The 72,089-nt window shown below is 37.0% G+C and overlaps 1 protein-coding gene and 2 non-coding genes across 3 annotated transcripts; all 3 read right to left on the minus strand.

The window, feature by feature from the left end:
• Positions 1–12,481: 12,481 nt before the first annotated feature.
• LOC107628350 (uncharacterized) lies at positions 12,482–13,297 on the minus strand. Its single transcript, XM_016331064.3, has 2 exons — positions 13,164–13,297; positions 12,482–12,941 (listed from the first exon to the last, which is right to left on the minus strand). The coding sequence occupies exons 1-2, from the start codon at positions 13,222–13,224 to the stop codon at positions 12,628–12,630; spliced, it is 375 nt and encodes a 124-aa protein (XP_016186550.1). The 5' UTR covers positions 13,225–13,297; the 3' UTR covers positions 12,482–12,627.
• Positions 13,298–40,144: 26,847 nt separating this feature from the next.
• Positions 40,145–40,252, minus strand: LOC148574214 (small nucleolar RNA R71). Its single transcript, XR_015906213.1, has one exon. It is a non-coding gene; the product is annotated as a small nucleolar RNA R71 (small nucleolar RNA).
• Positions 40,253–42,863: 2,611 nt separating this feature from the next.
• LOC148574215 (small nucleolar RNA R71) lies at positions 42,864–42,971 on the minus strand. The gene has a single exon (XR_015906889.1). It is a non-coding gene; the product is annotated as a small nucleolar RNA R71 (small nucleolar RNA).
• Positions 42,972–72,089: the final 29,118 nt, after the last annotated feature.

The raw sequence follows: 72,089 nt of genomic DNA on the forward strand, positions 1-72,089 counted from the left end.
AACGCCAGTTTGGGTCGTCTAAACTCGAGCAAAGTATGGACTATTATATATTGCTGGAAAGTCCTGGATGTCTACTTTCCAACGCAATTGAGACCACGAAAAATTTGGAGTTCTATAGCTCTAGAAAATCCACTTTGAGTGCAGGAAGGTCAGAATCCAACAGCATCTGCAGTCCTTCTTCAACCTCTGAATCTGATTTTTGCTCAAGTCCCTAAATTTCAGCCAGAAATTACCTGAAATCACAGAAAAACACACAAACTCGTAGTAAAGTCCAGAAATATGATTTTTATTTAAAAACTAATAAAAATATACTAAAAACTAACTAAATCATACTGAAAACTATGTAAAAATAATGCTAAAAAGCGTATAAATTATCCGCTCATCATCTACTCCATTGACATGAATACTACGTTCACAGGCATATAAAGGGAATAAAAGGAAGGCATAATAATAACTGGAAATTAATTAAAGGTAAAAATAGTTCTTTGCATTAATGAATTAACAAGAGAAGAAAATAAATTAAAGTAATAGAGTAAATAAAAGTATAAGAAAACTAAATTAAAAGAACATTGAACCTGAACCAAAGGGGAAATTGAAAGAAGAAATCCTAAATCCTAAAACCTAGAGAGAGGAGAGAGCCTCTCTCTCTAGAAAACTACATCTAAAACCTAAATTGTGAATAATGAATATTGTGAATGAATGTTTCCTCCACTCTTCAGCCTCTAATATGTGTTTTCTGGACTGAAAATTGGGTCAAAAATAGCCCAAAAATCGCTAGGGGCGAATTCTGAAACGCTGAAATTTCACAGATGCATGCGTGCGCATGATGCACGGGTGCGCGTCCTTAAGCACCAGGTCAATGATGAACCGGATTCTTGATGGTTTAGAATTCACAAATGATGAATTCTCGTTGTAAAGTATAGTTTCTAAACTAACAATAGTCCTTTCATACAAAAATTTGTTTGTCATTAAAACAAACCCCTAAATTTATAAACCGAAATATTGGAACCTCAGGTCGTTCTCCCTAGGAATTGCAATAAAATGTCTTGTTATTGGTTATGAGATATGTTTTGGGGTTTTTGGGATAAGAGACATGAAATGTAAATGTCAATGAAAATAAACTAACAACTAAAAAAGGTCTTGGCAAAGGTTGATGGTCAAGGATCTCTATCCCTATCACTAGCCACAACATGAGAATTGGCAAGGATCAACCCCATTAAGTCATCCTCTAACTAATAAAGGAAAGTCAAATGAGCTATGTCAATCCAAGTCCATAAGTCCTAGTTCCACACCAAATCAATTAGTGAGATCTAGCGTTAATGGCTCCCAATCGTCAATCACTTGGACATTAGTAACTCAAGAGTTCCTAAGTTACCTTCCCAAGCCAAGAGCATAAAATTCTACTCTAAAATCCAACCAAGCATTTTATCAAACACTTGGAAGGCATAAAAGGAAAGCATAGTAAACTTGCAAGGAAAGTAAATCTACACTACTCAATTGTAAGGAATTTAACAACAATAAATCAAATGAACAATAAAGGAACATGAAAACATAAATTGCATTAAAAGGAAAAGGAAAGAACAAAAGTGCATCAACATAAAAGTAAAGAATTACAAGAATTAAAAGCTAAACTAGAGAGAGAAAAGGTAGAAGAAGAAGAAATTGCAAAGGAAAAGTAAATCAAAGCATGAAATTAACCTAGATCTAAGAAATTCTAATCTAGATCTAAAACCTAATTCTAATCTAGATCTAAAACCTAATCCTAATCCTAGAGAGAAGTGAGAGCTTCTCTCTCTAAAACTAACTTTTCCTCCAAAACTAATCTAAACTAAACTAATGATCAAAAGTATGTTAATTTTTCTTCAATCTTTGGCTTAAATAGTATCAGAAATGAGCTGGATTGGGCCCACAAGGCTTCTAAAATCGCTGGCCACGAGTTGCATTAAGTGGATCAAGTGCACCCATCGGCACGTATGCGTACCATGCGCGTGCGGCCCCTATCTGCGATGCAACTATGGTAAATCTTATATCATTTCGAAGACCCGGATATTATCTTTCCAGCACAACTAGAATCGCATCATTTGGACCTTTGTAGCTCAAGTTATGGTCGATTGAGTGCGAAGAGGTCGGCTTGACAGCTTTTGCAATTCCTTCATTTCTTCATGAGTTCTCCATTTTTACATACTTTTCTTTCATTCCCTTGATCCAATCTTTGCCTCCTAAATCTGAAATCACTTAACAAATATGTCAAGGCATCTAATGGAATCAAGGCAAATTAAATTTAGCTATTTTAAGACCTAGAAAGCATGTTTTCACATTTAAGCACAAATTAGGAGACAATTATGAAACCATGCTATTTCATTGAATAAATATGGGTAAAAGGTCATAAAATCCCCTAAATTAAGCACAAGATAAACCCTACAAATGGTTTATCAATCTCCCCGTACTTAAACCAAGCATGTTCTCGTGCTTAAACCAAGAGAAAGCAAGGGATATCAACATTTATTCAATGAAATCTAACTAAATGCACCCTACCTATATGCAACTACCTACATGAATGCAATTGCTTGGTCAAAATAAATCAATTCCCAAGAAGCATATATGCACAAGGGCTAAGGACTAGCAAGTCTAATCCACAATTGAATTGAGTTATTAAATATTTTTACAAACTTGCATGAAAAGAGATGATCATTGGTGAAAACATGTAATTGAGCTTCAAACCCTCACCAGATGTGTTTGCACTCTATTTGCTCAAGTGTTTAGGGTTGATTCACTCAATTCTCCCCTAATAATACTTTCTAAGATTTGTTTTTCTTCTAACAATCAACATTTATTTCATGCATGCATACATATATCATGAGGTCTTTTCTTTAGGTTGTAATGGGGTTACGGTCAAGGTAGGATGCATATTTGGTCAAGTGAGCTTGAAATTCGAATCTTTGATCAACTTAAATTTTCCACCTAACCTATGACATTTTATACAATTCAAACTAACCTAACTACCCATTTTTCACTTTTTAACATACTCATGCATTCTTTTTCATTTCACAACACTTATGCATTGATTTTATTGAGCTTTACTTTGTTTTGGGGCATTTTGTCCCCTTTTTATTTCTTTTTTTTCCTTTTTATTTCTTTTTCTATTTTTTTCTTTTCTTTTTTTTTCTTTTTATTTCTTTTCCTTTTTCTTTTGTTTTTCTCATTTTTTTTCTTTTCTTTCTTTCAAACTATATACAAGAGCATCAATGCATATGGTTTTAGAATGAAAATTGTATATCGTTGTGAAGCCCCGGATGTTACCTTTCCAATGCAACTGAAACCGCCTCATTTAGACCTCTGTAGCTCAAGTTATGATCGATTGAGTGCGAAAAGGTCAGGGTTGACAGCTTTGCAATTCCTTCAATTTCTTGTATTCCTTCCACTTTTGCATGCTTTCTTTCCATCCTCTAAGCCATTCCTGCCCAATAAACTCTGAAATTACTTAACACACATATCAAGGCATCGAATGGTAATAAGAAAGGATTAAAATTAGCAAAATTAAGGCCAAAGAAGCATGTTTTCAATCAAAGCACAAAATCAGGAAGGAAAATGTAAAACATGCGATTTATATGAATAAATGTTAGAATAATGGGTAAAATTCACTCAATTAAGCATAAGATGTACCACAAAATAGTGGTGCATCACGACCCAGTGCACTTGCTGGTACTGTTGCTGTACGAAAACTGTGGGGTTTTATGTACACGCGCACCAGTGGGTCTTCGGACCCTTCCCTTTCCACACTTCTCTTCTCTTCCATGTTCTTCCATATCACTTTGTAAATATTTTAGTTATGAATTACGAACTCTTTCCATTGGGAGAGAGAGCTCTATTGTACTTTGATGGATTGATTTATTTTTATTCTTCTTCTTCTCTTCATCTCTCTTTGATTTACTAGAAAGAATTTCGTTCTTCATTTTAGTATTCAATTATCTTGGGAAAGAGATTGAATGCACTTGGGTTTTATGTGAACCTTGGAAGAGGAATCATAAAATCATGCTTGAATTCCTTTCTCACATTGAGTGGATCTGGGTTTTGGGATTGGAGAATTGTGACGCTAGATCTACCCATTACTTGAATCCATGAGGATGTGTGGTATAATCAAGGACCAAGCTTCATCTCTTTTCCTGAGCAATTAGACCAAGGAATTGGTTATTGATCAAGATTAGAGAGATTGAATTACCAAGGAATTGGGATTCAATCACTCATTATTGCCAAGAGGTCAATGAGTTGCATGATTGAAGAAAAGATGAGAATTATTGATCCAGAGAATGCAATATCTCTTGATCCCAATGTTCATTTTATTCTTAGTTCTTGTTATTTACTTTATGGTTATTTACATTTTCTGCACTTTACATTTCCAGCACTTTACTTTCTTGTACTTTACATTTATGCCATTTACTTTCTTGCACTTTATTGCTTTCTTTACTTTCATGTCATTTACATTTCTTGTTTCTTATCACCCAATTATGATAGTCTAACTAGAATAATTAATCAACAATTGATTGCTTAATCCTTTAATCCTCATGGGATCGACCTCACTCTTGTGAGTTTAATTACTTGATACGACTCGGTGCACTTGCCAGTAGTTATTGCAGAAGGTTAATTTTTTCCATGATAAAGTTTATGGCGCCGTTGCCGGGGATTAATTGTAATTAACAAACTACCGGTTGGTTGATTACCTAGATTAGACATTTTTTTATTTTGTTTCTATTACTTTTGTTCCTTTATTTTCCGTTTCCAATCAACTGTTTGAGTTAATGCCTCACTAAGGATTCCTTGGTGACAAAAGGAAATTCCCTGTTTCTTGGTGATTGTGTTATTGACACATAACAGTTTCTTTATTTACTTAGTTTTCTTTCAAATAAATTGAGATGAGATTGCATAAGATAAGTTTGGTGTTGCCTTGCAACAATTTGTTTCCAATTCTTCACTGGATACTTGTATCAATTCCAATTGAAAGTGTCACACTAAGTTTGGTGTGCCACTTAATTTTTTTATGCAATGTATCATGCAACATCACTTATTAGTGCAATCCTCATGTGTCTCTGTTTCTTGTGCCTTTATTGTATCTTTAAGTTTGCTTGCCTAACCACATGCATTACTCACATTTCATTGTTCTAAGACATTCATGAACCATCATAAACCCCATCACCACTGTTTTATTTGTTGTGGGAAGGGGAACAATAGGAAGAAAATAACAACAACAACAACAATGAAGATGAACTACAAGGTGGTAAAGTTTCTTTTTCTCTTATTTGTTTCCAGTATTTTCAATTGCATGATTGTTTTCTCTTGTATATGCATGTGTGTCATTCCTTGTGAATAAGCATAGCTTGATTTTTGAATTGTAACATGTTGCTATGATATCATGATTACCATCTTGAATTTTGTGAGTTCAAAGTAATTAAGCATCATGATCATAAACAAACAAGGTAATTAAAGTAGAAGTTAGCATGAGCATATAAGTATTGGGAAGCTAGCATGACTATTATTGCTCAATTGCATTTAAATTTATTTAATTAAAGTTTTCATCTAGGACATTTTATGAAATTTTTGAAATCATGAAAACCTTGAATAAGCAAATGCAAATAAGGCAAGAAAAGAAAAAGAAAAGAATGAGAAAGCTGAAGGCTCTGAGTACTAATGACAATTCATTTGCAAGTACTTATGGTGTTTATGTATCAAGAAAAAAGGTTAAAAACAAAATATTTAGAGTCAAGGCTAGACTCAAGTACAAAAGCACTCCCTCAAAGCTCAAGGCTCTGAGCATCAATGATTAGAGAGTAAAGAAAAGAAACAAATGAGCAAAAAGAGTCCTCTAATTAAATGTTTGTGGTGCTTATGTATCAAGTGGTAATACTTTAAAACAAAGCATTTAGAGTCGTAGCTTTCAACAAATGGTGCAAAGAACCCAAGAAGCTAAGCTAAGAAAAGAATGAAAAGCTTGTTTCAAGGAAGGAACATAAAGAAAAAGATTTCATAAAATGAGCTAGATAGAAGCATCAATCATTTGAATCTCTTTTGTGATTGTAGCATGCATAAGAAACTATCCAACCATGAACATAAAAATTGCTACTCTTCTCACCTTGGTTTGTCAAAATTTATTGCATGATTCTTTGTTTGTTTGAGGACAAGCAAAGTTTAAGTTTGGTGTTGTGATGACTGCGCATCATGTTATGTTTTTCTATGCTTTTTCATATCAAAATTTAATTTATTATGCTTAATTATTGAGTATTTCTGTGCTTAAGTTGTATATTACTTTGATATCTTTGAATTGATTAACTTTATAGAAAATGGTAGAAAAAAGAAGCAAAAAACACAAAACAAGCAAAGGTAGTTGGCGTGCCAACGGGCGTGTCTGGGCATGGCACGCTAAGCTTATGATTCCGAGGAGTGAAGTTGGTGCAGCACAATGGGCGTGCCATGCCCAAGACTTCAACATAGGCGTGTCTACGGGCGTGTCTAGGCGTGGCACACCAAGCCAACTTTCCATAGAGTGAAATTTCATCCTGGAGTGCACTATGGGCGTGTACGAAGGCGTGGCACGCCAGGCCACATACCAGCCTGACCTCTTACCATTCAAAGGAACATAGCTTACGCTACAAAACTCCAAATAAGGTGATTTCAGTGCCATTAGAAAGTAGACATCTAGAGCATTCCAACCACATATAACACTTTATAATGAACACTGGATATAAGGTTGCATTTCACTCCGAAAATACAAGAAGCACAACACGTCCCTGCAGAGATACCAGCGTGACCTCTTCATCTTCAAAGGAACATAACTTGAGCTGTAAAGGTCCAAAGGATGTAATTTTCATGGCGTTGAAAAGCTGACATCTAGAAATTTCCAACAATATATAACACTCCATAGTGGATATTAAATCTAGAGGTGACAAAGACCATTCTTTCAGCGACACAAGTTGGGTGTGTCTTGGGCGTGCCAGTGGGCGTGGCACGCCAACCTTGCAATACTGGGTGTGTAATTTAGCTTGTTCAAAGGCGTGGAACACCAATTCTGCAAGCTGGACAAGTCTACGGGTGCGCCAGTGGGTGTGACACGCTGGGCTAACTCTCCAGAATAGAAATTCCTGCATCTGGGCGTGCCAGTGGGCGTGGCACGCCGGGGTATTTGATAGCCTGACCTCTTCACAATCAACGGGTGATAACTTGAGATACAGAGAGCTGATTCTAACGGTGTTAGAAATCTAACATTCAGAGATTTCTAACGATATATAATACTCTATAGTGGGCATGAAAATGGTGTACACACATTAAGCATCTTTAAGCCCTAAAAACACTAAGTGGGCATTGCCCACGTGAGCGCTCAAAATAAATGAACGAGCACCCATACATGCAAAAAACCCCTGAGGCATCATTTTTGTTCACTTAGAGTTGCTCAAAGCCCACTTAGACTTCAAGCAAGCAAGCCTACAATTGTTAACCAATCAAGGCCACAAGAAGCATCTAGAATAGTTCATTTTCATTGTAATTTGCTTTCAACTTCATTTAAGTTTGTAATTTAGGAGAGCCTATATAAAGGCCTTAGTTTCATAGAAGGATGATCAATCATTGGAGGGATACACACTCTACTGGGAGTGGGTCTTCGGACCCCTTCCTTTCCACACTTCTCTTCTCTTCCATGTACTTCCATAACACTTTGTAAATATTTTAGTTATGAATTACTAACTCTTTCCATTGGGAGAGAGAGCTATATTGTACTTTGATGGATTGATTTGTTTTGATTCTTCTTCTTCTCTTCATCACTCTTTCATTTACTAGAAAGAATTTCGTTCTTCATTTTAGTGTTCAATTATCTTGGGAAAGAGATTGAATGAACTTGGATTTTATGTGAACCTTGGAAGAGGAATCATAAAATCATGCTTGAAATCCTCTCTCACATTGAGTGGATCTAGGTTTTGGGATTGGATAATTGTGATGCTAGATCTACCCATTACTTGGATCCATGAGGATGTGTGGTATAATCCGGGACCAAGCTTCATCTCTTTTCATGAGCAATTAGACCAAGGAATGGGCTATTGATCAAGATTGGGGAGATCGAATTACCAAGGGATTGGGATCACTCATGATTGCCAAGAGGTCAATGAGTTGCATGATTGAAGAAGATATGAGAATTATTGATCCAGAAAATGCAATATCTCTTGATCCCAATGTTCATTTTATTCATAGTTCTTGTTATTTATTTTATGGTTATTTACATTTTCTGCACTTTATATTTCCAGCACTTTACTTTATTGTACTTTACATTTATGCCATTTACTTTCTTGCACTTTATTGCTTTCTTTACTTTCATGCCATTTACATTTCTTGTTCCTTATCACCCAATTATGTAGTCTAACTAGAATAATCAATCAACTATTGATTGCTTAATCCTTTAATTCTCGTGGGATCGACCTCACTCTTGTGAGTTTTATTACTTGATACGACTCGGTGCACTTGCCGGTAGTTTTTGCGGAAGGTTAATTTTTTCCACGATCAACAATACACTAAATTTGAGTCCAAATAAGATTTCAACAAAAATTAAGCCACCAATTCCAATCCAAACACCTCCAAATAGCCAAGACAACTCCAACAAGCACCAATTGCTCAAGCTAACATCATATATTTCATAAAAATCAAAATCTAATATTTACAATATACCAAACTATAAGGATATTTTAAAAACCTTACCTTATCCACCGAAATTAGGAATAGAACCCAACAATTCCTCACTAATGGTTAGTACCTAAATAACCAAAACACAAGAATTCACTCAAAACCAAAATCTAAAATTCAAAATTCACAAGGGGTGAGAACTTGGCAGGAATTTTCAAAAATCTTACCACTTTAGTTAGATAAAACTAACGGGCTCGGTGAGAGCTTGTATAGCCACTGACAGCACGCGAATCGGAACACCGTAGCTTGAGTTATGGCCACCGGAAATGGAGAATGAATGGTAACTTCTCCCTTTTCTTCTCTCAACTCATGCAGCTGTGATTTTAAGTTATGTGGTGAAATGGGGCTGAGTTAGCCTCACTTAAGGTGTTTTATATGTTGGGCATGGAACCAACTTCAGCCCGGTTCAATCCGTTAGCGTTTTTAGCTCGTTTGGCCCAATTTTGGGCCAAACCTTTAAAATTAGCGCATGGTTTAATTATTTCTCTAAGTTTTCTACAGTTTTTATTACTTTCACATAGTACCGAATAAACATAAGCCGGTACTGCCGGCTAGTTTACTAGTATACATTTTTATGCAATTTTTCGCATAAAATTACATTTTCCAACCTAGAAAAATCTACTGAGTCCAAAAATATATTTAAGTTTTCTAATTAACATTCTAAATTTTTGGATCCTATTTTGGACAATTAAATTAATGTAATAAGCGGCTAATTAATCGCGGTTCTTACAGGTTTGCTCTTATAATTGTCATGTCATGGTTAGTGATACAAGAGTCTTTGATGTCCGATATTGATTGGTGATTTAGAGTTGTTAATTGTTCTTACTATAAGACCGATTATGACTATTTGACTTTCTCCTGATGTTGGAGATGATTAAATGGGATTAACTCTAGATAATCACCATGTTCGTGGTCAATGACTTGAAAAGAAAACTTTGATTCTCAATCCTTATCACTAGTGTCTTTTAGTATTTATACTTCTTTAATTGCTAGTTTTACTTTCTTGTCACTTTGTTTCTCGCCTCTTTATCCGCAAACCCCACGCCCCCTTTTGTACTCATAACTGATAACACGCATATTTTCGGTTTTTATTGGTTTTTATTGTGACAAAAAATTAAACTTTGATTCTGATCATTTGTTGGTTTGGAATTATACACGAAATTATTTTGTGAAATTTCTGACCGACGTTTGGCTCGCGTCAGTGACTGGGTATGGGTTCATTTGAGAAATGAGAGGTTTCTTACTCAAAGAAAATATAAGTTAGAATTTATGGGTGATGGTCCATTTCAGGTACTCAAAAGGATTAATAACAATGCTTACAAGATTGACCTCCAGATGAGTATAATGTGTCAGCTACTTTTAATGTTTCTAACCTATCTCCTTTTGATTTGGATGCAGATTCGAGGACAAATCCTTTTTAGGAGAGAGAAAATGATACGAGCTCTGTAGGACAAACTGAGAAATGTTATATGCCAATTGGTCCAATTATAAGAGCAACAACTAAGAATAAAAGAAGATTTTTCAAACATGACTAAATCATTTGTCCAGGAGATGCATCAAGAATTGGACAAGACAATGGTTAACGATTATGAAAAACAAAGAGTCTTACTATTTACAAGTTGCACTGAAGACTCTCGTTAGTCAAGTTGAATCAAATAGGCATCACTTTCTTAGTATTTATTTTAAGACTTATTTTATATTTATGTTAATTTTATTTTGTTTTGTTTGTTTTATACTCAATTATGATTTGACCCATTTTTATTCTAGTAAACTTATGCGCTAGAATTTTAAATTTAAGAGGTATAAAAATCCTCTAAAATCTAGTAACCATTTTTTCTTTAATTTTTTATAAATAAAAATTTCTTTAAAAAACTTGGATGTGAATAAAAGAGATAAAGTGATTCTCTTAACAATTACATCAGAAAATCAAATTAAGATAGATAAATTTTTTTCTTTGATTTTTATTTCTATTTTATTCTAAATTTTGTTCCGTACCACAATTATTATACTGATTTTTCTTTAAAAAAAAAAACCTAATTTAAAAACGAAATTAGTCAACAAATATATTCACATCTTTTTCCATGATTAAGACATTTTAATGCTCTATGCACATCCACAAAAATTATTGTTCTATATAATATATATATATATATATATATATATATATATATATATATATATACTGCTTAATATCTTATACGTAACCTACCACAGAACTTATTTTTATCCATTAATTTGTAGAATAGTTGCATGTGTATCAAATAAATCATATTGCATGTACTTGTGGTTTTATTAGGAATTGGATAAACTATTATTTTCATCTCTATCATTTGCAGCAAAATTGAATTTACTCTTTAATATTTTAAATATTTTACTTTTATTTAAAAATATTCAAACAAGTTAATTATTTTATTATTAAATTTGATACGAATAGTTAATAAAATAAATAATATAAACACGAGGTAAGTACTGTTTTAGTCCCTAAAGTTTAGGGTCAGAATCGAAATCATCCCTCTTCTAATTTTGGATTTAAAATCATCCTTAATGTTTTTTTTATTAAAATCGTCCTTTTTATTAAAATTTTTAATTTAATTCCTAAACTGCCCCTATTCCTATTTTAATAATAAAATTTATAAAACTAAAAAAAAAAAAAAAGCAAAACGCGTGTTTGGAGAGGGGGAAAGAAAACGTGTGGGTGGGGGGTATACGAAGGTGCAGGGGAGGGGAGGGGGGGGAGGGGGATGGCGCCGGGGAGGGAGCAGCTCGCTGTTGCTCGCGTTGTTACCGTTAGACCCTATCGCCGCCGTTCGTGCTTCAGTCGCCGCCACCATCGCGCCGTTTGCCTCGTGCCATCGTGAGCAGAACCACGAAGAGAGATGGATCGCGAGTGAGGGGGGTCACGGGCTTGGAGCCGCCGCGCCTTCATCACCACCGCGTCCTTGCCGCGCTGCCGCCGTCGTCCTCACCACGCTACCAGGGGTGGAGAGAGAAAGAAGGGGGGAGAAACAGGGAGGTCGCCGCCGTGACCCCCTCGTCGTCGTCGGCTTCCGCTCCGCTACTGGTCGCCGCCTCGCCACTGCTGCTCGCCGCCTCTGCTTCTTGCTTCGATTTCTGTTTCTGCTTCGTCTTCTGCTTCTTCTGCTTCTTAATTTGTTGAATCTTTGATTTGTTGAATCATTGTTGGTTTTGAGTTGTTAGTTTTCTTGATTTCTGAATTTCTTGATTTATGAATTGTTGTTTGCTGTTGATGGAAGAAGTTTGTTAATTGATCTCTGTTTGTTGTTTGCTGTGGTGGTGGTGGTGGTGGTGGTGGTGGTGGTGGTGGTGCTGTGGTGGTGTTGGTGCTGGTTGTGGCGGTGGCGATGGCGGTGGCGATGGTGTTGGTGTTGGTGTTGGTGGTGGTGGTGGTGGTGGAGGAGATAATTGTGTTGGTAGTGATGAGGGTATTTTTGTCCAAAAAAAATTATAAGGACGATTTTAATACAATAAAAAACATTAAGAATGATTTTAAATCCAAAATTAGAAGAGGGACGATTTCGATTCTGGCCCTAAACTTTAGGGACCAAAACAGTACTTACCCTTATAAACATTAACATTATTAGTTAAATCATATTTTATGTTATTTTAAAATAAAATTTAATAGTTATTCTATTTCAATTTTTGCTACTATTTTATTTGCTGTATTAAATAGGTTGACGTAACTCTCATATTTTGCTATATTATTACTTCACAAATATTATTGATGATGAAGAGTAAAACAGACAAATTTAAAATTTTACTTAAATAATTTAAAATAAAAATATGAAGGCCAAGACCAAAACAAGTGTATTTTATGAAACCAAATACTTATTTAAACCACTTAGAAATAGCTCAACTTTACCCATGGCCTGAAATTCACAGCGTCCCATGAAATTAAGGACAAGCTCCTAGTATGGAACTTTTTGGCAACATTAGAACAGGAGGATCCCAAGCGTATGAGAAAACAACCGAATCAAAACCCCGCAAGAGTCTGCCATTGATTAAGAGGCACACGCCCGATTTCACAGAGACGATAGAACTATCAATAATCTCAGCACTCTGAAAACCTTGGCAAGACAATTGAATTTGGCTTTGTGCACAAGAACAGTTGTTGGTCACAGTCACCTTCCACTCTGGCTTCCCCTGTATTTCCTTCCCAGTTCTTGTTGTCCCAATATTGATGTTGTTCAGCGAACAATCACATGATCCTGGAATTTAATTTCTTAGTATTTTTTTATTCCAATAAGTAAAAGTAGAACGGTCTCAAGTCATATAACAGGTGAAGGAGCTGATTACACAGCATATTCAACGAGTATAACAAAGGAAAAATTAAGTACAAAATATTTATTGTCCGAAAACTAGAAGAAAGTTGGAAAAAAGAAAAAAGAGAAGGCATGAAGCGAGATTTTTTTGAGGAATCATGAGCATACCTTTGATGATAAGGGTTAGGAGCGACAAGGAAAGAAAACAATTCACGATTGTTGTTGCCATTGGTTTTTTGATAACTGACCCTCAGGCCTTATGGCTTTGATTATCTAGTTAAATACTGAAGTGGCCACATAGTCCTGGGGCCTAGCCAATAATAATAGTTGACATGAGTGAACCTTCTTTTTAAGTTCCTTGTGCGTGCGAGTAATCACGTCATTTTTTGGTAACAAATTATTTTTGACTAACCCAAGAAAACCTCAAATAGAGATTGCATAGTAATTTTGTTTTGGTCAAACCTTCAAAAATACCTTCTATCACTAATTATTAAATCCCTCAGAGAATTATTCTATAAATTTCTTAATGACCAAACTATATTTTAAAATATAATAAAAATAATTCAAAAATACATTTTTTATGGATAACAAATAACTTATATATTTAACAAATTATTTATATATTTGATATGAAATTTATAAAAATATTTGAATAATTATTTAAAAAATATATGCCAAAAACAAAACTAAAAATATATATCTATTTTTTTAAATATTTTTGGACATTTAAAAGAATAGAAAAAAATATCCACTTATAAAATTATCAAATTTTAAGATAAGAATATTATATTTTTCTAATCATACATGAAAAAAAAATTATATATATATATATATATATAGTCCCTAATAAAAAAATAAAATAAAAACGAGTATAAGTGATATAAGAAAATATAGAGCAAAAATCTATTTTTTGCAATCTGAGTTATTAAAAAGATTTTTTTTCTCAAACTTTTAAATAATTTGTCCTTGATAATTTAGATAAGAGATTAAAATTAAAAGAATTAATAGTAAGAATTATTTTAAACTGAATCTTTTAAATTTTTTCACATAACAAATAAAACAATTATTCGTCTTACTTGAATTTAATATTAAAATTATGCCTCCTAATGAATTTCAAAAGAACTCTTAGACTTCTTAATATCCTCATTTAACCTAATAGATTTTTTGAGTGTCAGCATTACTATTTTTAGGACGAATTCTTAGTTTCCTTAACATTCAAGATCGATATAGTGTAATTTTTTAATATTTAAAACCTTAAATATAATAAAATTATTATTTTGCACCTTATTTTTAATATAACAAAAATACCCTTTTAAACATGTATCAATTCCATTAACGATTAACATTATCAAATTGTTTTTATTATACAACTTAATTTTTTGAGGAGACTATTAAATGGTGTTCGTAAAAACCCTAAATGACTTAGGTTGATCTGATATGATTATTTGAATTGGTTCTTTATTATTTACATTCATTTAAGAGAAAAATTAGTTACGATACATAACTAAAAAATTAAAATGCAATGAATTAGGAATTTTACTTATAGAAAGAATTAAATTAGGGGTTCTAATTGAGATATCATGGAATTAAATCATGGGAATGAAAATTTTGAAAAATGGGCAATGTTATATAGACGAAAAACTTAATGATATTTTTAAATTATTTTTCTCTTGTTTCTACATTTAAGATAATAATAATAATAATAATAATAATAATAATAATAATAATAATAATAATAATAATAATAATATAAAAATATTTATCCATTTTGGTCCCAAAGAATTTTGGACCAGATACTTTAGTCCTCAACTAAAATTAATTACTCGATTGGTCCCTAACAATTAACTCCATCACTGACTTTAGTCCTTTACTTCATCAACTCTAACAGAAGACAAAATAGTCCCTAGCAACTCTAACTGGGGAAAAAATGGTCCTTGTGTTAGAATTTTCTCAAAATTTCTTAACTCCAAGATTATCCATGTTAAATCATTAAGAAAGAAATACTTGAATGTGGAAGCGTACTTAAATTCATAACCATGATTGAAAGAGTTTGGTTCTTTTATCTTCCTCAATCAAAGCTTTCTGTATCTACAATAGGGCTGAATCGCAACTCCTTTTATGGAAAAAGAACTGCGGAGGCAGCTTTGATGTGTTGGGGACCAAAATTCTTAAGTTACTATTTATATTTGAGTGTGGTTACCACCCATTAAATTCTAAAGCCAAAATACAATAGTATCTTTGGTTTTATTCTCATTTAATTCCAAATCAAAAGTAATAATGACTTATTTTATTAGCATTTGTAATAATTAATGAGATTACTATTATATAAGTCATTTAATGTAAAATAGCTTAATTTGTGATTATAATTAATATATATATTACCCATAAATATATTAGGAAATAATAATTTCCTAAAACCCTGACTCCTTCTGTTTGGAAATGATACTGTTCTTCTCTAATTTCCATCGTATCTAGCATAACCCTAACAGTCTAATACTGCAACTTCAAGCTACACAATGCACACTCTGCAAATTCAATATTCACAAGAAGAAAAATCCTAAATTTGTTCTCAACCAATTCATACTTAAAAAACTAATGACTATGTCTCTCAAGTACTTCTTATCTTTAATGGATACCATGAATCTAGACAACAAGTCCGATTTGTTAAGAGTCGTCGTTGTTATCACCATCTTCCTCCTCCTCCTCTACCCTATCATCTCGATGACCACATTGTCCACCACTCCGATCACTTTCTTCAGCTTCTTCTCCGAACCAATGTTTAGTAATCGTTCCAATTTTCATATGAGCAGCGACGGTGTCGATTTCAAACAAAGGGGGTCAGGGATCATTTTATCCCATGTTAGAATTACCATGGTCTATTGTGTCCTTCGTTAGAGTTAATAGAATAAAAGACCTAAGTGAATGACGGAGTTAATTATTAGAGACTAATCAAGTAATTAATTTTAGTTGAGGACTAAAACGTCTACTCTGAAATTCTATGAGAACCAAAATAAATAAATACTCTAATAATAATATATGTTTGTCTAATTTAATGATTAATTATAATATTTTATACTATATTTTTTAATAGTTATCTTGATTCTTTTATATATATATATATATATATATATATATATATATATATATATATATATATATATATATATATATATATATTCATGGAAATATAAAAAAGTTAAAATAATTATTAAAAAGATAGGGAATAAAATAGTATCATTATTTACAAATTTCATTATAATTAATCATTAAATATTAGAAAATCTAATCATTTAATGCATAATATTTTTAAAAAAAATGACAAAAAGAGAAACACATGTAAACTGAGATGGTGCGAGAACGCAACATATTATACATGGTATTTTTTTTGTTTTCAAAAACTATCACCCATATGATGCATCAATGTGTTGTCAATGAGGGACATAAAGGTCAATTTGACTTCTTAATATGATTATTCTATATCTTAGTGCATTACATAGATAGCAGATGATAAGATTTATTTAATAAAAAAATAGTTTAAATTTGTAGAGATTTTGCATATTCTACTTGGACATACTATTTTAATTAGTTGTCGCTACGAAAATGATTCTAATAAATATATGTAAACCCCGCTAAAATCGGTAAATTATTAGTTAATATATTGAATTTTAATTAGGAAAGTTAAAAATACAAAACTAATATTGAAATAGGATAGAGCTCGTCGAAACGAAAATTTTGATACCAATTTCGATAATTTGGCCCAAAATCGGACCGGAAGGGCCGAACCGGTTGAACCGGGGCCCAAACCGGACCCATGGGTTCAACCGGGCCCCTAACATAAATGAAGCAGCAGCTTCATCTTCTCCATTTCACCACAGCAACGAAAAACACAGCAAGGGGGAGAAGAGAAGAAACCTAACCCTCACCATTCCTTCCAACTACCATAACTTCCTCATCCGGGCTCCGATTGCCGCACCGTTCGCGGCCACGCGCTCAGCGCGTCGAGCTCTACCTTTCTATCCAAACAATTTCTCTGGTAAGCCTTCTATTGAGTTCAGAATCTCTATCCCTCTTTCTTTGGTAAACTTGAAAACCTATAGTGAATCTTGTCTAATTTTTGTGTTCTAGGTTCAAGTTAGATTCCGGAACTTGTGGGCTCAAGCTATTGAGCATATGGGTATGGTAAGAACACCCTAACCCTAGCTCAATCTTGTTTTTGGTAATAGAGAACTGAATTGGAACATATATATGTGTATTAGGTGTAGTTTAAGAGGGTGTTTATGCATTGAACTTGAATTTGGATTACTTGGAGCTTTGTTGGTGACAAGGCTTGCTTTGGGGCTGTTTGATTGAGCTTGGAGGGGCTGTGATTTTATGTTGAGAAGCTGCCTTGGGTGAATTAAGTGATCGGCCAAGGTATGGTTTAAGTTTCGCACGTTTAATATTTACGGTGTTGTGAAAACTCAGGTTAGAGGAACCATAGAATAAGTTGGATTGTTTGTTGTATTTAATGATTAGCCTTGTAATGTTGTTAGAATAGATTTGTTAGTGAATTTATATATTAGAATTATGAGGTGTGAAAGCTATTAATAGTGTGCTCTTATATTTATTTATGATGGATTAGAATTGGTGTTTGTTAATAAGGATGTAGAGTTGTGTTGTGGTGGTATTGTATATGCTGTAACTAATTATGTAATGATCGGAATTGCATGAGACCAAGTTTGGGCTAAACTTGGGAATATAAGGAACTAAACTGGAAATTTTGGGACTTTTTTGTTAAATATACAATTTATGGCAAATTTTTAAAGTTAGGTTGTTAAATCTGTCCAGCAGCAGAAAAGATCAAACAGGCAGCAACTTGTTTGTCTTGCTGCGACTTTTACGAGTTGAGTCTTGGAGCGAAACCAATTTTGTTATAAAATTTGATTAACTTTCTTTAGTTCTCTAAAATTTCAGAATTTTAAGAGTTGAGGATTGGGAGCTGTGAATTTTTGAATATTGGTGGTCAAAACTAAAAAGAAACAGATTTCAGCAAGCTATGCATCAACTTCCAATGCTTGTAACTCTTAGAATTAAATAGAAATTGGGTTGCAACCAAGACACACTTGTTTTTAGATGAGCTAGGGGTTCTCAAATCAAAATTTAGCTTAATTGGAGTTTTGTAATAAAAGTTATTCCAATTGAAAGGTACTAAGCTTGTTGGTTTTTAAAACAGATTTTGTCTCATTTTTACTTAACTTCCAGGTAATGTAACTTTTTCATTAAAAATGGTATTGACTCAGAACCAATTGAGAAAGAAACCTGGATGAGTAAATTTTAACTACATTAATTTTCAAAGTCATTGGATTTAACTTGGATTTTATATTGAATTTTGAATATCACATGCTGCTGCTGTTTTTCTGGTTTTATGCACTGCAGAGCAGTCACGGTTTTTCCTTTATTCCTGAGGCTAGAAAAATCAGAAAATTATGATATTTAGTTTGTTAGAAAGCTTATTTCAATATGAACGCCTGGACATAAAGTTTGTGCAATTCCGAGTTCATTTGCTATATTAAAAATAGAAAAGAAAATAGAGTGTCGAGGATGTCTTAGTGATAGTCATGAGTTCGAGAAGTTAAAGTTCAATCCTCGTGTGATGTGATTGATTTAATGTTAGAGTTGGGTTGATTTTAAGATTATTCGATATTAAGAAGGATGAGAAGAGTTTGATAAAAAGTTTGGTCAGGACCCGGAAAGGGTAATCAAGTTGAATTATAAGGGAATGACGATGAAAAATGTGAAAGGGAGGTTGTTAATAAAAGGAGTTAATATGCCATGGCTTGATGAATGATTAAATAATGATTATGACTATGAAATGGCTTATGAATAATGCTATCTGAGATACGAGTTCCCTGGGTAAGAGCCGTGGCTCGCCACCACGTGTTCCAGGTTGAATCTCGATACTCTGTTGACCCTACGTCGTAAGGGTGACCGGGCACGTATAAATTCCCGGGTATGGATAGCCCCCATTGAGTGATTATATGATGATTGAATGTGAACTCTATGCATAGACTCTTGGGGATGCGCGACGGGGGACAGTCTAAGGTTTTCGGACTTGTCGGGTTGGCTGGATAACCGACAGATGGGCCCCATCAGCCATAGGACAGGCATGCATCATATGCATTTGTTTGTATTGATTGCTATGCATTTTTTTGGGTATGCCTAATTGATATATATTACCTGCTATTTGTTATACTTGTTATTTGTACTATTTGATCATTACTTGTGCGTGAACTTGTTTGGTTGCTTGTTTCTGTTACATTCTGAATGATGAAAGGATGGAGAAAACGGAGGAAATGGTTTGATGTTAGGTTAAGCTTGAACTTGAGTAAGTTAGGCAGATTTAGAATACCTACCCCTGTTTATGGCTTCTGTTTAGTACTTAAGTTGGTTAATTGAATAACGGAGTTCTAGGATTGCCTATGGCATTCTCAGGACCGTATTTCTTATACGCGTGGCACTTTTACCATGCTGAGAACCTCCGGTTCTCATTCCATATTGTATTGTTGTTTCTCAGATGCAGGTCGAGAGGCTCCTCGCTAGGCGTCTGGATTCTGGAAAGCGAAGTAGTCCTTGGGTATATTTTGGTTTCTATTTGTATATATGTATGTATATGTGTAGCTTACTCTCCAAGTAACTTATGTATGCTGCTCCTCTTAGAGGTTGAGGGAGAGATAGGAGTTTACTTTGGTATTTTGGTATATTTTGGGGACACTTATGTATGTTTATATGTATATATGTATCCTCCGGCCAGCCTTAGCTTCGCAGGCTGAGTCAGAGGCTAGTTATGTTGTTCCTTGGCTTTTCTTTATCCCTTCGTTTATTGTTTTATCATGTTCCTATTAGGTTTCTTAGCACGCAAGTAATCCTATTCCTTGAGCGTTGCGCTTTTTATTTTGCGATTTTTGTTTACCCGCTCTGTTTCAAGGCTCCTAGTATATTATTTCTTTCAGTATTATATGTATATCCTTACTATTAAAGGTCTGTAATACCACACTACCTCTGTTCTATGACTTAAGCATAAAACACTGTGTAGTAGGGTGTTACATTATGGTATCAGAGCTGTTCGTTCCTATAGAGCCTGAGGACGGACTGATTGTGCTTTTGTGCATTCTCTGTGTATGTGTTTATGTGCTATTAGGATATCTAATTGATGTATGTGGCATAAACGTTCCTGAGCATGCATTTGGGACTTAAAGCACTGAACTTGCGATATTGAGACTGATCAACTTGATATCACCTGTTTGGTGTGTATAGGGACCAGATGTCTACTCGCGGACGCGGACGCGGGCGAGGTAGAGGCCGAATAGGCAATGCCATGCCTGAGGCATCAGGAAACACTCCTAATCCTATAGACTTCATGGCTGCATTAGGCAATATGGCAGCAGCAATGCAAGCAACAGCTGAAGCCCTGGGAAATCAAATTAATAATGGAAATAATGGCAATAATGGTGAGAATGGTCCTATGTCACTGCATTCCTTCCTGAAGGTTCACCCTCCAACTTTCAGAGGGACCTCGAATCCGACTGATGCTGATAATTGGATACAGGCCATTGAGCGAGCATTACAGGCTCAACAGGTTCCGGATGAGCAGTGGGTTGAGTTTGGGACCTATCAGTTGCATGGTGAAGCTCAGCACTGGTGGCAGGGCATGAGGCGCATTTTGCAACCTGATGGGATTGTGATATCTTGGGAGTTGTTCCGAGATGAATTCTATAAAAAATATTTCCCCACTTCAGTTAGAAATGCCAGAGAACTCGAACTCCTTCAGCTTAAACAGGGACAGATGACCATCACTGAGTATACCAGTAAGTTTGAGGAATTGTGCCGCTTCTCACGCATCTGTCAGGGAGCTCCTGAGGACTTTGCTGAGTGGAAATGCATAAAGTATGAAGGAGGCCTTAGGAGTGACATTCAGAGCTTTGTGGCGCCTATGCAGATTCGGGTGTTTTCTGAGTTGGTAAATAGGAGCAGGGTGGCAGAGGATTGTGTTAGAAGGGCTGCAGCAGAAAAAGGGGGTATGAGGATGCCATTCCAGAGGACCACAGGGAGAAATTTTGCACCCAGAGGCAGACAGTTCAAGCGTGGTAGCTTTGTTCCTCAGAATAATCAGGGGCAAGGCAACTCCAGGAGGCCTAATACCAATGCTAATCAGGGAAGGAGACAGGGTAAGCAGCCACAGCAGGATATGAGTTGCCACAGATGTGGAAAGTATCATTCAGGACAATGTAGGTTTGGGACTGGAGTCTGTTACTCCTGTGGGCAGCCGGGACACTTGGCTAGTGGTTGCCCCGAGAAGAAGAGATATGAGACAGGCAGGGTGCAGCAACCAGGAAGGGTATACACTACTTCTTCTATAGGCGCTGAGGGGTCAGAGGCATTGATCCGAGGTAAATGTGAGATGGCGGGTAAAACTTTGAATGCTTTGTTTGATTCTGGAGCTTCACATACTTTTATTGCATTTGAGAAGGCTGATAAGCTAGGATTGAAAATAGTAGTACTGGGGTATGATTTAAAGGTATATAATGCTACCCACGAGGCTATGGTGACTAGATTAGGGTGCCCCCAAGTTCCTTTTCGAGTACAAGGGCGTGATTTCGTGCATAACTTAATTTGTTTGACGATGACTGGTCTTGATCTCATTCTGGGATTGGACTGGTTATCCAAGAACCGCGTTCTATTAGATTGCTCGGCGAAAACAGTGTATTTCATGCCTGAAGACACTGAAGGGCCGGTTGTAGTGAATAACTACTACTTGAATTCCATGATGGTGAACTGTTCTGGGGCTGAATGTCAGGGGATATTGTTGCTAGCTGCGGGTGTTTCGGGTGATGATCAAGATTTGGAACAAATCCCAGTTGTGTGTGAGTTTCCGGAGGTGTTCCCTGATGATATTGATGAATTTCCACCGAAACGGGAAGTTGAGTTTGCTATTGATTTAGTACCTGGGGCCGGACCAATCTCGAGTGCTCCTTACAGGATGTCGCCTCTAGAAATGGCCGAATTGAAGTCTCAACTGGAGGATCTGTTGGGTAAGAATTTTATCCGACCAAGTGTATCTCCGTGGGGTGCGCCAGTATTATTGGTGAAGAAGAAAGATGGAACCATGCGCTTATGTGTTGACTATAGGCAGCTGAATAAGGTTACAGTGAAGAATAAATATCCGCTGCCAAGGATTGATGACCTGATGGACCAATTACAGGGAGCTGGCGTGTTCTCCAAGATTGATCTACGATCCGGATACCACCAGATAAGGGTTAGAGATGAGGATATCCCAAAGACTGCCTTCAGAACGCGCTATGGCCACTATGAATATACCGTGATGTCCTTCGGACTAACTAACGCTCCGGCGATATTCATGGATTACATGAACAGAATTTTCCATCCATATCTGGATAAGTTTGTTGTTGTGTTTATTGACGACATTCTTATCTATTCTAAGACTGAGGATGAGCATGCTGAACACTTGCGAACAGTGCTACAAATTCTGAAGGATAGGAAGTTGTATGCCAAGCTATCCAAGTGTGAGTTCTGGAAGTCTGAGGTGAAATTTCTTGGCCATGTGGTAAGTAAACAAGGAATAGCAGTGGATCCCGCTAAGGTTGAGGCGGTGATGAATTGGGAGCGGCCAACTTCAGTGACGGAAATCAGGAGTTTCTTAGGCTTGGCGGGTTATTATCGAAGGTTCATTAAAGGGTTTTCACAGCTCTCTTTACCCTTAACGAAGCTGACCAGGAAGGATGTTCCTTTTGTGTGGACTCCCGAGTGTGAGGAGAGTTTCCTTGCCTTAAAGCAGATATTGACTACCGCCCCTGTACTAGTGTTGCCTGAGCCGAGAGAACCATTCGAGGTGTACTGTGATGCATCCTTGAAAGGTTTAGGATGCGTGTTGATGCAGCATCATAAGGTTGTAGCTTATGCCTCACGTCAATTAAGACCTCATGAAAGAAACTATCCGACTCATGATTTGGAACTTGCAGCCGTTGTCTTTGCCTTGAAGATTTGGAGGCATTATCTCTATGGAGTGAAATTTCAAGTCTTCTCGGACCATAAGAGTCTGAAGTACCTGTTTGAACAAAAAGAATTGAATATGCGTCAGAGGAGGTGGATGGAACTTCTGAAGGATTATGACTTCGAGCTAAACTATCATCCGGGAAAGGCGAATGTAGTGGCGGATGCCTTGAGTAGAAAATCCCTATGTGCTGCTTGGATGATGCTGAGAGAGGAAGAGTTGTTGAGAGCCTTCGAAGGATTGAAATTGGGAATCAGAGAAGAGTTTGGGACTTTATGCTTAAGCCAATTACAGATCTCAAGCGAATTCAAGGCTGAACTGATAAAGGCTCATCAGAACGACCAAGAATTGTATAAGATTTTGCCGGCGATTGAGAAAGGCAAGCAATGGAGAGTGTCAGAAGATAGAGATGGATTGTGGAGGTTCAAGGGCCGGATAATTGTGCCAGATGTTGGGGATTTGCGACATAACATATTGAAGGAAGCTCATAAGAGCGGGTTCTCCATTCATCCTGGAAGCACTAAGATGTACCAAGACTTAAAAACGATGTTCTGGTGGCCAGGAATGAAAAATGATGTGGCGTTACATGTTTCTAAATGCCTAACTTGTCAGAAAGTTAAGATCGAACACCAAAAGCCAGCAGGAACCCTTCAACCTTTGGAGATTCCACAGTGGAAATGGGAGAGCATTGCTATGGATTTTGTTTTGGGCTTACCAAGGACTCGGACCGGTTGTGATGCTATTTGGGTGGTTATAGACCGATTGACCAAATCAGCTCATTTTCTGCCTATTCGGATAAGTTGTTCTATGGAGGAGTTGGCGCGCTTATATATAAAGGAGATTGTGAGGTTACATGGCGTACCTTCCACCATTGTATCGGATAGAGATCCTCGCTTTACATCACGGTTCTGGGGTGCATTTCAACGAGCTTTTGGCACTCAATTGAGCTTAAGCACTGCCTATCATCCTCAGACGGATGGCCAATCAGAAAGAACAATCCAAACCTTGGAAGACATGTTAAGAGCTTGTGTTTTGGATCAACCGGCGAGCTGGGATCGATATATGCCTTTGGTAGAATTTGCTTATAACAATAGCTATCATGCAAGTATTGGAATGGCTCCATATGAGGCTTTGTATGGAAGAAAATGCCAGTCTCCATTATGTTGGTACGAAGCAGGAGAAAAGAGCTTGATAGGACCTGAAATGGTAAGTGAAACCACTGAGCAAATAAAGAGAATTCGGAGTCGAATGCTTGAAGCTCAAAGCCGTCAGAAGAGCTATGCAGACCGAAGACGGAAGCCTCTAGAATTTGAGGAAGGAGAGTACGTCTTCTTGAAGGTTACTCCAACCACTGGAATAGGGAGGTCCATCAAAACCAAGAAGTTAAATCCCCGTTACATTGGACCGTTTGAAATCCTGAAGAGAATTGGACCAGTGGCGTATAGGATCGCGTTACCACCACATCTTTCGAACCTGCATGACGTGTTCCATGTATCGCAGCTTCGTAAATACACTTTTGATCCTAGTCATGTCCTAGAACCGGAATCAGTCCAAGTGAGAGAAGACCTGACGCTTCCAGTAACTCCGGTTAGGATTGATGATACCAGCACCAAACGTCTCCGCGGAAAGGAAGTTTCTTTGGTGAAAGTAGCTTGGAGTCGGGCAGGTATTGAAGAACATACCTGGGAGCTTGAATCAGAGATGCGAAAGGACTACCCACACCTCTTTTCAGGTAACTCCCTCTGAATTTTGAGGACAAAATTCCTAATTAGGTGGGTAGGATGTAAACCCCGCTAAAATCGGTAAATTATTAGTTAATATATTGAATTTTAATTAGGAAAGTTAAAAATACAAAACTAATATTGAAATAGGATAGAGCTCGTCGAAACGAAAATTTTGATACCAATTTCGATAATTTGGCCCAAAATCGGACCGGAAGGGCCGAACCGGTTGAACCGGGGCCCAAACCGGACCCATGGGTTCAACCGGGCCCCTAACATAAATGAAGCAGCAGCTTCATCTTCTCCATTTCACCACAGCAACGAAAAACACAGCAAGGGGGAGAAGAGAAGAAACCTAACCCTCACCATTCCTTCCAACTACCATAACTTCCTCATCCGGGCTCCGATTGCCGCACCGTTCGCGGCCACGCGCTCAGCGCGTCGAGCTCTACCTTTCTATCCAAACAATTTCTCTGGTAAGCCTTCTATTGAGTTCAGAATCTCTATCCCTCTTTCTTTGGTAAACTTGAAAACCTATAGTGAATCTTGTCTAATTTTTGTGTTCTAGGTTCAAGTTAGATTCCGGAACTTGTGGGCTCAAGCTATTGAGCATATGGGTATGGTAAGAACACCCTAACCCTAGCTCAATCTTGTTTTTGGTAATAGAGAACTGAATTGGAACATATATATGTGTATTAGGTGTAGTTTAAGAGGGTGTTTATGCATTGAACTTGAATTTGGATTACTTGGAGCTTTGTTGGTGACAAGGCTTGCTTTGGGGCTGTTTGATTGAGCTTGGAGGGGCTGTGATTTTATGTTGAGAAGCTGCCTTGGGTGAATTAAGTGATCGGCCAAGGTATGGTTTAAGTTTCGCACGTTTAATATTTACGGTGTTGTGAAAACTCAGGTTAGAGGAACCATAGAATAAGTTGGATTGTTTGTTGTATTTAATGATTAGCCTTGTAATGTTGTTAGAATAGATTTGTTAGTGAATTTATATATTAGAATTATGAGGTGTGAAAGCTATTAATAGTGTGCTCTTATATTTATTTATGATGGATTAGAATTGGTGTTTGTTAATAAGGATGTAGAGTTGTGTTGTGGTGGTATTGTATATGCTGTAACTAATTATGTAATGATCGGAATTGCATGAGACCAAGTTTGGGCTAAACTTGGGAATATAAGGAACTAAACTGGAAATTTTGGGACTTTTTTGTTAAATATACAATTTATGGCAAATTTTTAAAGTTAGGTTGTTAAATCTGTCCAGCAGCAGAAAAGATCAAACAGGCAGCAACTTGTTTGTCTTGCTGCGACTTTTACGAGTTGAGTCTTGGAGCGAAACCAATTTTGTTATAAAATTTGATTAACTTTCTTTAGTTCTCTAAAATTTCAGAATTTTAAGAGTTGAGGATTGGGAGCTGTGAATTTTTGAATATTGGTGGTCAAAACTAAAAAGAAACAGATTTCAGCAAGCTATGCATCAACTTCCAATGCTTGTAACTCTTAGAATTAAATAGAAATTGGGTTGCAACCAAGACACACTTGTTTTTAGATGAGCTAGGGGTTCTCAAATCAAAATTTAGCTTAATTGGAGTTTTGTAATAAAAGTTATTCCAATTGAAAGGTACTAAGCTTGTTGGTTTTTAAAACAGATTTTGTCTCATTTTTACTTAACTTCCAGGTAATGTAACTTTTTCATTAAAAATGGTATTGACTCAGAACCAATTGAGAAAGAAACCTGGATGAGTAAATTTTAACTACATTAATTTTCAAAGTCATTGGATTTAACTTGGATTTTATATTGAATTTTGAATATCACATGCTGCTGCTGTTTTTCTGGTTTTATGCACTGCAGAGCAGTCACGGTTTTTCCTTTATTCCTGAGGCTAGAAAAATCAGAAAATTATGATATTTAGTTTGTTAGAAAGCTTATTTCAATATGAACGCCTGGACATAAAGTTTGTGCAATTCCGAGTTCATTTGCTATATTAAAAATAGAAAAGAAAATAGAGTGTCGAGGATGTCTTAGTGATAGTCATGAGTTCGAGAAGTTAAAGTTCAATCCTCGTGTGATGTGATTGATTTAATGTTAGAGTTGGGTTGATTTTAAGATTATTCGATATTAAGAAGGATGAGAAGAGTTTGATAAAAAGTTTGGTCAGGACCCGGAAAGGGTAATCAAGTTGAATTATAAGGGAATGACGATGAAAAATGTGAAAGGGAGGTTGTTAATAAAAGGAGTTAATATGCCATGGCTTGATGAATGATTAAATAATGATTATGACTATGAAATGGCTTATGAATAATGCTATCTGAGATACGAGTTCCCTGGGTAAGAGCCGTGGCTCGCCACCACGTGTTCCAGGTTGAATCTCGATACTCTGTTGACCCTACGTCGTAAGGGTGACCGGGCACGTATAAATTCCCGGGTATGGATAGCCCCCATTGAGTGATTATATGATGATTGAATGTGAACTCTATGCATAGACTCTTGGGGATGCGCGACGGGGGACAGTCTAAGGTTTTCGGACTTGTCGGGTTGGCTGGATAACCGACAGATGGGCCCCATCAGCCATAGGACAGGCATGCATCATATGCATTTGTTTGTATTGATTGCTATGCATTTTTTTGGGTATGCCTAATTGATATATATTACCTGCTATTTGTTATACTTGTTATTTGTACTATTTGATCATTACTTGTGCGTGAACTTGTTTGGTTGCTTGTTTCTGTTACATTCTGAATGATGAAAGGATGGAGAAAACGGAGGAAATGGTTTGATGTTAGGTTAAGCTTGAACTTGAGTAAGTTAGGCAGATTTAGAATACCTACCCCTGTTTATGGCTTCTGTTTAGTACTTAAGTTGGTTAATTGAATAACGGAGTTCTAGGATTGCCTATGGCATTCTCAGGACCGTATTTCTTATACGCGTGGCACTTTTACCATGCTGAGAACCTCCGGTTCTCATTCCATATTGTATTGTTGTTTCTCAGATGCAGGTCGAGAGGCTCCTCGCTAGGCGTCTGGATTCTGGAAAGCGAAGTAGTCCTTGGGTATATTTTGGTTTCTATTTGTATATATGTATGTATATGTGTAGCTTACTCTCCAAGTAACTTATGTATGCTGCTCCTCTTAGAGGTTGAGGGAGAGATAGGAGTTTACTTTGGTATTTTGGTATATTTTGGGGACACTTATGTATGTTTATATGTATATATGTATCCTCCGGCCAGCCTTAGCTTCGCAGGCTGAGTCAGAGGCTAGTTATGTTGTTCCTTGGCTTTTCTTTATCCCTTCGTTTATTGTTTTATCATGTTCCTATTAGGTTTCTTAGCACGCAAGTAATCCTATTCCTTGAGCGTTGCGCTTTTTATTTTGCGATTTTTGTTTACCCGCTCTGTTTCAAGGCTCCTAGTATATTATTTCTTTCAGTATTATATGTATATCCTTACTATTAAAGGTCTGTAATACCACACTACCTCTGTTCTATGACTTAAGCATAAAACACTGTGTAGTAGGGTGTTACAATATATATCTAAGGTCTATAATAAAATAGCTTAGAAATTATTTAAATAATTAAATTCTAATATTAGAATTTTATTAGTTTAGATTCAAAGGCTCTTTTTAAAGGTGACTTAAATTTATTAGGTGCATCTATTTAATTTGGATATAAAATTTTTAAGTTTTTTAATATTTATTTTTTTTAACAATTTATAAATTTACGTTTTTAATAGAATTGAAAAAAAAGTACAAATAATTGAGTTAAAAATGCTACTAATATGATAGTTTCTCACATAATTTTGATATACTTTTAAATTATTAATACATAAAAGTTAACTTTAAAATTAGGCAATTTTATTAATGCTAGAATATTAAGTCTATATTAAAATTAAATTTAAAAAGATTTTTTAACTAAAATTGCATGGTTATTTTAAAAATATTATAATTAAATATATTGATTCGTATTAAGAGATAAATATATTAATAATAGTAAATTTTTCTCCATTTAGTTTGTTTAAAATTTTAAATAGAATGATTGCTTATTATAGCAACAATTAATAGAAGAATAATGGGATAGAATAGTATACATATGAATTTTTAAATAGCTATAATTAATGAAATAATATAGAGATTTTTCTATTATAAAATAAAAAAAAACCTTTATTTTTCAAACAAAATTAATCCAACTTTATATTTTGGAATCTAACTTCTTTTTTTTTTTTTTTTTATAGAAACAAGTTTGTCGTACTCCCGGCAAACTTTATAAAATTCATAAAATTTGCCGCACTCTTCGACAAACTTTAAATTCTTAGTTTTTTTTTTTCTCCGGATTGAAAATGGTTTATTTGTGTATTTTTTTGTACTCGTGTACTTCTGAGGATGATGATAATAGTTGCCATTATCACCGACGATGTTGAAGAAGCCATACTTGTATGTTGTGGTCAAAGAAAAATAGGAAAGGGTCGTGTGGAATGTGCGTCTTCTATCTTTTTCCTTTTATCTTCTTCAATTTTCAACTTGTCTCTGTGTACTTCTCTTTCTTTCTTTTTGGGGAGGATCTGGCTCAAAATTCGCCGTGCAGTAAGGTAAACTTCATAGAAAATTAAAAGTTCGTCGAGAGGTGCGATGATATTTACAAAAATAATAAAGTTTGCTGGCAGTGCGACAAACTCATCCAAAATGCCAAAAAAAAAGTATTTTCGAAATTAAAGTTTCATTAATTTTTTTTGAAAAATAATAGTTTTCCAATATACATAATTATGTTGTCAAAGTAAATAGATGCATAATTAATTAATAAGTATAAAATAGATAATATTCCCACTTAATATCAATGAAACTGATATTATTGTAATAGATGTGAGAAGAATCAATTAAAAATAGTTTACTCTTAAAACATTAAATGATACCTTCAAATTTTTAATATATATAATTAAATCGTTTAAAATAATGATAGTTGGATTATTAAACATTTTAATTCATGTTATAATACCAAACATATACCAAAATTAAATTTAAAATAATTTTTTAACTATAATTATGTGGTTGCTTTAATATATTAAATTCATTATAATTAAATTCACTGACTTAAATTGAGGTGCTAAATATCTTAATCTCTTTAATAGATTTTTCAATTTGAATCTCGAGAATAAATGAATATTTAAAATAGAAATACTAAATGCTTCTAAATTTATTTCGTTTAAAATCTTATATAGAATAATTGATTATGACTACAATTAATGCAAGAATTATCGAATTAAAAATTGTGAGATAAAATATATATTAATAGGTGAATTTCAGTATAAAGATATTTTGGTAACTATAAAAATGTTGTTAAAATTAAAATTATTTTTTTATATTTTAATAATATTTTTGTTTTATTTTTGAATTAAAAATCATTGTTAAATAAAAAAAATTATTTTAAAATTTAGCAACACTTTATAAAGTTTCGTAGTTATCATAGCACAACTGTAAGAACCGAATTTTCGATGAATCAATTTTTCTGGTAATTTATTCTACAAAATTTCTGATTGTAACTCATTAAGGATTTGTGAGGCAGGCCTACTAATAAAAAAAAATCAAAATAAATAATAAATTAGTAATTAATAGGTCAAAGTTTTCTTTATGAAGGTAATTCTTCTCCTTAAGTCAAATTTGACTTGTAAAAATAAATACTCACTCTCATTGGTCAATTATTTCTTATTAAGGACATTTTGAGCTGGAATTTAGTTTTAGTGACGATTTCACGTATAAAATTCGGTTAAATTATAATTAATAAATTAATTATGAGTAAAAAAGGTTAAGAAACTAAAATTTATATTTTGGAAAAGTAAAAAAAATTAGGATATGAATTAAAAGGCTAATCTTAAAGTAAAAGTTTTGGTCTAAAGTTGGACTAAATGAGTCAAAAATCATTAAGCAGGCCCATGTTGGGCCCAAAGTCCAAGCCCACACACATATTCCATTATAACTTAGCAAGAATTCACATTTTCTCCATTCATTAGAGAGTTCCATGGAGAGAAGAGAGGGAGAACAAAATCCTTTTTTACTAGAGTGAAGTACCAACCCGGCTCCTGTCCATTTTCAAGAATGACAACGCGAGCCCTCAAAATAAAATCGATCCACTTCGGTCCTTGTCCCCTGATTCCGTCACACAACGTGGTCCCTGTGGGTATTTTTCCGTCAACTCTGATCGGAAAATGCTGACGTGTCAGGTTTAGAATTGGACAGGGATCTAATTGTCTCAAAATTTAAATTGGTTAGGGGTTTATTTGTCCTTATAATTTTTTAAACAATATTTTTTTAGATTATTTTTTTATTTATTATATTAATATTCTTTTTCCAATAAATTATTAAATATATGGTATAATAAGTACAAACTAATTAATAAATTATTCAAATTTAAAAATATCATTTATTATCAAACTAAATAAATCATTCTCAAATATAATTTTTAAATACATAAAGAATAAACATTAAAATTCAGTTAATACATTAATAATAATAACCCTATGATATACTATTAGTATTATGATCTAGATAATTTTTCACAATAAAGTAAAAACTAATGAACACATTACTTGATATATAGTAAAATAATATTTTTGAGTAATAACAAATTTAATTTTTTATCTCTTTAAACTAAATTAATAATTCTATTTAATATCTTTGTATTAAAATACACTATGAGCAAGTTACTAATACTAGATGAAATAATTAAAATATAATTTATATATATATATAATTTATAAATGGAGACCATTTATAAACTCAACAAATTTAAAGTATCAATAATATTATTAATCTATTAATAATACATATGATCATAAGGTTATAAATTGATAAAGATTTATCAATATAAGAATAATATAGATTAATTAAAATTTTAAGTATATTAAAATTCAATTAAAGAGATAAAAAATAGAATTATTTCAATTAGTATTTAATTATTTCATTAAAGATTATATATTTTAATTACTTCATTTAGTATTAGTAGCTTGCTCATAGTGTATTTTAATACAAAGATATTAAATAGAATTATTAATTTAGTTTAAAGAGATAAAAAATTAAATTTGCTATTACTCAAAAATATTATTTTACTATATATCAAGTAATGTGTTCATTTGTTTTTACTTTATTGTGAAAAATTATCTAGATCATAATACTAATAGTATATCATAGGGTTATTATTATTAATGTATTAATTGAATTTTAATGTTTATTATTTATGTATTTAAAAATTATATTTGAGAATGATTTATTTAGTTTGATAATAAATGATATTTTTAAATTTGAATAATTTATTAATTAGTTTGTACTTATTATACCATATATTTAATAATTTATTGGAAAAAGAATATTAATATAATAAATAAAAAATAATCTAAAAAAATATTGTTTAAAAAATTATAAGGACAAATAAACCCCTAACCAATTTAAATTTAGAGACAATTAGACCCCTGTCCATTTCTGAACCTGACACGTCAGCATTTTTCAGTCAGAGTTGACGGAAAAATACTCATAGGGACCGCGTTGTGTGACGGAATCAGGGGACAAGGACCGAAGTGGATCGATTTTATTTTGAGGGGTCGCGTTGTCATTCTTGGAAATGGACAGGGGCCGGGTTGGTACTTCACTCTTTTTACTATTCACTTTTCTCTTCAATTGCTCATAATTTTTAATCCGTAATTCCGATTGACGAGCCGTTTGTGGCCACGCATTCATCTTGGAATCCTCTTCAATTATATCTAGATATTGTGGTATGTAAATACAAAATTCTTTCCCAGTTCTCTATTCTCTTTAATTTCACATTTTTGGGGTTGAGTTATTGAGAAGTTTCAATTTTTGATGTTTAGGGGAGGTTCAACCTTGAGTTTTAATGAAGTTTCAATCCAAGATTGTGTGAGACAAGATAAGAAATCTCATTTCTCCCATTTTCCCATTTTATGTGAAAATTATATGATTAGATGGAATAGAGCTTGTTTGGACTGAATTTGGTGCGAATCGGATCTTGCTTGATGTGGTTTCAGAGTGGTAGAGATCGCAAAGTTCAAAGTGGTGAGGATTTCGGTTGAGGCTTAAGTTCCCACGAAAATGATTTGAGCATTTGGGATTGACATCTAAGAGGTACGGGTTTTGGTTTCAAGTAGGCATTATATAAAATTATGTGAATGCCGAAGTTAGTTGTTCCTAGGATAGGATTGAATGGAATGATTATGGTTGTGTTTAATTAGTTGGATATTGATTGTTAGTTGTTGTAATTTGTGAATCAAATGGTTGATGAGTAATATAGAACAATATGAATGAATGAAATTGGATATGCATAATTGATTTGGTGTGGTATGATTGTCTATAATGGTAATGAATATGGAAATTGGGCCGAAAGTCGAGATAGGGTGAGATATCCTCTAAATGGTAAGTCATGGTAGGTGGTGAATTCGCCATGAGTGAATTGCTGTTAGGATAATGAGAATTTGCTTATATGATTGGATTGTTGGTTTGATTATTGATGGAAAACTTTAGAATGATTAGTGAATTGAAATTTGTTAATTAGGTGTTGAATGGTTAGGAAATGGTGAATGATCGTTAAGAATGCTTAGTAAAGGTTTTCGTATGGTTTGGAATTGAGTTGGATGGAAATTTGGTGAAAATGAACATTTATGTAAATTTGGTAAAAATCAGTTTTTAACCAACTTCGACGAAACATAACATAGTGCTTGGAGTTCGGAATTGAATGAAAGTTATATTAAATAATGAAAAGAACTTTAAAACCATTTAAGAACGAGGGAAAACAGAATTTTGTAGGAAAAGTTATAACTATTTGAAAACTAAGATTTTTTAGCTAAATTCTAAAATGTTGCAGAAAACCAAAATTTTAGCTTGTGTGCCCATGCACAGGTCATAGAGCCTATAAAGGCTCATGTGTACGCACACAATGGTGCCAATGCATAGTTTAGAATGAGTGAAAAGACTCATGCGTATGCGCGAGGGGTGTGCGTACGAACGTCTAGGAATTTTTCAAGTTGTGCGTACCGATGACAAGTCATTTTGTGCATATTTTCTTAGCAATTTTTACTTGTTTTCATTAGGTTTCATGCATTTCTTAGGCAATAAGTAAGTGATTGGATTGGAATTTCATGCTTGTCTTGATTCAATCAAACATTATTACTTTTGTGCATTATCATAAAAATTATGCAAGAATTATGTGATTATTATGAATAATATAAAATTTTATGATTTTAGCAAAGCTTTGATTGCATGTTTGATTGATGAGAGATGAAAAGATGCAAGGAAGAAACAGAGAAAGAAGCAGGGCAGAGGAAGGCTACGTTCATTTGGAGAACGCTACGTTCTCTAGGTTCTGAGTTGCGACGTGTACGCGTACAGGACGCGCACGCGTAGAACAAGGATTTCGGAAGATCCACGCGTACGCGTGCATGACGCGTACGCGTGGGTGTGATTAACGTTCGTTACAAAAAAAAACGCTACGTTCTCTTTCAAAGAACGCCTGCGAAAATTTCAAAATCTGGAACTCAACTTTGGCCATCGACGCGTACGCGTGGGTGTAGCATCTTTGAAGAAGCACGCATATGCGTGGATGGCGCGGAAGCGGGGAGTTGATAATTTGACATCCACGCGTACGCATGAAGGATGTGTACGCGTGGGGTAGCTGGTGCACGAAATCACAATCACACTTTTGTAATTCTGCACAACTAACCAGCAAGTGCACTGGGTCATCCAAGTAATACCTTACGTGAGTAAGGGTCGATCCCACTGAGATTGTCGGCTTGAAGCAAGCTATGGTTATTTTGTAAAACTTAGTCAGGATGTTAATAATAATTCTCAGTTTTAATTAGAATGAGTAAAAGAACATGAATTAAATAATATTTGTTATGCAGTAATGGAGAACAGGTTGAGGTTTTGGAGATGCTCTGTCTTCTGAATCTCTGCTTTCCTACTGTCCTCTTCTTCACGCACGCAAGGCTCCTTCCATGGCAAGCTGTATGTTGGTGGATCACCGTTGTCAATGACTACCATCCGTCCTCTCAGTGAAAATGGTCAAGCTACGGGTTTCGTAGGGCTAATCATCTGTCAATTCTCACTAGTGTTGGAATAGGATCCATTGATCCTTTTACGTCTGACACTATGCCCAACAGTCATGAGTTTGAAGCTCGTCACAGCCATCCCATCCCAGATCCTACTCGGAATACCACAGACAAGGTTTAGACTTTCTGGATCTCAAGAATGCTGCCAATTGATTCTAGCTTATACCACGAAGACTCTAGTCTCACGGATTCGAATGCTCTGTTGTCAGGAGATGCAATCAAACTCGTGAACCAGGAACCCAAGAGATACACACTCAATCTAAGGTAGAACGGAAGTGGTTGTCAGGCACGCGTTCATAGGTTGAGAATGGTGATGAGTGTCCCGGATCATCACATTCATCATGTTGAAGTGCGAGTAAATATCTTAGAATAGAAACAAGCGTGATTGAATAGAAAACAGTAATAATTGCATTAATCCATTAAGACACAGTAGAGCTCTTCACCCCCAACCATGGAGTTTAGAGACTCATGCTGTAGAAGATACAAAATTCAGATGTAAAAATGTTATGAGGTATAAAATGAATCTCTAAAAGTGGTTTTTATAATAAACCAGTGACCTAGGTTTACAGAAAATGAGTAAGCTAAGAATGATAGTGCAGAAATTCACTTCCGGGGCCCACTTGGTGTGTGTTTGGGCTGAGCACTGAAGCTTTCACGTGCATAGGCTATTCCTGGCATTGAACTCCAGCTTTTGTGCCAGTTTGGACGTTTAACTCCAACTTTTATGCCAGTTCTGGCGTTTAACGCCAGAAAAGGGTAAGGAGCTGGCGTTTAAACGCCAGTTTGCGCTACTAAATCTCGGGCCAAGTATAGACTATTATATATTGCTGGAAAGCCCAAGATGTCTACTTTCCAACGCAATTGAGAGCGCGTCAATTGGACTTCTGTCGCTCCAGAAAATCCATTTCGAGTACAGGGAGGTCAGAATCCAACAGCATCTGCAGTCCTTTCTCAGCCTCTGAATCAGATTTTTGCTCAGGTCCCTCAATTTCAGCCAGAAAATGCCTGAAATTAGAGAAAAACACACAAACTCATAGTAAAGTCCAGAAATGTGATTTTTGCATAAAAACTAATAAAAATATAATAGAAAGTAACTAAAACATGCTAAAAACTATGTAAAAACAATGCCAAAAAGCGTATAAATTATCCGCTCATCACAACACCAAACTTAAATTGTTGCTTATTGATGAGCGGATAATTTATATGCTTTTTGGCATTGTTTTTACATAGTTTTTAGTACGATTTAATTAGTTTTCAGTATATTTTTATTAGTTTTTAAATAAAATCACATTTCTGGACTTTACTATGCGTTTGTGTATTTTTCTCTGATTTCAGGTATTTTCTGGCTGAAACTGAGGGACTTAAGCAAAAACCAGATTCAGAGGTTGAAGAAGGACTGCAGATGCTGTTAGATTCTGACCTCCCTGCACTCAAAGTGGATTTTCTTGAGCTACAGAACTCCAAATGACGCGCTCTCAATTGCGTTGGAAAGTAGACATCCAGGGCTTTCCAGAAATATATAATAGTTTATACTTTGTTCGAGTTTAAATGATGCAAACTGGCATTCAACGCCAGCTCTCTGCCCTATTCTGGAGTCAAACGCCAGAAACAGGTTGCAAAGTGGAGTTAAACGCCAGAAGCAGGTTATAAACTGGCGTTTAACTCCAAGAAAGACCTCTCCACGTGAAAGCTTCAATGCTCAGCCCAAACACACACCAAGTGGGCCCCAGAAGTGGATTTCTGCATCATTTACTTATCACTGTAACCCTAGTAACTAGTTTAGCATAAATAGGACTTTTTACTATTGTATTTACATCTTTTGGAACATCTTTGGATGTTTAGTTCTGAGATCATGGAGGCTGGCCTCTCGGCCATGCCTGGACCTTGTTCTTATGTATTTTCAACGGTAGAGTTTCTACACACCATAGATTAAGGTGTGGAGCTCTACTGTTCCTCATGAATTAATGCAAAGTACTATTGTTTTTCTATTCAACTCAAGCCTATTTCTTATCTAAGATATACACTTGTTCTTCAACCTGAGGAAGGTGATGATCCATGACACTCATCATCATTCTCACCCATGAATGCGTGCCTGACAACCACCTCCGTTCTACTTGCAATCGCTTAAGTGCATATCTCTTAGCCTTCTGGTTCATGACGCATGGTTGCCTCGCCTGACAACCGAGCCTTCCATTCCATGAGATCAGAGTCTTCGTGGTATAGGCTAGAATTATTGGCGGCCATTCTTAAGATCCGAAAAGTCTAAACCTTGTCTGTGGTATTCCGAGTAGGATCTGGAAAGGGATAGCTGTGACGAGCTTCAAACTCGCGAGTGCTGGGCGTAGTGACAGACGCAAAAGGATGACTGAATCCTATTCCAGTATGATCGAGAACCGACAGATGAATAGCCGTGCGGTGACAGCGCAGTTTGGACCATTTTCACTGAGAGGACGGGATGTAGCCATTGACAACGGTGATGCCCTGCATAAGCTTAACATGGAAGGGAGTAGAAATGATTGGATGAAGACAGCAGAAAAGCAGAGGTTCAGGAGGAACGAAAGCATCTCTATACGCTTATCTGAAATTCTCACCAATGAATTACATAAGTATCTCTATCCTAGTTTATATTTTATTTATATTTTTATTATCAATTCACCATAACCATTTGAATCCGCCTGACTGAGATTTACAAGGTGACCATAGCTTGTTTCAAGCCGACAATCTCCGTGGGATCGACCCTTACTCACGTAAGGTTTACTACTTGGACGACCCAGTGCACTTGCTGGTTAGTTGTGCGAAGTTGTGATAAAGTGTGATTCACGTTTGAGAGCACCAAGTCTTTGGCGCCATTGTTGATGATCGCAATTTCGTGCACCAAGTTTTTGGCGCCGTTGCCGTGGATTGTTCGAGTTTGGACAACTGACGGTTCATCTTAGATTAGGTAATTTTATTTTAATTTTAAGTTTTTGTTTTTATTCTATTTTATTTTCGAAAAAATTTTCAAAAAAAAATAAAAAAATTTAAAAATAAATTATTCTATGTTCTTTAGAATTTTTAAGAAGGAATTCTGGAATTTCCTGGGAAATGTTGAATCCTGGCTGGTTGTAAAGCCATGTCTAAATTCTTTTGGACTGAGGCCTCTTCTTCACCTGCTTGAACTATGTATGCTGAAGATTGCCTGGCCATTGGCCATGTCTAGTGTTTTGGACCAGAGCTTTCATTGAAAGCTTGGCTGGCTAATAAGCCATGTCTAATTCCTGGACCGGAGCTTTAGACTAACATTGCAAGATTCCTGGAATTCTTATTAAAAATTCTGAAATCCTTATTTTCCTTTTCAAAATAATTTTCGAAAAATATACAATTTTTTTTATAAAATCATAAAAACCAAAAATTTGATGTTTCTTATTTGAGTCTAGAGTCAATTTTTAAGTTTGGTGTCAATTGCATGTTTATCTCTTTCTTGCATTTTTCAAAAATTCATGCATTGCATTCTTCATGATCTTCAAGTTGTTCTTGATGAATCCTCTTGTTTGATCTTCATATTTTCTTGTTGTGTGTTGCATCTTGTTTTTTATATGCATTCTTGCATTCATAGTATCTAAAAACTAAAAATTTCTAAGTTTGGTGTCTTGCATATTCTTCTTTTCTTCAAAATTTTCAAAAATAAGTTCATGGTGTTCATCTTGACGTTCAAAGTGTTCTTGGTGTTCATCTTGACATTCATAGTGTTCTTGCATGCATCATTGGTTTTGATCCAAAACTTTCATGCATTGAGTCTTTTTATTGTTTTTCTCTCTCATCATTACAAATTCAAAAATAAAAAAATATCTTTCCCTTATTTTACTCATAAATTTCAAAAATTTGAGTTGACTTTTTCAAAATTTTTTAAAATTTAGTTGTTTCTTATGAGTCAAGTCAAATTTTCAATTTAAAAATTCTATCTTTTTCAAAAATCAAATCTTTTTCAATTTTCTTTTTAATATTTTCGAAAATTTCAAAATTTATTTTCAAAATATTTTTCTTATTTCTATTTCATATTTTCGAAATTAATGCTAACAATTAATGTGATTGATTCAAAAATTTTAAGTTTGTTACTTGCCTAGTAAGAAAGGTTCAATCTTTAAATTTTAAAATACTATCTTTTTTGTTTCTTGTTAGTCAAGTAATCAACTTTAATTTTCAAAATCAAATCTTTTTAAATTTCTTTTTCAAATCTTTTTCAAAATAAATTTCAATCACATCTTTTTCAAAATTAATTTCAAAATCTTTTCTAACTTCTTATCTTTTCAAAATTTGATTTTTAAATCTTTTTCAATTAACCACTTAACTTTTTGTTTGATTCTTATCTTCTTCAAAATTACCTAACTAACTCTCTCTCTCTAATTTTCGAAAATTCCTTCCCTCTTTTTCAAAATCCAATTTTAATTAACTAATTGTTTTAAATTTCAATTTAAATTAGTTTCATTTTTCATTCTTATTTTCGAATTCTAACTTTGATTTTCAAATTAAAAAGAAAAAAAAATTATTTTGTTTAATTTTTGAATTATTCTCTCATCTCTCATCTCCTTCTATTTATTTATTCATCTACTAACACTTCTCTTCCACCCAAAATTCGAACACCATCTTCCTCTCTGTGTTCGAGTTTTTCTCTTCCCCTTCTCTTATTCTTCTCTTCTACTCACATAAAGGAACCTCTCTACTGTGGCAAAGAGGATCCCTATTATTTTTTGTTATCTTCTTTTTCATATGAGCAGGAACAAGGATAAGAACATTCTTATTGAAGCTGATCCTGAACCTGAAAGGACTCTGAAGAGGAAGCTAAGGGAAGCTAAAGCACAACTCTCTGGAGAAAATCTGATAGAAATTTTTGAAAAAGAAAGAGACATGGCCGAAAATAATAACAATTCAAGGAAGATGCTTGGTGACTTTACTGCACCAAATTCCAATTTACATGGAAGAAGCATCTCAATCCCTGCCATTAGAGCAAACAATTTTGAGCTAAAGCCTCAATTAGTTTCTCTGATGCAACAGAATTACAAGTTTCATGGACTTCCATCAGAAGATCCTTTTCAGTTCTTAATTGAATTCTTGCAGATCTGTGATACTGTTAAGACCAATGGGGTTGATCCCGAGGTCTACAGGCTTATGCTTTTCCTGTTTGCTGTAAGAGACAGAGCTAGAATATGGTTAGACTCTCAACCTAAGGATAGCCTGAGCTCTAGGGATAAGCTGGTCATGGCTTTCTTAGCCAAGTTCTTTCCTCCTCAAAAGCTTAGTAAGCTTAGAGTGGATGTTCAAACCTTCAGACAGAAAGAAGGTGAATCCCTCTATGAAGCTTGGGAGAGATATAAGCAACTGACCAAAAGGTGTCCTTCTGACATGCTTTCATAATGGACCATCCTGGATATATTCTGTGATGGTCTGTCTGAATTATCAAAGATGTCATTGGACCATTCTGCAGGTGGATCCATTCACCTAAAGAAAACGCCTGCAGAAGCTCAGGAACTCATTGACATGGTTGCAAATAACCAGTTTATGTACACTTATGAAAGGAATCCTGTGAGTAATGGGACGCCTCAGAGGAAGGGAGTTCTTGAAATTGATACTCTGAATGCCATATTGGCTCAGAATAAAATATTGACTCAGTAAGTCAATATGATTTCTCAGAGTCTGAATGGATTGCAAGCTGCATCCAACAGTACTCAAGAGGCATCTTCTGAAGAAGAAACTTATGATACTGAAAACCCTGCAATAGCAGAGGTGAATTACATGGGGGAACCCTATGGAAATACCTATAATCCCTTATGGAGAAATCATCCAAATTTCTCATGGAAGGTGATAAACCACTATTTTATGGTTTATAATGTGTTTAATTGTGTGGTTTTATCATGATTTTATCCACTAATTCATATGGTTAGCATGCATTTATATTTCTTTCCTAAAATTATTACATGATTGAAAACTTGCTTCCTAGAGACTTTTAATTATGCATTTTAATTCTCCTTTATTCCATTCGATGCTGTGATCTGTGTGTTAAGTGTTTCAGGCTTTATAGGGCATGAATGAGTTGGAGATTGGAAAGGAAGCTTGCAAAAATGGAAGGAACACAAGAAATTAAGGAGATGACCAGCGAAAAGTGACGCGGTCGCATGGCTCACGCAACCGCGCGGAAGAGAGGAAATCGCAGTGACGCGGTCGCATGGCTCACGCGACCGCGCGGATTAGAATAGCACAAGTGACGCGGAGGCATGGACGACGCGCCCACGTGGCAAAGCAAAACGCCACATGACGCGTCCGCATGAATGATGCGATCGCGTGACATGCGCGATCTGCATAATCTGCAGAATTCGCTGGGGGCGATTTTGGGCCCTGTTTTGACCCAATTTTCGGCCCGAAAAAGCAGACTAGAGCCAGAGGACATGCAGAAACCAAAGACAACATTCATTCTACATAGTTTTTAGTTTTTAGATCTAGTTTTACTCCTCCTCTAGGTTTTCTCTCTACACATTCATAGTTCTTAGGATTTTTATTTCGATTGCTCTTTGTATTGGGATATTGAGAAGAGTTATTACCTCATCAAGACTTCGTCAATCTAGTTCATTTTCTTTACTTGGCTTTACTCTTCCATGTCCTTCAATTTACTCAATTTTACTATTGGATTATTTTAGAAATTATTAATACAAGAGTTACTTTTATTTTTAATTGATTCCTTTGAGTTTTATTTATCATGTCTTTCTTTAATTCCCTTTCCTATGTTATGAGCTCTACATTCACAATGAGCGAGTAGTTCCCTGACTTGATGGGGAGTTGATTGAAAGGAACCCTTGAGTTGGAATGTTCAAAGGAGAAATTGTAATTGGGTTTATTGTTGGATGGCTCTCTAGTCACTAACGTCAGTCCTTCCAAGTAAGCGGATTGGGACTTGTGAGTAGAAACATCATTCCAACTTGTTTGACTTTCCCTTAATTGGTAAGGGATAACTAAACAGAACGACCTTCAATTATCAATTAATCTTGAGAGTACTGCAACAAGAATAGGGCTTCCAACTAATCTACTCTCAGTCAAGGCTTTTATTTAAATTACTTAATTTTCCCAATTTAATTTCCTGTTTATTCAACTCAAACTCTTTCTGAAAATATCTGATTAATAAAATAGCACACCTTTTTGCAACTTGTTGGGAGATGACCTAGGATTCATACTCCCAGTATTTTAATTTTAATTTTTGTGACAACCCTTTTAAATTGATAAGTGGGTTTCTGGTTGGTTAAGAACTATACTTGCAACGCACAACTTATATCAATTCTTAATTAGCCAATTTCCGCCACGTCAATTTTTGGCGCCGTTGTCGGGGAGTTGCAATAGAGTACTAAAGTTATTAATTGGATTTTATTTATTTGCATTTTATTTTATCTTACTACCATGAGCTGCTTGTTTCTTTCGTTAGATGACGCGTTCACTTCCTGATCCAAGCTTGCTAGTATTCGATCCTGAGATTGAAAGAATTATTTCATGAATAAGGCAAGCTCGGCGTCGGTTAGTCCTCTCTGAGGGCGGATCTGAAACGTCACTTGAGAAAAAAACCAGCCCCTGTTCTACTGATTTGGTTGATTTATGTGCATGTAACATGGCAGCAACTACGAGAGTTACTATCCAGGAGGCTGGAGCCCCTGATTTTACACTGCAACCATTTCAAGCGCATCACCCAGCGGTGGCTACAGACTTTGAAATAAAGACCGCACTGCTCAATTTGATGCCCAAGTTTCATGGCTTGCCTGCTCAAGAGCCTATCAAGCACCTGATGGATTTTCAAGCAGCCTGTTCTACTGTCAGGCGTGATGGTGCAGATGAAACTTCAATTTTGCTGAAAGCTTTCCCGTTTTCTCTTGAGGGGAAGGCAAGAGAGTGGTACTACACTCAACCAGCAGCAACTGTGTCCAACTGGGATACACTGAGAAGAGAATTCTTGGAAAAATTCTTTCCAGCTGAAGTTACTGATAAACTGAGGAAAGACATTTCCATGATTGTTCAGGATGAATCTGAGACTCTCTATGAATACTGGGAGCGCTTCAATAATCTTCTGGAACCATGCCCCCACCATATGATTGACAAGATAGTGTTACTCGGTTACGTTACACAGGGCATGAGGCCCCAAGATAATACCACATTGGAAAGTGCTAGCAATGGGTCTATGAAAAAGTACAAGACCACTGACGAGGCATGGCAATTGATCAGCGACTTAGCTGAATCTACTCGGAATCACAGGAAAAAACAAGGCCGTTCAAAAGCCGTTGCAGAAGTATCCTCTAGCAGAGAGACTGCTGCTCTGACTCAGAGTATCTGTGAAATGACCAACTTGCTGAAGCATATGCAATTGAATCAACAACAAGTTCAGCAAGCTCAACCTTCTCCACCACAGAAAAACCAACAGTTAGTCCCACAGAGAGTTTGTGGAATCTGTGCTGATTATAGCCACTATACTGATGAATGTCTGCAGCTCCAGCAGGAAGACAACACCGTGGCAGCCACTCATAACTTCTATGACCGCCCCAACCAAGGGTACAATCAAGGTGGCAATTACAACCATGGATGGCAGGACAATTCTAACCAGAATTGGAAGGACAACAACAACAGAGGAGACAAAGACAATCAGGGAAATCAGCGGTGGAATAATAACAACAACAGGCAGCAGAACCAAAACCAGCCTTATAGAGCGCCTCACCTAAGACAATCCCAAGGACCACAGAATACCCAACAACAAACCTCTCAAATTACTTATCCTTCCTCATCTTCTAATGATGATTTACTACAATCCATTGATCGGAGACAACAGACCATGGAAAATAACATTAATGCCACTCTAAATGGTCTGAACGCTACTCTGCAAGCTCTTGTCTCACAGATTGGATCAATGAATAACTCCAATAACCAGCCTTTGAGCTCCAGTGGAATCCCCTCTCAACCATTACCCAATCCCAAGGGTGGCATTAATGCCATCACCCTGAGGTCCGGAACCACACTGCAGGAGAGGAATCAGGAGGAGCCAAGCCTATTAGAACATGCCTCAGCTGAAGAGGTAGTGGAAATAGAAGATGTTGAAGAGGAAGAGGACATACAGGACATAGCTGAAAAAGAAGAAGTTCAACCACAGAAGGAAGCACCACAGGGTGCAGATACTGCAGAAGACACCACTCCTATCCCATTTCCACAACTTGCAAGGAAGCCCAGGAAGCAGCTGGAACCTGATCCTAAAATGGTAGAGATATTCAAAAAGGTTGAGGTAACTGTTCCTCTTTTTGATGTTATTCAATAGGTACCTAAATATGCAAAGTTTCTAAAAGATTTATGTATACATAAAGACAAATTAATGAATTAGAAACTATTCCTTTAGGTAGTTCCATATCTCCTTTAATGGGAGGTTTACCTGAAAAGTGTAGTGACCCAGGTCCTTGTATAGTTAATTGTACTATTGGTGGTGTGATAATTTCTGACTGCATGTGTGATTTAGGAGCATGTGTGAGTATAATGCCTTTGTCTATATATGATATTTTGAGGCTCCCTCCTTTAAAAAGGTCGGCAGCTCATTTTGTGTTAGCAGATAAGAGCATTATTACAGTGGTTGGAGTTGCTGAAGATGTATTAGTGGGCATTAAGGGACTCACATTCCCCACTGATTTTTATATTCTGGAGATGCCCAAAATGACTCAGAGAAGCCATCATCAATCCTACTTGGAAGACCTTTCCTGAAGACATCAAAGTTCAAATTGGATGCTTTTTCAGGAACATACTCTTTTGAAATAGATGGATGATTAGTAAGTTTCAACCTGAATGGAGTTATGAAGCACCCTCCAGAAGATCATTCTATCTTCCAGTGTGACATCATAGATGAAACTGTAGCTGAAGTTCACCAGGAGGAATTAGAGGAGAAGCACACAGGACAAGGTCCAAGTGTGGGGACATTCTCAGAGGACAATGACAGTGCTTTACCATTGTTACCAGCTCCAGACAACCCAGAGCCTGACCATGATCAGAAGTTAGACTTGAAACCCCTTCCTCCACACCTCAAATATGCTTACCTTGAGGACAAGCAAAAGTGTCCAGTTATCATTGCAAGGGAACTCACTTCTCAACAAGAAGAGCAGTTACTAAGTGTGCTGAGGAGGCACAAGAAGGAAATTGGGTGGAGTTTGGCAGATATAGTGGGCATCAACCCTCAAGTATGTGAGCATAGAATATTTTTAGAAGAGGGAGCAAGGCCCGTTCGTCAACCCTAGAGAAGACTGAACCCCACTATCTTAGAGGTTGTCAAAAAGGAAGTGACCAGACTACTAGAGGCAGATATCATCTATCCCATCTCAGACAGTGAATGGGTAAGCCCAGTATAAGTAGTACCAAAGAAGTCTGGAGTCACTACAGTGAAGAATGAGCATGGAGAACTCATAGCAACCAGAGTACAGAACGCTTGGAGGGTCTGCATTGACTACAGACGCCTCAACCAAGCAACCCGTAAGGATCACTATCCTCTTCTATTCATTGATCAAATGCTGGATCGCCTGTCAGGTAAATCACATTATTGTTTTCTAGATGGTTACACAGGTTATTTCCAGATTCATATAGCTCCTGAGGATCAGGAAAAGACTACTTTTACATGTCCTTTTGGGACTTATGCTTACAAGAGAATGCCCTTTGGCTTGTGCAATGCCCCAGCTACTTTCCAAAGGTGCATGATGAGTCTTTTCTCTCATCTTATTGAGGACTGTATGGAAGTTTTTATGGATGATTTTAGTGTTTATGGCGATTCCTTTAACCTTTGCTTAGATGGATTATCTAGAGTATTAGATAGATGTGTCAGTACAAACCTCGTATTAAATTTTGAAAAATGTCACTTTATGGTTAAACAAGGGATTGTACTAGGACATGTTGTGTCTAATGCTGGCATTTCTGTAGATCCAGCAAAGGTGGATGTTATTTCTAGTTTACCTTACCCCTCTTTTGTGAGGGAATTCCGCTCGTTCCTTGGCCATACAAGTTTTTACAGGAGATTCATTAAGGACTTCAGTAAGATAGCACTTCCCTTATCCAGACTACTACAGAAGGATATTGAGTTCGAGTTTAGTGAAGATTGCAAACAAGCGTTTGATAAGCTGAAAACCGCCCTGACTCAAGCTCCAATTGTGAGAGGACCAGACTGGAGCCAGTCATTCGAAATAATGTGCGATGCTTCCAACCATGCAGTAGGAGTAGCATTGGCTCAGCGTGAAGGTAAGGATCCTTTTGTTATTGCTTATGCATCTAAAACTCTAGATGCAGCACAATCCCATTACACTACTACTGAGAAAGAGCTTCTTGCTATTGTTTTTGCTTTGGATAAATTCTGAGCCTATTTACTTGGTATGAAGGTAGTAGTGTACTCGGACCACGCAGCTCTAAAGTATCTATTAGCTAAAAAGGAGTCCAAACCAAGGCTTATACGTTGGATACTGCTATTACAAGAATTTGATTTGGAAATTAAGGATAGGAGTGGTAACCAGAATTTAGTGGCGGACCACTTGAGTCGCCTTGAGCACATTTTAGATGACCCCACTCCTATAGCTGATAATTTCCCATTTGATAATATGCAAGCAGTATTTGAGGTAGTCCCTTGGTATGCACTTGTAGCTAATTATCTAGTTAGCCGCACTTTTCCTCCAAACTTTTCTAAGCATCAAAGAGACAAGCTGAAAAGCGAGTCTAAATATTATATATGGGATGACCCATATTTATAGAGATGTGGCGCTGACCAGGTAATTAGACTGTGTGTGCCTCAATCAGAATTTCAGTCCATCTTAGAGGCCTGTCACTCATCTGAGAGTGGAGGACATTTTGGCTCTCAAAGAACAACTAGAAAAATCTTAGACTATGGATTCTGGTGGCCTACACTTTTTAGAGACGCTGTTGAATTTTGTAGATCTTGTTTCCCATGCCAAAAATTTGGTAATATATCCAGGAGGGATGAAATGCCTCAACAAATTATACTTTTCTGTGAAATTTTTGACGTTTGGGGAATTGACTTCATGGGTCCATTTCCAAATTCTAATGGTTACTTTTATATATTGTTAGCTGTGGATTATGTTTCCAAATGGGTGGAAGCAATTCCTACCTGCACTGATGATGCTAACACTGTTGTTTCCTTTGTGAGAAAACACATTATTTGTCGCTTTGGATCACCACGAGCAATTGTGAGCGATCAAGGCACCCATTTTTGTAACAGGAGACTAACAGGATTAATGAAGAAGCATGGAATAATTCATAAGGTTGCAACAGCCTACCATCCTCAGACTAATGGGCAAGCCAAGGTGTCAAACAGAGAAATAAAGTGTATCTTGCAGAAGATAGTCAAACCTCATAGAAGAGATTGGAGCAACAGGCTACAAGATGCACTTTGGGCGTACAGAACTGCATACAAGACACCCATTGGGATGAGTCCTTTCCCCTTAATCTATGGAAAAGCTTGTCATCTCCCTGTTGAAGTCGAGCACAAAGCCTTTTGGGCAGTAAAGGAGTGCAACATGGGAATTGAGGAAGCCGGAGCTGAAAGGAAATTGCAACTGCAAGAATTGGAAAGCCTTCGCCTAGAAGCTTATGAGAATTCAAGACTATACAAGGAGAAGATGAAGGATGTACATGATCAGCACATTAAGAGAAAAGAGTTCCAACCTGGGGACTTAGTCCTCCTTTACAAATCTCGATTGAGACTCATGCCAGGCAAGTTGAGATCAAGATGGGATGGTCCATAAAGAGTAGAGAAGGCCGAACCGTACGGAGTTTATCACCTAAGCCATCCTTCAAGCTCTGAACTTATCAAATTTAATGGACATCGTTTAAAGCTGTACCATGGAGAGAGGATGCAAAAAAACAAGGAGCTCGAGATCTTTCTCTTGGAAGATCCTCACATAGCTGAAGATTGAGCTAATGGAGCGTCCAACTTACAGACGTTAAAGCAAAGTGCTAGGTGGGAGACAACCCACCATGGTATGATCGTTCTTTTCTTTATTTTTAGTTTTTTCTATTTAATAACTCTTCTCTTTATTAGTACATTTCATGCATTTGCATTTACATACTTTTATTTTTAATTTTAATTGAAAAAAAAAGGGATTACACGACGCGACCGCATCATTGACGCGTCCGCGTCGCAAGGAGATGGGAGAAAATAAAAAAAACAAACAGAGAGTCACGCAGGAGCGTGGCTGGAGGCGTGCCAATGGCACAAATTGCCCTACGCGACCGCGTCGCTGACGCGCCTTCGTCACATGGGAACATTGGCCTCCCACGCGACCACGTGACCCACGCGGCCGCGTGCCCTAGAATTCGACGTCAAAAGGTGCACGACCGAAAGTTATGCTAGAGTGGTGCTGGATTGGTGCTGAACGCACAATCCTTCCCATGCGGCCGCGTGACCGACGCGACCGCGTCATATCCTTCTAATGGCCACTCACGCGATCGCATGCCCCACGCGATCGCGTCACCCAATATTTGGCAATCAATGATTTTGAATAGAGAGTTGTGCGAGTGCGAGGCTGCCCTCGCGCCAGTGGCATAAAATGGGTCACGCGACCGCGTGACCGACGTGACCACGTCAATCAGTATCAGCGCAAGTCGTGCGACCGCGTGCCCACGCGACCGCGTTGATTGCGCCGCACAGCTTCCCTGATTTGCTACCTATCTTATCTTTTTCTCCTCAAATCCTATTTTCTCTTTTTCCTCCTCCCTTCTTCCTTCCTCCTTCTTCCTTCTTTCTCACTTTTTTTACACCCTCGCTCTCTCTCTCTCTCTCTCTCCCCCATTAACAAGGTTTTCTTTTTCTTCTTCTCTCCTTATTTTTTTATTTTTCTTCTTATTTTTCTATGTTATCTTCTTTTCTTTTCTTTTTACTTTCATTATTCATATTTTCTTCCTTTTTACTTGGTATTAAAAATTTATTTGAGTCATTATTTCTCATTATATGCTTGTGGATTGCTCTAAATTTGTTTGGCAATTATATATTACTTTTTAAAGGGTTGCTTGCATGTTCAATTTAATACTTTCCATACATTATTTCACCATGCATGCTATGTGTTTGTGAAAAAGCCCATATGGCATTTTGCACTTTTCTCTGTTATTCTACTCTACTATTAAATGCCCGTTTTTCACAAAACTCCTTTTATATTTTATTCGTTATAAATAATTGTCAATACAAACGTGATGGTTTGTTACGAGTGATGCTTGATCTATGCTACTCATGCCTTTGCCAGCATGCCAATAAACACCTTGCATTCACTTGTCATCCTATGCACTAACTATTTTCCATTGATGACTTTTCACATGTAGTCATGACCATGTGTTAACATCATTTACCTTTTACTGTGCATTCATAACCACCCTTTTCCGTTCTCTTACTTGCTCTATCTCTTTGAATTTAATTTACTTTCTCTTCCCTTTTTCAGAATGGCCACCAAGAAAGGAAAAGAGAAAGCTACTCCCAAATCTACAGCAAGAAGAGGAACAAGAAGAGCATTAGTGGCAGAACCCTTTTCAACTGCGGTTAAACCCTCAACAAAGAGACTTAAGAGGATTATAAAGGTTGATGATAAAGAAAAAGCCTTCCCAGCAAAGGACACTGCACGATTTCCCAATCGCTACTATGAGCAGATGTTCCCCATCCTGGCAGAAAGGAGCTACAACAACGAATACCTTCTTCTCCTCCCAAACCATATTGCTACTTTTGTTGAGCCGCAAATTGCACAAAGACAATAGGGTTCCTACAGAGACAGCCAAGGCAGGTCAATCTTTCTTGGGATACCATTGTACCCGCCCTAACGGAATTTCAGCTTCAGTACTTACCTTGGAGGCTCGCGTATGGGCACAGATCATGTCCCATTACATCTTTCTGAGCACTCACGAGTCCTCCTTCACTGCGGACATGGCCGTTCTACTATGGTACATCCTTACAGACCAGCCTCTGAACATACCAAGACACATCCGGAATGCCATGGGACACGTACAAATCACGGGCAACTTACCTTTCCCCGCCTTGGTCTCAGATCTCGTCTCAGCAGCCGGAGTCTCCTTCAGAGCTGGGAACACCAAAGCCATACTTCCACGGGATGATCAATATGTCCCTAATGGGAAATATATCAGACCCTCAGCAGCCACTATAAGCCAGCCCACTGAACTGGCTCAGGACATTCCTCCTTCTGTACCACAAGCACCTACCACAGACCAACTGCTCCATCAGATACTCGAAAGGTTGGATCGGCAGGAACACAAAGATAAGATGAGAGAGCGCCGTAACAAGCGCCGATTCACGTACCTCAAGGAGCTGATTATGGGAAAATTCAAGGACTCAAACATCCCGGACTCCACTTCCTTTACCAGCACAGGGAGCCATGACAGTCCCGACTGTGGAGATACTGCTACCAGCCCACCCCTTTTCCTGACAGATGGCACCGAGGACGGTGCAAAGCCTTAAGTGTGGGGAGGTCGGTCAGTACCTGACTTCCAGAGGTAATTTCTCTTCCTTAAACACCAATAAATTAGGATATTTAGTTTGTTTTTCTTTTATAGAATAGGATAAATTGCATAGTAATAGATTAGTTGCATGTATGTTCTACTTGATTGAAAAGACAATAAGTTTCTTCTAAGACTCTATTTTTGGAACAAAATTTCACTAATTTTAATTAAATTTTTATGTTAAATTTGCTTGAAGTTGTATTTGGAACATGATTTTTGAGCTAAAGAACACACAACCTGTGAGAATTGAGCCTTTATGCATGGTTACATTATTTAACCATAATTATTTTATTCTTGTGTGTTTACTTCTCTATGATTGTCTATATTTTATTTCATCCTATATGTCCAATATTTATTATATTTATATGTTTGCATATGATTGAGGCCATTAATTGTTTAGCTCACTTATCCAAATTAAGCCTACCATTTCAATTACCTTTGTTAGCCACTTTGAGCCTTTAAATCCCATTTGTTCTATATTTTACCACATTACTAGCCTTAAACGGAAAAACAATTATATATCCCAAACTGAATCTTTGGTTAGCTTAAGATAGAATTGTGTGTGCTAGTTAAGTATGGGAAATTGTGGGAACAAAAGATAATAAGGGAATGTGTCATGATAATAGAATGGGAATTTGGATACCTACTCATGTGAAACTATAAGAATTAAAAATCTATGTGCATTGATAAGCTATGTTTATTTTTATGCTTATATTAAAAAAAAATCAATCAAAAATATTCAATATATAAATAAGGGGACAAAATTACCCCAACGTTAAGTTAAGAATTCAAAGGTCAATGCATGTATGATAAAATTAAAATAAAAGTTGATACATGAGTATGGAATGTGAAAGAGAAATTCTAGGTAGCTAGGTATGAATTCTAAAGTTATATAGAATATATACATAGGTTATGTTAAAGCTTGGGTTAATTAAAGATTCAATTTATAAGCTTACTTAGCCACATATGTATCCTTACCATTACCTTGGCCCCATTACAACTTTGAAAAGACCTCATGATGTCTGCATTGGTATATTAAATGTTGTTGATTGATTAGGAGAAGAACAAAAAAATTAGAAAGCATGATTAGAGAAGGATAGAGTGATTGCCCTATACACTAGAGAGATTAGAGCGTATATACATCATCAGTGAGGGTTCAATGCTTAAAATTCTATATTCCCTGCTTTCATGAGCTGCCTTCTTGCATTTTTATCTATTCTTACTGCATGAGAATTAAATTAGTGGAATTTGATTTGTAATTGTGTTGAAGAGCTTATTTATTATTGATCAAGTGGAAAAAAAATCATATAGTTGCATTCATATATATAGGTTGCATTGCATTGCATGAGTTTTACATGTTTCTACTCATTTATTTTATCTCCTTCAACTAAGCATGAGGACATGCCAATGTTTAAGTATGGGGAGGTTGATAAACCACTATTTTATGGTTGATAATGTGTTTAATTGTGTGGTTTTATCATGATCTTTACCCACTTATTCATATGATTAGCATGCATTTATATTTCCTTCCTAAAATTATTACATGATTGAAAACTTGCTTCCTAGAGACTTTTAATTATGCATTTTAATTCTCCTTTATTCCATTCGATGCCGTGATCTGTGTGTTAAGTGCTTCAGGCTTTATAGGGCATGAATGAGTTGGAGATTGGAAAGGAAGCTTGCAAAAATGGAAGGAACACAAGAAATTAAGGAGATGACCAGCGATAAGTGACGCAGTCGCATGGCTCACGCAACCGCGCGGAAGAGAGGAAATCGCAGTGACGCGGTCGCATGGCTCACGCGACCGCACGGATTGGAATAGCACAAGTGATGCGGAGGCGTGGACGACGCGCCCGCGTGGCAAAGCAAAACGCTGCATGACGTGTCCGCATGAATGACGCGATCGCGTGACATGCGCGATCTGCATAATCTGCAGAATTCGCTGGGGGCGATTTTGGGCCCTGTTTTGACCAAGTTTTTGGCCCGGAAAAGCAGACTAGAGCCAGAGGACATGCAGAAACCAAAGACAACATTCATTCTACACAGTTTTTAGTTTTTAGATCTAGTTGTACTCCTCCTCTAGGTTTTCTCTCTACACATTCATAGTTCTTAGGATTTTTATTTCGATTGCTCTTTGCATTGGGATATTGAGAAGAGTTATTACCTCATCAAGACTTTGTCATTCTAGTTCGTTTTCTTTACTTGGCTTTACTCTTCCATGTCCTTCAATTTACTCAATTTTACTATTGGATTATTTTAGAATTTATCATATCTTTCTTTAATTCCCTTTCCTATGTTATGAGCTCTACATTCACAATGAGCGAGTAGTTCCCTGACTTGATGGGGAGTTGATTGAAAGGAACCCTTGAGTTGGAATGTTCAAAGGAGAAATTGTAATTGGGTTTATTGTTGGATGGCTCTCTAGTCACTAACGGCAGTCTTTCCAAGTAAGCGGATTGGGACTTGTGAGTAGAAACATCATTCCAACTTGTTTGACTTTCCCTTATTTGGTAAGGGATAACTAAACAGAACGACCTTCAATTATCAATTAATCTTGAGAGTTCTGCAACAAGAATAGGGCTTCCAACTAATCTACTCCCAGTCAAGGCTTTTATTTAAATTACTTAGTTTTCCCAATTTAATTTCCTGTTTATTCAACTCAAACTCTTTCTGAAAATATCTGATTAATAAAATAGCACACCTTTCTGCAACTCGTTGGGAGACGACTTGGGATTCATACTCCCAATATTTTAATTTTAATTTTTGTGACAACCCTTCTAAATTGATAAGCAGATTTCTGGTTGGTTAAGAACTATACTTGCAACGCACAACTTATATCAATTCTTAATTAGCCAATTTCCGCCACGTCAGAAGGATCAACAAAAGCCTCAACAAGGCTTTAATAATGGTGGAAGAAACAGGTTTAGCAATAGCAAGCCTTTTCCATCATCCACTCAGCAACAGATAGAGAATTCTGAGCAGAATCCATCTAACTTAGCAAATATAGTCTCTGATCTATCTAAGGGCACTTTAAGTTTTATGAATGAAACAAGGTCCTCCATTAGAAATTTGAAGGCACAAGTGGGCCAGCTGAGTAAAAGGGTCACTGAAACCCCTCCTAGTACTCTCCCAAGCAATACAGAAGAGAATCCAAAAAGAGAGTGCAAGGCCATTACCTTGCTTGGTGTGGCCGAACCCAAAGAGGAGGAGGAGGACGTGAATCCCAGTGAGGAAGACCTCCTAGGACGTTCAGTGACCAATAAGGAGTATCCCTTTGAGGAACCGAAGGAATCTGAGGCTCATCTAGAGACCATAGAGATTCCATTAAACCTCCTTCTGCCCTTCACGAGCTCTGATGAGTATTCTTCTTCTGAAGAGAATGAAGACGTTACTGAAGAGCAAGTTGCTAAGTACCTTGGTGCAATTATGAAGTTAAATGCCAAATTATTTGGTAATAAGACTAGGGAAGATGAACCTCCCTTGCTCACCAATGATCTGAATGCAGTGGATTGGCAGAAATTATCTCAAAAGAAACAGGATCCTGGTAAGTTCCTAATTCCCTGTAATATAGGCACAATGACCTTTGAGAAGGCTCTGTGTGACCTGGGGTCAGGAATAAACTTAATGCCACTCTCTGTAATGGAGAAACTTGGGATCTTTGAGGTACAAGCTGCCAGAATCTCATTAGAGATGGCAGACAACTCAAGAAAAGAGGCTTATGGACTAGTAGAGGACGTGCTAATAAAGGTTGAAGGCCTTTACATCCCTGCTGATTTCATAATCCTAGACACTGGGAAGGATGAGGATGAATCCATCATCCTTGGAAGACCCTTCCTGGCCACAGCAAAAGCTGTGATTGATGTGGACAGAGGAGAGTTGATCATTCAACTGAATGAGGACTACCTTGTGTTTAAGACTCAATGTTCTCCTTCTGTAACCATGGAGAGGAAGCATGAAAAGCTTCTCTCACTGCAGAGTCAACCAAAGCCCCCACAGTCAAACTCTAAGTTTGGTGTTGGGAGGCCACAACCAAACTCTAAGTTTGGTGTTGAACCCCTACATTCAAACTCTAAGTTTGGTGTTGGGAGGTTCCAACCTTGCTCTGATTATCTGTGAGGCTCCATGAGAGCTCACTGTCAAGCTATTGACATTAAAGAAGCGCTTGTTGGGAGGCAACCCAATGTTATTTAATCATATCTATTTTATTTTCTTTTTGTTATTTTGTGTTTTATTAGGTTGATGATCATGTGGAGTCACAAAAACTATTGAAAAATCAAAAACAAAATAAAAAACAGCATTAAAAATAGCACACCTTGGAGGAGGAGCATTCTGGCGTTTAAACGCCAGAAACAAGCATCTGTCTGGCGTTTAACGCCAGAAACAAGCACCAAGCTGGCGTTTAACGCCAGAAACAAGCATCTACCTGGTGTTAAACGCCAGAAACAGGCTACATTTGGGCGTTTAACGCCAGAAACAAGCAGCAGTCTGGCGTTAAACGCCAGGATTGCACAGCAAGGGCGTTTTACACACCTAATTGGAGCAGGGATGTTAAGTCCTTGGCCCCACTGGATCTGTGGACTCCACAGGATCCCTACAGGATTTGTGGACCCCACAGGATCCCCACCACTTCTTTTCTCCTCTTCACACCTTTCCATAACACTCTTCTACAAATACCCTTCACCAATTACCTCATTCTCTCTTCCCCATCACCTCTTCACCACTCTCCCCTCCCAAACCCACCCACACATGGCCGAACCACTCACCTCCCTCCATCTCCTCCATTTTCTTCTTCTTCTACTACCTTCTTCCTTCTTTTGCTCGAGGACGAGCAAACCTTTTAAGTTTGGTGTGGTAAAAGCATTGCTTTTTATTTTTCCATAACCATTAAAGGCACCTAAGGCCAGAAAAACCACAAGAAAGAGGAAAAGAAAGGCATTTGCTTCCACCTCTGAGTCATGGAAGATGGAGAGATTCATCTCAAGGATCCATAGCTCAGTAGTAGAGCATTTGACTGCACAACAAGAGCATGAGGAATTCCCTCACCAAGAAATCCCTGAGATACCTCAAGGGATACATTTTCCTCCACACAACTATTGGGAGCAACTAAGGATAGGAGCACCAAAATCACTAGGGATGAAGCAACAAAGGCAAAGAAGAGACATAGAGGAGCTCAAGAGCACCATTGGTTCTTCAAGAAGAGGAAGACGCCACCCTCACTAAGGTGGACCCGTTCCTTAATCTCCTTGTTCTTATTTTTCTGTTTTTCGGTTTTTGAGCCTTATGTTTTATTTATGTTTGTGTCTTTATCACATGATCATTAGTGTCTAAGTGTCTATGTCTTAAAGCTATGAATGTCCTATGAATCCATCACCTCTCTTAAATGAAAAATGTTCTAAAAGCAAAAGAATAAGAAGTACAGGGTTTCGAATTCATCCTTGAAACTAGTTTAATTATTTTGATGTGGTGACAATACTTTTTGTTTTCTAAATGAATGCTTGAACAGTGCATATGTCTTTTGAAATTGTGGTTTATGAATGTTAAATATGTTGGCTCTTGAAAGAATAATGAAAAAGGAGAAATGTTATTTGATGATCTGAAAAATCATAAAATTGATTCTTGAAGCAAGAAAAAGCAGCGAATACAAAGCTTGCAGAAAAAAAAAAAAAGAAAAATGGTGGAAAAAAAGAGAAAGAGAAAGAAAAAGCAAGCAGAAAAAGCCAATAGCCCTTAAAACCAAAAGGCAAGGGTAATAAAAAGGATCCAAGGCTTTGAGCATCAGTGGATAGGAGGGCCTAAAGGAATAAAATCCTGGCCTAAGCGGCTAAACCAAGCTGTCCCTAACCATGTGCTTGTGGCGTGAAGGTGTTAAGTGAAAACTTGAGACTGAGTGGTTAAAGTCGAGGTCCAAAGCAAAAAAAGAGTGTGCTTAAGAACCCTAGACACCTCTAATTGGGGACTTTAGCAAAGCTGAGTCACAATCTGAAAAGGTTCACCCAGTTATGTGTCTGTGGCATTTATGTATCCGGTGGTAAGACTGGAAAACAAAGTGCTTAGGGCCACGGCCAAGACTCATAAAGTAGCTGTGTTCAAGAATCAACATACTGAACTAGGAGAATCAATAACACTATCTAAATTCTAAGTTCCTATAGACGCCAATCATTCTGAACTTTAATGGATAAAGTGAGATGCCAAAACTATTCAAGAGGCAAAAAGCTACTAGTCCCGCTCATCTGATTGGAGCTAAGTTTCATTGATATTTTGGAATTTATAGTATATTCTCTTATTTTTATCCTCTTTGATTTTCATTTGCTTGGGGACAAGCAACAATTTAAGTTTGGTGTTGTGATGAGCGGATAATTTATACGCTTTTTGGTATTGTTTTTACATAGTTTTTAGTATGATTTAATTAGTTTTCAGTATATTTTTGTTAGTTTTAAATAAAAATCACATTTATGGACTTTACTATGAGTTTGTGTGTTTTTCTGTGATTTCAGGTATTTTCTGGCTGAAACTGAGGGACTTGAGCAAAAATTAGATTCAGAGGTTGAAGAAGTACTGTAGATGCTGTTGGATTCTGACCTCCCTGCACTCAAAGTGGATTTTCTGGAGCTACAGAACTCCAAATGACGCGCTCTCAATTGCGTTGGAAAGTAAACATCCAGGGCTTTCCAGCAATATATAATAGTTCATACTTTGCCCGGGTTTAGATGACACAAACTGGTGTTCAACGCCAGCTCCCTGCCCTATTCTCGAGTCAAACGCCAGAAACAGGTTATAAACTGGCGTTTAACTCCAAGAAAGACTCTCCACGTGAAAGCTTCAATGCTCAGCCCAAGCACACACCAAGTGGGCCCCGCAAGTAGATTTCTGCATCATTTACTTATCTCTGTAACCCTAGTAACTAGTTTAGCATAAATAACACTTTTTAGTATTGTATTTACATCTTTTGGAACATCTTTGGACGTTTAGTTATGAGATCATGGAGGCCTTGTTCTTATGTATTTTCAACGGTAGAGTTTCTACACACCATAGATTAAGGTGTGGAGCTCTGCTGTTCCTCATGAATTAATGCAAAGTACTATTGTTTTTCTATTCAACTCAAGCCTATTTCTTATCTAAGATATACACTTGTTCTTCAACCTGAGGAAGGTGATGATCCGTGACACTCATCATCATTCTCACCCATGAACGCGTGCCTGCCAACCACCTCCGTTCTACTTGCAATCGCCTAAGTGCATATCTTTTACCCTTCTGGTTCATGACGCATGGTTACCTCGCCTGACAACCGAGCCTTCCATTCCATGAGATCAGAGTCTTCGTGGTATAGGCTAGAATTATTGGTGGCCATTCTTGAGATCCGGAAAGTCTAAACCTTGTCTGTGGTATTTCGAGTAGGATCTGGGAAGGGATGGCTGTGACGAGCTTCAAACTCGCGAGTGCTGGGCGTAGTGATAGACGCAAAAGGATGACTGAATCCTATTCCAGTATGATCGAGAACTGACAGATGAATAGCCGTGCGGTGACAGCGCATTTTGAACCATTTTTACTGAGAGGACGGGATGTAGCCATTGACAACGGCGATGCCCTGCATAAGCTTGCCATAGAAGGGAGTAGGAATGATTGGATGAAGACAGCAGGAAAGCAGAAGTTCAGGAGAAACGAAAGCATCTCTATACGCTTATCTGAAATTCTCACCAATGAATTACATAAGTATCTCTATCCTAGTTTATATTTTATTTATATTTTTATTATCAATTCACCATAACCATTTGAATCCGCCTGACTGAGATTTACAAGGTGACCATAGCTTACTTCAAGCCGACAATCTCCGTGGGATCGACCTTTACTCACGTAAGGTTTATTACTTGGACGACCAGTGCACTTGCTGGTTAGTTGTGACAAAGTGTGATTCACGTTTGAGAGCACCAAGTCTTTGGCACCATTTTTGATGATCGCAATTTCGTGCACCACTTGTCCCCAAGCAACTGAAAACAAAATAGGAATAAAAAGAAGAGAATATACTATAAATTCCAAAATATCAATGAAGCTTAGTTTTAATTAGATGAGCGGGACTAGTAGCTTTTTGCTTCTGAACAGTTTTGGCATCTCGCTTTATCCTTTGAAGTTCAGAATGATTGTCATCTATAAGAACTCATAATTAAGACAGTGTTATTGATTCTCCTAGTTTAGTATGTTGATTCTTGAACACAGCTACTTTATGAGTCTTGGCCGTGACCCTAAGCACTTTGTTTTCCAGTATTAGCACCGGATACATAAATGCCACAGACACATAACTGGGTGAACCTTTTCAGATTGTGACTCAGCTTTGCTAGGGTCCCTAGTTAGAGGTGTCCAGAGTTCTTACACACACTCTTTTTGCTTTGGATCACGACTTTAACCACTCAGTCTCAAGCTTTTCACTTGGACCTTCATGACACAAGCACATGGTTAGGGACATCTTGATTTAGCCGCTTAGGCCAGGATTTTGTTCTTTTGGGCCCTCCTATCCATTAATGCTCAAAGTCTTGGATCCTTTTTACCCTTGCCTTTTGGTTTAAAGGGCTATTGGCTTTTTCTGCTTGCCTTTTCTTTTTCTTTAATTTTTGCCATTTTTTTTCACAAGCTTTGTTTCTTTTTCACTGCTTTTTCTTGCTTCAAGAATCAATTTTATGATTTTTCAGATTATCAATAATATTTCTCTTTTTTTCATTATTCTTTCAAGAGCCAACAATTTTAACATTCATAAACTTCACTATAAAAAATATGCACTGTTCAAGCATTCATTCAAAAAACAAAAAATATTGTCACCACATCAAAATAATTAAACTAATTTCAAGATAAAATTTGAAATTCATGTACTTCTTATTCTTTTGTAATTAGGAACATTTTTCATTTAAGAAAGGTGAAGGATTCATGGAATTATTCATAGCCTTAAGACATAGACACTAGACACTAATGATCATGTAATGAAGACACAAACATATTCAAAACATAGAGCATAAGAATCGAAAAACAGAAAATAAAATAAATAAGGAGATTAAAGAACGGGTCCACCTTAGTGATGGCGGCTAGTTCTTCCTCTTGAAGATCCTTTGGAGTGTTTGAGCTCTTCTATGTCTCTTCCTTGCCTTTGTTGCTCCTTTCTCATGGCCTTTTGGTCCTCTCTAATTTTATGAAGGATGATGGATTGCTCTTGGTGAGGTCCATGAGTGGGCTCTCTTGTTTGCTCCATCCTCTTTCTAGTGATGGGTTTTTGAGATGAATCTCTCCATCTCCCATGACTCGGAGTTGGAAGCAACTGCCTTCCCTTTCCTCTTCCTAGAGGTTTCTCCAGCCTTAGGTGCCATTAATGTTATAGAAAAATAAAAAGTAGAGCATTTTCCATACCAAACTTAAAGGGTTTGCTCGTCCTCGAGCAAAAAGAAGAAAGAAAGGAGGAGAAGAAGAAGTGGAGGAGATGGAGGTGTGTGAATGGGTGGGTTTGGGAGGGTAATGGTTTGAATTTGAATGGTGAGGTAGGTGGGGTTCCTGTGGGATCCACAGATCCTGAGTGGTCAAGGATTTCTGATCCCTGCTCCTCTTGGGCATTTAAACGCCCTTTGGTCAGCCCTTTCTGGCGTTTAACGCCAGCTTTGCTGCCTGTTCTGGCGTTAAACGCCAGGTTGGTGCCATTTTCTGGCGTTTAATGCTAGCCTTGCACCCTTTTCTGGCGTTAAACGCCAGTCTGTCTGCCCATTCTGGCATTTAACACCCAAAATGCTGCCAGACTGGGCGTTTAACACCCATTCTGCTATCCTTACTGGCGTTTAAATGCCAATAACCGTGTCCTCCAGGGTGCGCTATTTTTGATGCTATTTTTGATTCTGCTTTAATTCTGCAGTTGTTTTTGTAACTCCACATGATCATCATCCTAAGGAAAATTTAAATTAGCATAGATAAATAAAATTGGATTGCCTCCCAATAAGCGCTTCTTTAATGTCAATAGTTTGACATTGCTGAGCTTTAATCTAGTCTCAGTCTTGAGCATTCTTGCTCAACATTGCCTTCAAGGTAGTGTTTGACTCTCTACCCATTAACAATGAACTTTTTTTCAGAGTCAATATCTTGGAGGTCTACTTATCCATATGGTGACACACCTGTAATCACATATGGTCCCCTCCACCGGGATTTCCATTTCCTGGGGAATAAGCTGAGCCTAGAGTTGAACAACAGAACCTTCTGTCCTGGCTCAAAGACTCTAGATGACAGCTTTTTGTCATGCCACTTTTTTGCTTTCTCCTTGTAGATTTTGGCATTTTCGAAAGCATTGAGTCTAAACTCCTCTAGCTCATTTAACTGGAGTAATCTCTTTTCTCCAGCTAACTTAGCATCTAGGTTTAGGAACCTGGTTGCCCAGTAGGCCTTATGCTCCAGTTCCACAGGCAGATGACAGGCCTTGCCATACACAAGCTGGTATGGAGAGGTTCCTATAGGAGTCTTGAACACTGTTCTGTATGCCCACAGAGCATCATCCAAGCTTTTTGTCCAATCCCTTCTACGGGCATTTACAGTCCGTTCCAGGATTCTTTTCAGTTCTCTATTAGAGAATTCAGCCTGCCCATTTGTCTGTGGATGATATGGAGTTGCTACCTTGTGGCTAATTCCATATCGAACCATAGCAGAGTAAAGCTGTTTATTGCAGAAATGAGTGCCCCCATCACTGATTAGTACTCTAGGGACACCAAACCTGCTGAAGATATGTTTCTGGAGGAACTTCAGCACTGTCTTAGTATCATTAGTGGGTGTTGTAATTGCCTCTACCTATTTAGATACAAAGTCTACTGCCACCAGAATATAAGTGTTTGAGTATGATGGTGGGAAAGGCCCCATGAAGTCAATACCCCATACGTCAAATAACTCAATCTCTAAGATCCCTTATTGAGGCATGGCATAACCGTGAGGCAGGTTACCAGCTCTCTGGCAACTGTCACAGTTACGTACAAACTCTCGGGAATCTCTATAGAGAGTAGGCCAGTAGAAGCCACATTGGAGGACCTTAGTGGCTGTTCGCTCACCTCCAAAATGTCCTCCATATTGTGATCCATGGCAGTGCCATAAGATCTTCTGCGCCTCTTCTCTAGGTACACATCTACGGATTACTCGGTCTGCACATCTCTTAAATAGATATGGATCATCCTACAAGTAGTACTTTGCATCAGAAATTAATTTTTTCGTTTGCTGCCTGCTGTACTCCTTGGGTATGAATCTCACAGCTTTAAAGTTTACAATGTCTACAAACCATGGTACTTCCTGAATGGCAAAGAGTTGCTCATTCGGAAAGGTCTCAGAGATCTCAGTAGGAGGGAGGGACGCCCCTGCTACTGGTTCTATCCGGGACAGGTGATCAACTACCTGGTTCTCTGTCCCCTTTTCTGTCTCTTATTTCTATATCAAACTCCTGCAGAAGCAACACCCATCTTATGAGCCTGAGTTTTAAATCCTGCTTTGTGAGTAGATATTTGAGAGCAGCATGGTCAGTGTACACAATCACTTTTGATCCTACTAGATAGGATCTAAACTTGTCAATGGCATAAACCACTGCAAGCAGCTCTTTTTCTGTGGTTGTGTAATTCTTTTGTGCATCATTTAGAACACGTCTGACATAGTAAATGACGTGCAGAAGCTTATTGTGCCTCTGTTCCAATACTGCACCAATGGCATGGTCACTGGCATCACACATTAATTCGAATGGTAATGTCCAGTCCGGTGCAGAAATGACAGGTGCTGTGACCAACTTAGCTTTCAGAGTTTCAAACGCCTGCAGGCACTCTGTGTCAAAGACAAATGGCGTGTCAGCAGCTAGCAGATTGCTTAGAGGTTTTGCAATTTTTGAAAAATTCTTTATAAACCTCCTATAGAATCCTGCATGTCCCAGAAAGCTTCTGATTGCCTTAACATTGGCAGGAGGTGGTAATTTTTCAATTACCTCTACCTTAGCTTGATCCACCTCTATCCCCTTGTTTGAAATTTTGTGCCCAAGAACAATTCCTTCAGTCACCATAAAGTGACATTTCTCCCAGTTTAAAACCAGGTTAGTCTCTTGGCACCTTTTCAGAACAAGTGTTAGATGGTCAAGACAGGAGTTGAATAAGTCTCCAAATACTGAGGAGTCATCCATGAAGACTTCCAGAAATTTCTCTACCATATCCGAGAAGATAGAGAGCATGCACCTCTGAAAGGTTGCAGGTGCATTGCACAGGCCAAATGGCATTCTTCTGTAGGCAAATAGTCCAGAAGGACATGTAAATGTTGTTTTTTCTTGGTCCTGAGGATCCACTGCAATTTGGTTATAACCTGAATAGCCATAAAAAAGGCAGTAGTATTCATGGCCTGCTAGTCTCTCTAGCATCTGGTCTATGAATGGTAAAGGAAAATGATCCTTTCTGGTGGCTGTATTGAGTCTTCTGTAATCAATTCACATACGCTACCCTGTAACTGTTCTTGTAGGAACCAGTTCATTCTTTTTATTATGAACCACTGTCATGCCTCCTTTCATGGGGACAACTTGGACAGGGCTTACCCAGGGGCTATCAGAAATAGGATAAATAATCCCAACCTCTAGTAACTTAGTGACCTCTTTCTGCACCACCTCCTTCATGGCTGGATTAACCGCCTCTGTGGTTGAACCACTGGCTTAGCATTATCCTTCAATAGGTTCTTGTGCATGCATCTTGTTGGGCTAATACCCTTAAGATCACTTATGGACCACCCAAGAGCTGTCTTGTGTGTCCTTAGCACCTGAAGTAGTGCTTTCTCTTCCTGTGGCTCTAAGGCAGAGCTTATGATCACAGGAAAAGTGCCATCCTCTCCCAGAAACGTATATTTCAGGGATGGTGGTAGTGGTTTGAGCTCAAGTTTAGGAGGCTTATCCTCTTACTGAAGAGTTTTCAGAGGCTTTTCTGTTTCCTCTGGTTCCTCCAGATCATGCTGAACATCTTTAAAGATGTCCTCTAGCTTTGATTCGAGATTCTCAGTCACATTGATCTCTTCCACCAAGGAGTCAATAATATCAACGCTCATGCAGTCATTTGATGTGTTTGGATGCTGCATAGCTTTGACAGCATTTAACTTGAACTCATCCTCATTGACTCTCAGGGTCACTTCCCCTTTTTGGACATCAATGAGAGTTCATCCAGTTTCTAGGAAGGGTCTTCCTAGAATGAGAGTTACACTCTTGTGCTCCTCCATTTCCAGCACTACAAAGTCAGTGGGAAAGGCAAATGGCCCAACCTTGACAATCATGTCCTCAATTATGCCTGATGGATATTTAATGGAGCCATCAGCAAGTTGGAGGCATATTCGGGTTGGTTTGACTTCTTCAGTCAAGCCAAGCTTTCTGATAGTGGATGCAGGTATTAGGTTGATACTTGCCCCAAGATCACATAGAGCTGTCTTGGTACAAGTTCCCTCTAATGTGCATGGTATCATAAAGCTTCCGGGATCTTTAAGCTTCTCTGGTAAGGCTTTTAGAATGACTGCATTGCATTCTTCAGTGAGGAAAACTTTTTCAGTTTTATTCCAATCCTTCTTATGACTTAAGATCTCTTTCATGAACTTAGCATAAGAGGGTATTTGCTCAAGTGCCTCTGCAAACGGGATCTTTATTTCAAGAGTCATGAGATAGTCTGCAAAGGGAGCAAATTGTTTATCCTGTTCCGCTTGGCGGAATTTCTGAGGATAAGGCATCTTGGCTTTATATTCTTCAACCTTAGTTGCTGCAGGTTTATTTCCTACAGAGGCAGGTTGAGAGGCCTTCTTGAGGGAGTTATTATCAGTACTTGCAGGTGTCTGATCCCTCATTGGCATTTGAACACCAGGATAGGGAGATGGATGGGCGTTTAACGCCAGATTCCTACCCTTTTCTGGCATTTGAACGCCAGAATCATTCCTCTCTGGGCTCTTACTGTCCTCAGAGGGATTTTTGGCAATGAGTTGGTCATCCTCTGTCAGTTGTTCCTTTCTTGGCTTTCTACTGCTTTGAGTTGAGACATTCAATGTCTTCCCACTTCTTAATTGAACAGCTTGGCATTCTTCTGTTATCTGTTTAGATACCTGTTGTCTTGTCTGGTCCAATTGTGCTTCCATATTCTGGTTAGCATTTTAAGTGTCTTGGAGCATCTCCTTGAATTCTGTGAAATGTTTTGTTATAATAAGTAGTTACTGATTGAGTTCAGCAACTTGTTCTTGAGGACTAAGTTCAGTAGATACTGCTTTAGCCTCTTCCTTCAGGGAGGACTCACTGCTTAAGTACAGATGCTAATTTCTAGCAACTGTATCAATGAGCTCTTGAGCCTCTTCAATTGTCTTTCTCATGTGTATAGATCCACCAGCTGAGTGATCTAGAGATATTTAAGCTTTTTCTGTAAGCCCATAGTAAAAGATGTCTAACTGCACCCACTCTGAGAACATTTCAGAGGGGCATTTCCTTAGAATCCCCCTGTACCTCTCCTAGGCATTGTAAAGAGATTCATTATCCTCTTGTTTAAAGCCTTGGATGTCCAGCCTTAGCTGTGTCATCCTTTTTGGAGGGAAATATTGATTCAGGAATTTGTCTGACAACTGTTTCTATGTTCTTATACTTGCTGTGGGTTGGTTATTTAACCACCTCTTAGCTTGATCTTTTACAGCAAATAGAAACAGTAATAATCTGTAGACATCCTGATCCACTTCTTTATCATGTACTGTGTCAGTAATTTGTAAGAATTGTGTCAGAAACTTAGTGGGTTCTTCCTATGGAAGACCGGAATACTGGCAATTTTGCTGCACCATGATAATGAGCTGAGGATTTAGCTCAAAACTGCTTGCTTTGATGGGAGGTATACAGATACTACTCCCGTATGCAGCAGTAATAGGGTTAGCATATGACCCCAGAGTTCTCCTGGACTGTTCATTTCCACTTAGGTCCATGATGGAGAAAAGGGAATTGATATGAATTTCAAATAAATTATATTTTTATTTTTATTTTATTTAATTAAAAATAACCGAATAAATAAATAAAAAATTAAGATAAAATAATTGGAAAATAAAATAAAAGTTTCAAAAACTAAAATAATTGATTAATTAAGAAAATTTGAAAACTTTGGATATGATTTTTGAAAAAAAAAAGATTTTGAACTTCAAAATTTTAAAACTAAGATAAGATAAAAATGAAAATTTTAAAATAAAAATCTTAATTTTTAAATGAAATTTTCGAAATCTCAATTAAATAAATATGAAAGATATTTTTTGAATTTAATGAGGAAAGAAAAAAACAATAAAATGACACCAAACTTAGAATTTTTAGATCAAAACAAAGAAAACAAACAGGAAAACTTTGAATATCAAGATAAACACCAAAGGTAACTTTTGAAAATTTTTTAAGAAAACTAAAACACAAAGGACACCAAACTTAAAAATTTTTATACTTTAAATACTAATAATTCGAAAAATGAAAGAAAAATAAACTTATGCAATTGACACCAAACTTAAGATATAAAACTAAACTCAAACGGAAGACTCTAAACCAAAAAGAAAAATTTTTTCCTAATCTAAGCAACAAAATAAACCGTCAGTTGTCCAAAATCGAACAATCCCCGCCAACGGCGCCAAAAACTTAGTGCACGAAATCACAATCACACTTTTGCAATTCTGCACAACTAACTAGCAAGTGCACTGGGTCGTCCAAGTAATACCTTACGTGAGTAAGGGTCGATCCCACAGAGATTGTCGGCCTGAAGCAAGCTATGGTTATTTTGTAAAACGTAGTCAGGATGTTAATAATAATTCTCAGTTTTAATTGGAATGAGTAAAAGAACGTGAATTAAATAATACTTGTTATGCAGTAATGGAGAACAGGTTAAGGTTTTGGACATGCTCTGTCTTCTGAATCTCTGCTTTCCTACTGTCCTCTTCTTCACGCATGCAAGGCTCCTTCCATGGCAAGCTTTATGTTGGTGGATCACCGTTGTCAACGGCTACCATCCGTCCTCTCAGTGAAAATGGTCCAACTACGGGTTTCGTAGGGCTAATCATCTGTCGGTTCTCACTAGTGTTGGAATAGGATCCATTGATCCTTTTGCGTCTGTCACTACGCCCAACAGTCATGAGTTTGAAGCTCGTCACAGTCATCCCATCCCAGATCCTACTCGGAATACCACAGACAAGGTTTAGACTTTTCGGATCTCAAGAATGCTGCCAATTAATTCTAGCTTATACCACGAAGACTCTGGTCTCATGGATTCTAATGCTCTATTGTCAGGAGATGCAATCAAACTCGTGAACCAGGAACCCAAGAGATATACACTCAATCTAAGGTAGAAACAGAAGTGGTTGTTAGGCACGCGTTCATAGGTTGAGAATGGTGATGAGTGTCATGGATCATCACATTCATCATGTTGAAGTGCCAGTGAATATCTTAGAATAGAAATAAGCGTGATTGAATAGAAAACAGTAATAATTGCATTAATCCATCAAGACACAGCAGAGCTCTTCACCCCCAACCATGGAGTTTAGAGACTCATGCTGTAGAAGATACAAAATTCAGATGTAAAAATGTTTTGAGGTACAAAATGAATCTCTAAAAGTGGTTTTTATAATAAACCAGTGATCTAGGTTTACAGAAAATGAGTAAGCTAAGATAGATAGTGCAAAAATCCACTTCTGGGGGCCACTTAGTGTGTGTTTAGGCTGAGCACTGATGCTTTCACGTGCATAGGCTATTTCTGGCATTGAACTCCAGCTTTTGTGCCAGTTTGGGCGTTTAACTCCAACTTTTATGTCAGTTCTGGCGTTTAACGCGAGAAAAGGGTAAGGAGCTGGCGTTTAAACGCCAGTTTGCGCTACTAAATCTCAGGCCAAGTATAAACTATTATATATTGCTGGAAAGCCCAAAATGTCTACTTTTCAACGCAATTGAGAGCTCGTCAATTGGACTTCTATAGCTCCAGAAAATCCATTTCGAGTTCAGGGAGGTCAGAATCCAACAGCATCTGCAGTCCTTTCTCAGCCTCTGAATCAGATTTTTGCTCAGGTCCCTTAATTTCAGCCAGAAAATACCTGAAATTACAGAAAAATACACAAACTCATAGTAAAGTCCAGAAATGTGATTTTTGCATAAAAACTAATAAAAATATAATAAAAAGTAACTAAAACATACTAAAAACTATGTAAAAAGAATGCCAAAAAGCGTATATATTATCCGCTCATCAGTAGCATTGATGAATCCACATTTCATGGTATTTATTTGCTCTATTTGAGTGGATTTCATCAACTTTTCTTGCATTTATTCAAGGAAATAGCATAGTTCCATGATTTCTCCCTAAATTGAGCTTAATTGTGAAAACATACTTTTTGGAAGATTCAGCTTCCGTGCGTGCGCACACGTGCGAGTTTGGTGACGCGTACGCGTGACCCACGCGTACGCGTCGCATCCAACACGTGACTCACTTAGTGGAAATCACTGGGGGCAATTTCTGGGCCTCCAGAGCCCAGTTTTGGGACTCTCTGAAGCTGATTCTTCCTATATTAGATAAGTCCTCATTCCATGTGAAGGGGGGAGCAATTAGGGTTAGATTTTAGTAATGTAGTTTATTTTCTAGAGAGAGAAGCTCCCCCTTCTCTCTGGAACCTAGGATTTTTAGTTTAATTTTCTTGTAATTGCTACTTTTAATTCTTGTTTTAATCTAGTTTCTTCTACCGTTCTTTGTTCTATTGTCTTGATTTCCTTGTTTATCTTGTTAATTTCTCATTTTAGTTGTCTTTTATGTTTATGTACACTCTTGTCACTTTAATTTACATTCAATGCAATTTTATGTTTCATGTCATTTATTGCTTTATTGAGTTGCTATCTTTATTTTCCTTGCTTAGTGGTTGTAGCATTTATTATTTCTTGTCATTTTACCATGCTTTCTTTACATGCCCACCATGTGTTTGACAAAATGCCTGGTTGGGCTTTTGCTTAGTTTTTCACACTCTTGGTTGGAAAATTGGGTGATTGGGTGAACTTGAGTAGTGGATGTCCATTCCACATTCTGTGAGGATTGTTAATTAATTTGGTTTCCCTTGACTCTAAGTGACCCACTAGTGTTGACTTAGGACTTAGGGATTGAGATTAATTATGCCTAGTTGAGTTATCCTCGATGTAGGGTTGACTAATTAGGATTAATTCACACACAATTACCATGTTTGTGGTCCACTACTAGGATAGGAATCCTTAATTACCCACTACTTGCCAAGAGTCCTTTCTAGCTTTTAATTTCCATTTTCATTGCCTTTACTTGCCTTCAATTAATTTCTTGCATGTTAAGTTACCTTCTTGCATTTTAATTTCTTGCCAGTTGCTATCATCCAACCCCCATTTCTCCCATAGCCAATAATTGTACACTTAGTTGCAACTCCTAGGGAAGACGACACGAGGTTGAATTACTCTCGGTTTAAATTAGAAATATTAAACTTTGAAGTTTTGGGATTTAATTTTCCGTTTTGGTCTATACTTGCAACGTAAGTTATCTTGAGTGGAAAAATCCAAACCGGTGCAAAATACCACTCATTAAGTTTTTGGCGCCGTTGCCGGGGAGTTGCAATGGTGTTGTTATTGGCTATTGTGCATATGTGAATAGTGTGAATAGCTTATTTTTGGTTGATTGTACATATGTTGCTTGCTTATCTTTGGTTATTGTGAATATGTTGATATTGTGAATATGTTTTTCTTGTTTGCCTTTTGTTTTTTTTTTGTTTGGGAGCTACTAGCTTGTTGGACACTCCATCCAAGCTTGATGCAATCAATTGGGAATTGTGGAGACTCTAGCATCGTTGGAAGCTCCATGATGAATACAAGCACAAGATTAAAGCTCTCCATAAGTCTAACTTAAAGACAATAAATGAAAGTGCTAGATGAGAGACACCCCACCATGGTAACACTTTTTTAACCCTTTCTTTGTACATAGTTCAATTTTTTTTGTCTCTTGTAGATAGTTTAGGTTAGTTTAATTTCAAGCTTAATTTGCTTAGATTTTAGTTTATATTATGTGTTTTTGATAAATAATATGTTTGGGGTTGAAAAGCTATTTTGGATTTCAAGTTTGGTGCCTTAGAGCACTAAAATTTTTGAGGAAAACAGAGAATGTGCGTGCGCACACAACTGTGCGTATGCACACAACCCTAATTTTCACATTTTGTGCTTCTGTTGGGAGCATTAGCACACTTTGTGCGACCGTATCCCCCTTCTTTTGCCGCTCGTGCGTCCGCATGGACCTGTGTGCCTACGCACACACGGCGTGATAGCTGGAAATTTTGACGCTTCAAAAAATAAATTTTTTTTGCCTTCTGTGCGTAGGCACAACCCTGTGCCCACGCACACCTCAAAACATGGCCTCTGGTCGCGGCGTTAGCACGCATAGTGCAAACGCACAACTTTTTAAATTTTTCCCATCGATGCGTACGCGTGGCCCACGCGTACACATGGCCCAGGCGTACGCGTCGCCTTGCTTTTTCCCTCTCCCATGCGCGCGCGCCTATCATGCGTACGTGTCCACTTTTAGGTTTCGCCATCCCACGCGCACGCGTCCATGACGCGTACGTGTGACTACTTGTGCGTGCGCACATCCCTTTGTGCGTACGCACGCCTCTGTTTTCTTACATATACACTTTTTTTTCTTCTCTTCTCTCTACTTCTTATCTTCTTTTGTCTTCTCCTCTCCTTTTTCCCTTCTTCAACCACCATTCACCACCCACCACGCTCACCATTGGTTAGTTAGTTTTTTTGTTAGTTAATTAGTTATTTGCTTAGTTAGTTAGTTTAATTCTCAGTTTTTGATGCTAAGTGTTGGATGATTGAGTTGATTTATTGCTTATGTTGAGATATTGCTGCTGAATTATTATTATTGTTATTATTTATTGAGGTTATAAACTGTTGCTTGGTATTGAGTTCTTCATGTTTAATTTTATGCATACCAAGTACTCATAACATTGCCTTTGAGAATGCTTGTTAGATTTCTAAATTGCATGTTTGATCACCATGTAATTTGACTTCATTATCTAAGTTAGGAAATTTGTTCTTTTTTGATGCATTTTTTTAGGTGATGCTTGTTAGGATTGATTTTTGATTAAGTCACCTATTTGATGGATTGAAATTAGGAATTGTGGGACTAGATCATAAGCTTGCCTAATGACACTTTTTAAGCTTTGTGGACTATGCTTGTCATGTTTTCCACTTTATGTCAATTAGGTGTGCTTCATTATCCATTTCACAATTCCTTAATTCTTGGTTGAATACCTTCATGCTTCCTTGTTGCTTGTTTGTTTATCTTAACCTATAAGTCTCTTTTAAGGTATTTCAGGCACACTAGGATGAGTGAAGTACATGTTATTTTGTATACTTGTGACCTAGTTATCCATGCTAGTATGTGTGTGTTCTAAATCGTGCACAACTTAGAATTCACATACTTGTTTTATTCATGTCACAAACTTATTCACTCATTCATTTTAGTGATTATTTCCTCATTCCAACAATCCATGCTTCCTTGTTGCTTTGCCATTTACTTGTCTTATGGTGTTATTTTTGCTTTTCATGAATGATTCATCGCAAGCAACAAAGGGAGTGGGAGAAAGAGCACGCAGCAGCCGATTGATCCACCAGCTGAAGGTGGCAATCCGAAGTCAATATACCCCCCGTTGCTCACTTTTAGTTACACCGCGGACAGTGTAAATCCTTATGTGTGGGGAGGTCATCACCGATCGACCGTCTTGGGTGACATACTCTAATCCTAACACCTTCATCTTCTTTTTTTGAATTCTTAGTTGCATTTTCTTTTCTTAGCTCGTATATATTTTGAGTTAGAACTTTTTGATTGAGACTTGCTTGAAATATATTGTGGAACATGTTTTTGAGCATGAACACATAAGCATGTGAGTTTTTGAGCCTCATTGTGTGGTTACATTATATAACCACCATCTTTATTCTTGTGTGTTATTCTCTTTTTAAGATTGCAATCTTTGATTTGTTTGATTCTTTATGTCCATTGTTTGATGTATATATGCATTTATGTGATTGAGGCCATCTATTCATTGAGCTCACTTGTCCCAAATAGCCTACCCTTTTATCTCCCTTGGTTAACCAACTTTGAGCCTATTTCGATTCCCTTTTTGTTCTTAAAGTTAGCACATTACTAGCCTTAAAGTGAAAAATAATAAATGTCCTTTATTTGGATCTTTGATTAGCTTAGGCTAGTGAGAGTGTATCATTTAAGTGTGGGGAAGTTTGGAAAGTTTGGTTGAGATAAAAGTGGGATTTTGTACTTTGTTGAAAATCTTAGGAATTGGGCACATGCTCATTTATCAAATACTTGAACAATATGCATTGTCACTTTTGTATATATATATATAATAGAAAGGTGACAAAATGCCCCAAAGTTTGAGAAATAAAAATGCATATGAGTTGTGACTAAAGAAAATGCGTGAGTCTGTAAGAAAAGTGAGAAATGGGTAGTTGGGTTTGCTTTGAGTTGTATAGATTGTTATGTAGGTTTGGTGAGAGCTTAGGCTAATCAAAGATGCAAATATCAAGCTCACTTGACCATAAAATATAACCCTACCTTTATCCTAGCCCTATTACAACCATGGAAAAGTCCTCATGATACTTGTATGCATACATTGAATAAATGTTGATTGTTAGATGAAAGAC

Source organism: Arachis ipaensis, chromosome B2, assembly GCF_059453495.1.
Source record: "Arachis ipaensis isolate K30076 ecotype BB chromosome B2, ASM5945349v1, whole genome shotgun sequence".
Taxonomy (NCBI): domain Eukaryota; kingdom Viridiplantae; phylum Streptophyta; class Magnoliopsida; order Fabales; family Fabaceae; genus Arachis; species Arachis ipaensis.

Excerpts from the sequence above, each read along its gene's own strand:
- LOC107628350 (XM_016331064.3), bottom strand. The coding sequence starts at position 13,224 with ATGGCAACAACAATCGTGAATTGTTTTCTTTCCTTGTCGCTCCTAACC. Across the intron at positions 12,942-13,163 it reads CCTAACCCTTATCATCAAAG|GATCATGTGATTGTTCGCTG; the intron begins GTATGCTCATGA and ends ATTAAATTCCAG.